Consider the following 72,089-nt stretch of genomic DNA (forward strand, 5'->3'; position numbering starts at 1 on the left):
TTGAGGTCGACAAGTTTATTTATCCAGTGGATTTCGTGGTCCTAGATACCCAACCTGTCCCTGACCCAGAGAACCAGATACCTGTGATTTTAGGTCGCCCATTTTTAGCTACGTCTAATGCGATCATTAACTGTCGAAATGGTGTGATGAGTTTATCTTTTGGTAATATGACTATGGAGATGAACATTTTTAATGTCAGTAAGCAACCTCATGAGCTAGATGACACATGTGTTGAGGAGGTGAACATGATAGAAGCCTTAGTTCAGGAGTCATTACCAAACATCTTGTCTGAAGACCCATTAGAAAGTTGTCTATCCCATTTTGGTTTAGATTTTGACGACGATAGCACTATTGAACAGGTGAATGCTCTATTAGATTCTACCCCTGTGTTAGACACTGATAGATGGAAAGCTAGGTTCGAACCGTTACCAGTTTCTGAGACTACCCTAATTCCTTCTTTAGAAGAGCCCCCAAAGTTGGACCTTAAACCACTACCCGATACTCTAAAGTATGTGTTTTTAGGCCCATCTGAGACTTTACCTGTGATTGTAGCTTCCAATTTGGATAGTGATCAGGAAAGTAGGCTAGTAAATGTACTTCAAGACAATAAGGAAGCTTTAGGGTGGACTATAGCAGACATTAAGGGTATAAGTCCTACTGTGTGTATGCATCAGATTCATTTAGAGGAAGACTCCAAACCTTCTAGGGAGATGCAACGTCGACTGAACCCTAACATGAAAGAGGTAGTTCGAAAAGAGGTGCTTAAGTTGTTAGATGCGGGTATTATTTACCCAATTTCAGACAGTAAGTGGGGCCCTGTTCAGGTTGTCCCCAAGAAATCAGGTATCACTGTAGTCCAGAATGATAATAATGAATTAATCCCAACCCGAGTGACCACGGGATGGCGTGTGTGTATTGACTATAGGAAATTGAACAAGGTCACAAGGAAGGATCACTTTCCCCTTCCTTTTATCGACCAAATGCTAGAGCGATTAGCTGGACATAGTCACTATTGCTTCTTAGATGGCTACTCCGGTTATAATCAGATCGTTATTGCCCCAGAAGACCAAGAGAAAACCACTTTTACCTGTCCCTTTGGTACCTTTGCGTATAGACGCATGCCTTTCGGGCTATGTAATGCCCCTGCAACTTTTCAGCGTTGTATGATGAGCATATTTTCTGATATGGTAGAACGGTTCTTAGAGGTCTTTATGGATGATTTTTCAGTGTTTGGTTCATCTTTCGATGAGTGCTTGCATCATTTGACATTAGTGTTGACTAGGTGTAAGGAAAAAAATTTAGTGCTTAATTGGGAAAAATGCCATTTCATGGTTAAATCAGGAATTGTATTAGGGCACATCGTCTCTTCAAAGGGTATAGAGGTAGACAAAGCCAAAGTTGACCTTATTAAGACTTTACAGGTCCCAAAAACCGTAAAAGATATTAGGTCATTCCTAGGGCATGCAGGTTTTTACCGTCGATTCATTAAGGATTTTAGCTTGATTTCTAGACCTCTTTGCAATTTGCTTGCAAAAGATGTTAAGTTTGTCTTTGATGATGCTTGTTTAGAGGCTTTTGAGAAGCTTAAAACTTTACTCACTACTGCCCCGATAGTCCAGGCACCTAACTGGAACCTACCCTTTGAGATTATGTGTGATTCTTCAGATTATGCTATAGGCGTCGTTTTAGGACAACGAGAAAACAAATTACTTCATGTGATTTATTATGCTAGCAAAACTCTGAATGATGCCCAAATGAACTACACAACTACCGAGAAGGAACTTTTAGCCATCGTGTTTGCCTTGGATAAGTTTAGGTCCTACCTATTAGGTTCTAAGATCATAATCTATACAGATCATGCTGCTTTGAAATACCTTTTATCTAAGAAGGATACCAAACCTAGATTGATTAGATGGATCCTATTGTTACAGGAATTTTCCCCAGACATTAGAGACAAAAAGGGTGCAGAAAATGTAGTAGCAGACCTTGTCTAGGCTAGTTGTTAGTTCCCCTAGTGATTCCCTTCCTATAAGGGATAGCTTTCCTGATGAACAATTGTTCTCTGTTTCCCAATCACCTTGGTATGCAAATATAGTGAATTATCTTGTTACTGGTCGAACCCCTCAACATTGGGGTAAGCAAGATCGTTCTAGGTTTTTAGCCGAGGTTAAGCATTTCTTTTGGGACGATCCTTATCTGTTTAAGTATTGTCCGGACCAGATTATTAGGATGTGTATCTGAGAGTGACCAGTCTAGTATTATCTCCTTTTGTCATGAACATGCATGTGGGGGTCATTTTAGTGCTAAGAAGACTGCTGCTAAGATTTTGCAGTGTGGATTTTACTGGCCTTCGTTGTTTAAAGATTCCCATAGTCATTGTGTTTCTTGTGAGCGTTGCCAGAAGTTAGGAACCATTTCCCGTAGAAATATGATGCCTTTGAACCCTATTTTAGTGATTGAGGTCTTTGATGTGTGGGGCATTGATTTTATGGGTCCATTTCCTATTTCGTTTGGTTATCTTTACATACTTGTCGCTGTAGACTATGTGTCTAAGTGGGTTGAGGCGGTTCCGTGTAAACGAATGACCACAGGGTCGTAGTCCAGTTTTTGAAAGAGAATATACTTACACATTTTGGTACGCCGCGAGCTATAATTAGTGATGGAGGTTCACACTTTTGTAATAGACCGTTTCTCTTTTAATGAAACAATACGGTATTACCCATAAAGTAGCAACCCCATATCACCCTCAGACTAGTGGTCAGGTAGAGGTTTCCAATAGGGAAATTAAACGTATTCTAGAGAAAACAGTTAATCCAAATAGGAAAGACTGGTCGTCGAGGCTTACTGATGCCTTATGGGCTTACCGTACTGCGTTTAAGACACCCATTGGAATGTCACCTTATCGTTTAGTGTTTGGCAAGGCATGTCACCTGCCTGTTGAGTTAGAGCATCGAGCCTATTGGGCTATTAAGAACTTAAACTTTTCACTTGACAAGGCAGGAGCTCAAAGAAAGCTCCAGCTCAATGAGTTGGACGAGATTCGTAGAGATGCATACGATAGTGCTAAGGAGTATAAGAACAAAATGAAACTTGTGCATGATAGGAATATTTTACGAAAGTCATTTTCTCCAGGTCAAAAAGTTCTTCTGTATGACACTCGTTTGCATCTATTCCCCGGGAAGTTGCGCTCTCGGTGGACCGGTCCTTTTGTGGTCCGTACTGTTTTTCCTCATGGCTGTTGAGATTGAGACACCAGATGGTAGTAGTTCTTCGAAGGTTAACGGTCAGCGATTGAAGCCCTTTTTAGAGCCTTTTCCTACAGGTGATGTTGAGGAGGTCCCTCTGGAGGACCCTGTTTACCTTGATTGACCATCGAGGCGATTTTGTATGTTGTATAATATTTTTGTAGGTTTTTGGTTACACTTCACCCAGGTACTATCTTTCCGACTTCTCTCTTTACTATTTCCTCATGTTACTTTATTTTTGGTACTGTTCTTTGATTAGAAACATTGAGGACAATGTTAGATTTAAGTTTGGGGGTGGGGTAGAACTTTTTGTTACCTTTTCGTTGCAATAAATAAACTCCAGAGCCTAGAAATTTATCCCTATTAAGGATGGCACTAACCAATCTAAGTGGATGGAAGCATTTTGGTTGTAGGAGTTGAGGAACCAATCTGACTAGATGGCAACATCTAAAGAGTCTATTCATAAAAGCACAGAGCTCAGGTGTTAGAAATAACATGATAGTTTCACCATATCTCGTTGAGTCCTTTTCACTTCTGTTTTTATTTTGTTTTGTTTTTAAACTATGTTTCTCTAAGTGATTAGGTGGGGCTCACGATTCAAGTTGTTACCAATGCTAGGGTGAATTAGAGTGATTGAGATAAAAAAAAAAAAAAAGACCAGACCATCAGACCAACTGGAATAAATTCAATAAAGTCGACCACTGGAACCCTTGTATATGCCAGTTGTGTTGACCTAGAGTTAGGATTATCAATCACTGGTTCCCTTGTATATGCCAGTGTGTTGATATTAGTCACTAGTATCTCAGTCCATTAGGATAGGTTCATTTTGGCGGAGGCCTTCAGACAGATATGAGAAACACCGTTCACCTAGTAAACATCAAAACCATCTATGTTTTTCTATATCCATCTTCTTGATCTATCCATGTGATTAGTTTTGACTCCGGATATTGATGTCCATAGTGCGACTATGAGTAGAGCTCTGTCACTTCATATGAATTTTAGTATGCTTGAGTGCAAACTCGTGTACAACAATTGGAATTTCGCATCAGGGTACTTCCTCCTGTAGTCAATAAGTATGCCAACCAAGGAGATTCTTTAGTGCCTTCCAAGGTTCTGTGTAGATAGCTAGGGTCTGGAGTATAAAGGTTTTGTGGGTATACCTCTGGTAAGCCCTCCGGAGACAACACTCCGCCACTAGGGACACCTAGGGGTTTAAAGGCTTATTGCATACGCTAAATGAAATCGACGATGCCTGCGACAGTGAGTTAGGATTTTATTTCTAATTTATTTTTGCTCGAGGACTAGCAAATAATAGGTTTGGGGGTATTTGATAGACACATTTTTGTATCCGATTTGTCTCGATTCTATATATTGTTAGGGCTCATTTTTGTACTTATTGTGGTGTTTTATTTATTTGTAGGTATTTTTGGCCAATAAACATTTTTGGAAAAAATTGGCTCGAAAAGTTGTCGGAAAGCACCCGGAGGACATTTGCTATTCGGACTCTCACTTTGGATAAGGGGTAACCTAATTACTAAGGGGCATCCCATTTCCAGACAGTTGCTAATCGCACCCCTACCCTGGATAAGGGTCAACCATCTTCAACATTTCAAAAACCAGGTTTTGGCGGGAAAATAGGTGCAGTGAAGAACAGTTTTGGCAATCGTGATTTGGAGGAGTTTAAGATCGATTATACCTCTGATTTTCATAGGATAGACTCCTTATGGGTCTAGGAATCTGATATGGGTGTTTAAATCGATTAGACTGGGCTCAATCGACGGATTTTTCTCACAACAGAAAATATGGAAAGTCACGTGTGTGACCTGTTTTAGGGAATTTTAGAGAGATTAAAGTGTTGTAAACCTTCCCAAAGATTTGTATCTATCTAAGGAAGAGTTTAGAATAAAAAGGAAAGCTCAGAAATGCGTAGAAATTCTAAAACAAGAAATTGCCGCAACTTGGCCGTTAAGAGAAGGAAAGAGATTTTGGAAGATTTGGGAGAGATTTAATCGGTATTTTTGATATAAATAGATGTTTTGGGTCATATAGAAGAGGTGTCGAGAGTTTGGGAACCTAAGGAGAGCCAAAGAAGAAGAAATCAGAGCTTTACCAAACTCTGTTTCTGCTGCTGCTGCTGTTGAAGAGGAAGAACACGAAGAACATTGACGCAGGGAAACAGTCGCAGAACAGTGTCGTTGTTTAACAACTGAAGAACATTAAGATGTGCAGGGCAGTCGTATTCTAGGGTCTTAAAATCAGCGACAAAGCAACAGTACTTACAACAGTTTTCTGTAACAGTTCCATTGTAACAGCTGTTTTGCAACACCAATACACTGTTGCAAACAGTCTGTGTTATTTCTTTTCACTCTTTTATTCATCTTTTGAGCAACAAACACATATTTTGAGATCGTGATTAATATGAGGAGCTAAACCCCATTGCTGAGGCGATAGAGGAAGCTATTTTTCCAACAAAAAGTGGTATATTCTATTTTACCTTTTTATTTGCAATAATTATATGATTATTTGCCTTGAACTATTATTGAATATGATTTTTATTTGAGTGATTGTGATCTATTTTGATGGAGTATGCTTAGTTTTAAGACTTTTGATGCTTCATACTTGGTATTTACAATTATTACTTTGGAAATCTACTCAGCTCGAAATATCAAATGTATATAATATGAAAGTATATATATATATGACTTTGTCTCAATAGGAGATAAAATAGAATAGACTTCTGAGTGATAGATAAGTTTTAGTATCCACACACCTTTTGTTGATGAAGTTCCTCCAAGCTCTCCTTAGTATATCTTCGTATTCAATCGATGAACGCCGTTGTTTGAGGGTGAAAACGGTTTCTGCTGATTTTGGTAATTTCGTGTCTGGGTGAGAAACGATTCTAAACCCTAAACAATGTACTGCACGGGAGTATATTAGATTCGAAAGATCAATATGTACAAATACGGCTTAAACAAAGAAATGGCCGTTCCATACTTGCTTCGGTCACAAAGTGAAGGAGGAGGGTTGGTCTTGGGGAGGGAAGCGAAGAGAGTGTTGAGACCAGAATAGTTGATTCTGGAAGAGTGGTTGTTTTACGACTTGTATCAGAAAGTGAAACGCTAGCGATGTGGAAAGATAACAGGTGATTTATGAATGTTGTATTCTCCTGACCAAAACTTGTTGTTTGGTGGAAACATGTGAGACCTATTTATACAAGTCGCAACAAAATGTACCCTGGCCTCGTAAGAAGTGGAAACGGTTGAGTAATGGAAGAGAATGGTAACGGGTAACGCCTGGAATTGATGTTTCCATAATGAAGGATACGTTTCAGCATTATTTCCTGTCATTACTAACCGCCTTACTCTTATGACACTTTCTTGTAACGGGAGTATTGCACGCCGCACGCTGTAAACCGTCAGACTATACCCTGATGAGCATCCCCCAGTTTGTGACATATCTTGATGTCTCGAGTGTTTTCGTGGAAAACGTGTAGCATGTTGCTATTGTTTTGGCAAGTTAAAATCGAGAGGCTCGCCGGTTCGGTGGCGACCTTTGACGCCCGAGATTTTGCATCTTGAGAGGAAGGGTAGTCATTGATTGTGGCTACCTTCCGTTGGTACCCAGTGTCGTGGCCACGGTGCTGGCATGGCTTGCGCATGCTCTTGGCATGGCCAATTAGGGTGCCGTGACCAAAGAGTTGGCAGCGTATCCAAAAGGTTGCCACAAGTCATGTGGTTTGGCGGCAATCTTGTACGGCTGAGATTTGTGTCTCAGGAAAAGGGGTAGTCGTTGATTGTTGCAACCCTCCGTTTGACATCCAGCGGCATGGAGCCATGGCTGGCATGACTCGTGCATGCTCTTGGCGCGACCAAATTAGGGTTTTGCGCAAACCGCGGAATTTTGGCATCGCGGCCAACAGGTTACCACAAATCGTTTGGTTTGGTGGCAAGCTTGTACGGCTGAGATTTGCATCTCAGAAGGAGGGGTAGTTGTTGATTTTTGCAACCCCCCGTTTGGCAGCCAGCGGCATGGAGTCATGTCCAGCATGGCTCGTGCATGCTCTTGGAGTGACCCAAATTAGGGTTTGGCACAAACCGCGGAGTTTTGGCATAGCATCCAAGAGGTTTCCATGCGTTTGGTGGCAAACTTGTACGGTTGAGATCTGCATCTCAGGAGGAGGGGCAGTCGTTGATTGTTGCAACCCTTCGTTTGGCAGCCAGCGGCATGGAGGCATGGCCGGCATGGCTTTGGCATGTTTTAGGCGCGACCAAATTAGGGTTTTGGCGTGGAATTTGGCATTGGTCCAGAAGTTTCCATGCGTTTGGTGGCGAACTTGTACGGCTGAGATTTGCATATCAGAAGGAAGAGTAGCCGTCGATTGTTGCAACCCTTCGTTTGGCATCCAGCGGCATGGAGGCATGCCCAGCATGGCTTTGGCATGTTTTAGGCGCGTCCAATTTAGGGTTTTGGCATAAACCGTGGAATTTGGAATTGGGCCAGAAGTTTCCATGCGTTTGGTGGCGAACTTGTACAACTAAGATTTGCATCTCATAGGGAAGGGTAGTCGTTGATTGTTGCAACCCTTCGTTTGGCAGCCAACGGCATGGAGGCATGGCCGGCATGGCTTTGACATGTTTTAGGCGTGGTAAAATTAGGATTTTTGCATAAACCGTGGAATTTGGCATTGGGCCATAAGTTTCCTTGCGTTTGGTGGCGAACTTGTACGGCTGAGATTTGCATCTCAGAAGGAAGGGTAGCCGTCGATTGTTGCAACCCTTCGTTTGGCAGCCAGCGACATGGAGGCATGGCCGGCATGGCTTTGGCATGGCGGTGTGACTGGCATGGTATGCCTTTGGCGCGGAGGTGTGGCTGCCATGGCTGGCATGGTATGCCTTTGGCGCGGAGATGTGGCTGGCATGGCTGGCATGCCGTTGGTACGGTGGTGCGGCTGGCATGGTATGCCTTTGGCGCGGAGATGTGGCTGGCATGGCTGGTATGCCGTTGGCACGGTGGTGCGGATGGCATGGTATGCCTTTGGCTTAGAGATGTGGCTGGCATGGATGGCCTGCCATTGGCACAGTGGTGTGTCTGGCATGGTATGCCTTTGGTGCGGAGATGTGGCTGGCATGGCTGGCATGCCGTTGGCACGGTGGTGCTGCTGGAATGTTATGCCTTTGGCGCGGAGATGTGGATGGCATGGCTGGCATGTCGTTGGCACGGTGGTGCGGCTGGCATGGTATGCCTTTGGCACGGAGATGTGGCTGGCATGGCTGGCATGCCGTTGGCACGATGGTGCGGCTGGCATGGTATGCCTTTGGCGCGGAAATGTGGTTGGCATGCCGTTGGCACGGTGGTGCGGCTGGCATGTTATGCCTTTGGCGCGGAGATGTGGCTGGCATGCCGTTGGCACGGTGGTGTGGCTGGCATAGTATGCCTTTGGCGCGGATATGTGGCTGGCATGTTTTTGGCACGGTGGTGCGGCTGGCATGGTATGCCTTTGGCGCGGAGATGATGCCAGTCAATACTGAAGGTTCTATCGTGGAACATAGCATGTATAAAATAAAGGTACCTTGGTAAATTTCACGTAGACATATTGAATGGCTCAATAAATGTTTTAGTGGAGCTATTGGTACTCCCGGATTCGTTTTCTTATAGGGTGACATCACGTTAGACTAAGGTTTTGCGATTTTAACCCTAAGCTAAAAACCACCATCAACAGCCGTGAAGTCTAAATATCAACTACATATTCTATCCTAATCCGAGACATAGATATAAGTAGACTAGAAATCAAGACTACAGTTTTGATCACCTAAACTTGACAAACAAGCTTGAGATAGCAACGCTTGTGAGTTCGACCAAGCAATGTTCTAACAAGAAGATTAAATCTCTCTAAATAAATTCCTGGTAGAACAAAACAAACCATAAAGGGGTAATATAATTGGATGGCAGGATTTAAATTTACCACGAAGACTGGGAGGATTAGGGTTTAAGAATCTAAAATATTTCCATGAAGCACTGTTGGAAAAGCTGGCATGGAAAATGCTTCATGAGAGAGATACTAAATGGGTTCAACTGCTACAAGCTAGATACTTCAAGCATGGTAATCCTTTATATAGTGAGATTAAACATAAAGGTGCATGGGTTTGGAATGGGATCCAAAGAGGTTTGTAATGGATTAACCGTTTTCATGTAGGAAGTTGGCAATGGTACTAAAATTAATATATGGCAGAGTAATTGGTTCAATGAAGGGTAGGTTCACAATTTCCATTTTCATATTTTTAATAATCAGCTTTCTTCTTAGCGGGTTTCTGAATTCATAGATCATGACAACATAACCTAGAAAACAGATAAGTTAAAACCGTTTATATTCTAATGAGAAGATTTCAAAGATACAGGATATTAGAATTTCTCAACAACCCACAAAAGATAAGCTCAGATTGTCTTTGACTAGGAATTGTTAGTTTACTATTAACTCAGTGTATCAATTTATTCTTCTACACAATTCCAAAAGAAGCACAACAGAGATGTGGCTTATGATATGGCATATCGATGTGTCGTTCAAGTGTTAATTGTTTATATGGAAGCTTACCAAGGATATTTTACCAATGACTGCTAGATTTCAAATAGGTGTAGGTCTGCACAATTCTAAGTGTATGATGTGTGATCAAAGTTCGGAAACTGCAGAACATTTGCTATTTCATTGCGCATTTGCTCAATTTATATGATCTGGGATTTGTACAACCATTCTTCAATAAGCACAGAAATTCAAGACAATACAAGATTGGATTATATCTTGGACAAATCCAAATAATTTGGTTTCTATTGCGATAAAGGATATGATCAACTTGGAAGTAATAGTAATGTGGTGTATATGGAAAAATATATATCTACAGATTTTTGAAGGGAAACATAAAGCTCCTATGGCGCTCACTCATCAGATATATAAGTTCTGTCATGATTATAAAATTAACATACTCTCCCATAATACACATAGAAATAGAAACTTACTCCTGCATATCATAACCATACATCTGTGCATCATTTAGCTACTCATTGTTGCACCACATGTTATTGGCATCCTCCTTCATTGAATTGGATAAAAATTAATGTTGATGCTTCTATAAAACCTGACTTTAACATTATTGGTGTTTCTTTTGTGGTTCACAATCATACAAGAGAGTTCATGGAAGCCATGACCTGATCTTTAAGAGCAAGAGATGTGGAACAAGCCGAGGCCCTATCTCTAGTTATAGCAGTTCAATGGGTTATGCAAAAGAAACTCAGTAAAGTAGTTCTGGAAGGTGACAATAAAACTTTAATGGAGGCCTTAAACAAGAGTCAACTGGATTCTGTTAGATGGGAGGATCACAATATTATGGTTAAATGTTTATGTTTAGTTAAAAATATGACTGAATTTGAAATAAGGTTTAGTCTACAGTATGTAATAGGGTAGTTGCTGCCGTAGCTAAGTTTGCTAGAATAAATCGATGTCAGCAGCAGTTTTCTGAACCTCCTAATACCTTTTCTGCTTTAGTTACTGATCAAGAAGAGGATTAGAATTCTCGTACTTAAGATTAAATAGTTTGTAAAATATGAGTTCTTAGTTTTCTTATTTTACTGATGTGCATTACGAGTTCTTAGTTTTGATGTCTTTGTTTGGTAATTAGTTGTAGATTCTTGTGCTCCTTGTTTTCTAAATGTCTGGAATTGTACTTAAAATGTTTTATAAATACTCCCTCCGTTACTTTTTAATAGGCCAGTTTCTATAAATAAATATTTCAAAAAAATAGGTCAGTTTCCTAATTGGGATAGTCAAATGTCATTTTAATTTTTTGGGACCACTTTTCTTTTAACTTCTTTTGATGACAAGTGTTATGTAGACCATTTCACTTATTTCTTTGGATGACAAGTGTCATGGGGACCATTTCACTTCACTTATTTTATTGACAACTGTCTAGAGGACCACTTTCAATAATTAGTTTTCTTAATTTCCTTAATTTTCTCAAAAAAAAAACTGACCTATTAAAAAATAACGGAGGGAGTAAAACTTTATGTTTTCTTCAAGAAAAAAAAAAGATTTCTACGGTCGTGGAAAAAGTCACCAAATCAGTGTGTTTTGGAACTAAATCTCATCCATTCGATGTCGCCCACAACTCTGTGATTCTAAGGCCGTGAGCTGATCCTTACCCGATAAATAGTGCATCAATTTTGCATCTCTGCTTGTGAAATGGTCATCACATGGGATGGGAATATTAGATTCCAAAGAAAAATAATGAACATAAAGCAAAGTGCAGTATGCATGTAATATCAATCATCTAAGATAAAAATAACTAGGCAGTAAACAAAATTAATCTTTTTTTTTTAGGCGGTCAAAGTGAAAAATTCATTGAAAAGAAAGGTCCTTGAGAGAGGTATCTCAACCCAATGAATATAAACGGGAATATAAAAGAAAAGGGCACTTCAACAAACCCAAAACAACAATAGAGTACAAGCTTACAAAGGCCGGAATAAAGAATCCCACAATGTAATCACCATACTTGCCGTTAGATGTAGCATCCTCGTGCTTGACTCGGCCCAAAAGAACGCTTGTAGTTTAACGTTTCTAACGAGACTTATCAAATTTTTCTTTTTATTTTGAAAGACTCTTGCATTTCGCTCTCATTTTCATTTTGGCATTAATCTAAAATTAATCTGAAGTTATTAAACTTGAAGATTCATCAGTATTGTACATTAATCTAACAGAAGAAAATCAACTCATTTTCATTTTGGCATTACAGTCAAAATCATCAATTTTGAAGTAAAAAAAAAAAGAGATTGTCAACTTGAGAGTTGAGCTGCTTAAAATTATTGCCTAGCTAAAGCATTAAACATCGTGACTATGTGTCACATGTAGCTGGTTTGGTTGGTAAAATATCACCTTAATTCAGCTCCTCCGGTTAAAATTAAACTTTTTTCGGATTCTTTTCTCAGTTTTATTATCATTATTTTAGTAGGAAAAGAATGTTCTTTAATTTCTACTTTAATCAAGTACACATGGCTTTTATGATTTGTTTATTTAAAGCATCTGTGTCTTTATTAAGCTAAATATTATTCCGACCACGTAAAAATGGACTAATAAGTTAGACCCACGAACTAACTTTCCATATAAAAATCCAAGTGCCTATCAAATTGGGATATATTTCTGACATTCCGCTCAGGCACGAAGAGTTGCAATAGATTAGAGTATTTGGACAGGCTTTGTGCAAGAAAGAGCATAAAATATGGAGTTGCACACTCACTCGCCATTAATCACTGGAAACCAGGAAAGCAAGAATCATCCACATTTATCTCTTAAGAGAGATACAAAAAAAAAAGTCTCACACTGAAATACCGTAGTTAAGTCACTGGGTGATGATATCAATGATCTGAGTTCGAGTTCATCAACACCAATTTTTTTATCAACCAAGAAAAGAAAAATTCACCCGTGAACAAACACCAGCAAATGAAATGTTAAGTTTATAATTTACATGTTGTAAAAATATCTTTCCGTTGGCAAGTATTTGGGCAACTGCCCCCACACCACAACCTTCACCTGGCTTTGTCCCCGATACGGTAACTCAAAAGATCCGACAAATCTCAGTTGTACAATCAGTTGAAGGATATACCCGTCAAGATAGTACCCAGGAGCGGTGGAAGAAAACATAATTCACAAAATCTTGAAACTGAAGTTCATTATCAGTATTATTAATTCATGGCCAGTAGTAGTGTGCATTTCTATACGTTACACAAACATAATTATGACTCTCATTAAAAGAAACATCCTTAAAACTCAAGTTTCTCTTTTTTGCTTTTTCATTATCAAAACACATAACGTCTAGAAACTCTTCTTACTTAAGTGGATCCACCATTGGCGCCATGGGTAAGGGCTTAAATGGGTTCCATAATCATCGCTTCATATATCCTTCTGTCTTGTTAAGTAATCCCTCCGTTTCTAATAAATAGGCAGGTTCCTTTTTTGGAAATGTCAAAAAAAATATGCTTGTTTTCGTATGTGGAAAGTCAAATGTTATGATTTTACTACTATACCCATTGAGGGATCACTTTTATCTCTCCATTTTCTCTCCTAACACAAAAGGGATCACTTCTCTCTCCTATTTCTTTGATAACAAATGAGTGGGGATCAAAGGATAAATTAGTAAAAAACATGAAAAAGTGGTTCCAATGATTAGGTTTCTTAATTTTTGTGAAAACCAAACAAGCCTATTTTTTAGAAACAGAGGGAATAATAAATTCGATCCCCCGAATTCGATAATCATAATTTAAATTAGACTGAAATTTTAAAAACAAAAATGCTTGATGAATCGTCTCAGCAAACGACACAAAAACAATCACTCGCATACACTTTTTTATTAAGTCCCATGACATTCAGGTTAAGACCAGCAATTCCTGAAAAAGGGTTCAATTTCCCCTACTTGGAGGTTAGTTTGTTCTTTTTCTTGTGTTTTGGGTTGTTTTTTTGGGCGATACACATGGGGTCATTTTTCTAAAAATGTAAATTTATCAGCTACATGTACAACGAAAAGTACTGATTCATGTGTATGTTGAAACCTAAACTTATTCTCACGTGATTCGGAACCTGCCTAGTTTGAGGCCTACGACTATAAGACAAAAAAAAAACTATATTGAAATAAAATCGATAACCCTTTATCCAATTATTTTACTTAATGGCTAATTAATTCCTGATTAATTAATATTTAATTCGGGTGATTAATAGTATTTAATCATGTTAACCTAGAAATCAACTAATCTTGATTCATCATCAAAACATGAAACATTTTTTTTGTTTTGTTTTGAAAAAATTGAATCCAAAATTGGTTTACAAGTGCATGAACGTAAACCGACTGTAAAACTTAAGAGTTTTTCTGTGATTTTTTTCGCTAAAATAGGTTTACATAAATGTCGGTGTAAACCGATTGTGAATCAGGGCATTTAATTTCTTCGACTGTTTTTTTCATGGCTTCTTCGTCCGATATCGGAATGACCTCATTCTTTTTGCGTTCAATTCGTAATTTCATGCTCTATAATATAAAGATAAAAATTTCAAGATTTGTGAAAAATATCAAACATGGTTAATGAATCGGTTGATGTGTGCATTAGCGTAAACCGACTCTGGTTGATGTTCATTACATCAACCCAGAATTGGTTTATGTAGGTGTACCAAATCTACTGATTCTAAGGAACATCAATAAAAATCGGTTTATGTTAATGCTTATATCAACCGGTTCTGGTTTGGTTTCAGAAAAAAATTAATGAGAAATTTCAGAGATTTATAATTAAATCCTTGATGAATCCCTCTTAAAAAGAACAGATTAAAGGGATTTAACTTAATCACTTGAATTTGTTTGTCGCCAAAATATTTTTCAAAAACCAAAACATGGAGAATTGACTTGTTGTTTGTGATTAGGTTTTAGTTTTTGATTTTGATGGATTGGGTTTTAGTTTCTTGATTGAAGATTGCTAATAGAAATGATTTAGGTTTTAGTATTTGTTTTAGATAGTTGGAATTATTAAGATTGTATAACGGAAATTTAGTATTTTAATTCACTTCAGACGCCCCTTATCCTTCTTTATTGGGTGGATGAAGAAATTCATAGGCCCCAGATTAATTAGGATTCCTAAATATATCATTATTCATTTTTACTAAGATTTAGAGCAAGCATTACGAGATAAAGAGTTTTAACATTATATCCTGTGCAAAACGGGTGAAAGACTATGTAAAGAAGTGAAGAACCCTATATTACAAAAAGACACAATATGTTGAGTTGGGCAGCAAACAAAGTGATTTTTTCTTTAAAATAACCAGAATGCTTTCACGACAGACGCCTGCCACCCGGGGCTTAAATTTATACCAAATCCTAAATGACAGATTACTTCTGGGAGTGAAACGGTTGTTCAGATGAACTGGGGAGCAACACCAAATTCACCTTGTTTTGGTAGACTCTTTCATTTTGAATGGCGACTTGCTTTTGCAGATCAAAGATTATCTCAAGTTCTTGTTAATCCTTTTTCTTTTTCATAAAAAAGAGGCAGAAGGTCTTAGATATTACATAGACAAGTGTCCTACCACAATGTTCATGTTTTATGGTAGAGACCAAGATACATTTTCATTGAAGAAATCAGAACTAAAGAAAATTATATTGGAGGATTTTCCCCAAGTTTTCTCCTTTCCCGTTTCCATATGTTTTAAATATTAAAAAGATTACAATAGGCGGTTGTATTGGCTATACGACTGGTCCATATTTGGACACTACATGGCACAATCTGAAAGGTGAAGAGGGGAATGGCTCTAGCATTGAGATTGGTAGCGAGATGGAGATGGGAATCATCAAAGATCTGGATTGATTGTCCCAGATTTAGCCCATGATAGTTTTCCCAATTTTAGCATTTTTCTAAGGCTTAGTCTTATGGTCTTCCAATCTAGTATCTAGAATGGTTCCAGAAATATACAGTATGATTACATTCAAAATTAGAAGTGGAAAGGGGATGAGATTTTGGTCGGATCGTTGGCTTAACGTGTGCTGTTTAAAAGATATCTTCCCGGTAATCTTCAAAGCTTGCACTCAGAAGAATGCTTCAATTGCTCAGATGATTAGCAATGGACAATGGCATGGGAATTTTAAGCATCAACCGAACGCCAATGAACAATTGGAGTGAGATTTGTTGCATAGAGATCTTGGTGTTGTTCCTATTTTCGTGGAAAGAGATGATGAGGTAGTTTTCAACCCTAGTTACAATAATAAGTTTTGTTACGATGCTCTTGCTGGACCTGTTTCGGACTGTCATTTTTCAAATTTTATATGGAAAAACTACATACCTTCGAAGGTAAGCTTTCTTCTTTGGGTTGTCTTCCATAATTCGCTGCCGACGAGAGCAATGCTTCGGCATCGAGGGGTTAACTTGGAAACACTGCTTGCCCTCTTTGCAATGAAGTTTTGGAAACGTCTGATCATTTATTGTTGCACTGCTCTTATACATTTCGACTGTGGGATTACTTTCTAAAGTCTATGCATATTCAATGGCCTTTGCCTGGCACTGTGCTGCACCTGTTTGAAGCTTGGGAAAACAATGTAATGAATGGAAAGTGTAAACACATTTAGAATCTGCTGCACTTTGCGGTTATTTGGAATGTATGGAAGGAACGGGATCATAGAGTATTTGGCGGAAGACCGAAGGATGTGGAAGAAGTAACTGTTCTTGTGAAACAAACCATGGTACTTTGGAGCTGTGATACGATTTTTTTTAAGTTTGTTGATAGCAGCCAGATAATCCATAACTGGGAAGTAGTCGTGCATAACTAAATCTTTGTTTACAGGGAAGTAGTCTTGTATATCTATTTCTCCTTTTCCGTGGTTTCAGTGGTTCCTTTGGCACTGCTGTGTACTTGGCTACTTTTTCTTCTTAATATAAAATTTCTCTTTTTGAAAAAATCTAGCATCTAGATGCGCTGAATGGAATAACGAAAAGTAGAATTAGGTCGCGATGATCGGAACATCGCATTCATCTCAGCCGTCAGATCAAAAAAATAAAATAATCTCGTTGAACCTTCCATGGAAAGTAGAATTTTGGTTGTATGTAACCATTCAGCGAAACTATCTTGCTATTAATTGACATTCGAGAGATATTTGAAAAGAGAAATGGTAACTAAGTTCCCTTGCTTTGGTTTAAGTTCTTGTTTTCCCGAATTCAATTACACACACTAACAAAAACAAAAAAAAAACATTAAACTAAAATTAGGGAACAAAACGAGTCAAAAAGTTGCAGAAAAAAATCAAAAAAATTATACTCCAAAAAAATGAAAAGAAAAGAAAAGAAAAACACTCTCAAGTACTACTCAATAAACTCTCACACTCTCTCCCACTGAACCAATAATCCCTCTCTTTTTCTCTTTTTTTCACAGATCCAGCTGTTTCTTCCTCTATTCTACTCTCCCCCTCCCTACCTATCTTTCTTTCTTTCTCTGTATTTGTGTCTTACTCTATTTTATACTTCACTCTTCTCCAACCTCTCAGAACAAAAAGTCCTTTTTTTCCTTTTTCTTTTTCACATAGTAGAGTGTGAAAGAGGGTTTATCTCCATTTCTGAAACTTAGATTCATCACTTATAAGGGTTTTACAACCACTAAACCTCTTCAAGTTCACATTTTTATGCTGTTTTTCATACTGGGGCAAGTTTATTTTCACAAAATGAGGTGTGTTTTTTAATGGGTTTTTGAATTTGTTTGTTTGGTTCAACAATGGAAGAAATACAGTCTCAATCGGATAATTATAGATCATCATCTTCATCAGCAAGTAGTCCAAATAACCATAATAACAGGTTAATACCAACAAATAACAATCTATTTTACTTGAGAAAATCTGGGTTATTGAGACAACCTATTTCATTTGAAGATTCACCAGAATGGGAAGATACTGAAATAGATGATATTGAAGGAGGATTAGGAGGTGGAAATGATTCTATTAATGTTGTTACTACTACTGCTTCTGTTTCACCTGCACTGTCTAAGCTGAATAGTGGCTCTTTACCTTCAGTATCAATACCAGAAACTTCTGTTGCTGTTAGAAAAATTGCAGGGGTTTCTGTTGTTTGGAAAGATTTGACTGTTACTATTAAGGGGAAGAGGAAGTATTCTGATAAAGTTGTTAAGAGTTCTAATGGGTATGCTTTACCTGGTACACTTACTGTTATTATGGGGCCTGCTAAATCTGGGAAATCAACATTGTTAAGAGCAATTGCAGGTTAGTAAGATGATTTTAGTGTTTTTAAAGTATGTGGGGTTTGTTTATGTTCATGGAATTTGTAATTTTAGCATTTTAATGTGTTTGTTTGTGATTGTTGTAGGGAGATTGGGTGATTCGGCTAGAATGTATGGCGAGGTGTTTGTGAATGGGGCGAAATCGAGCTTGCCGTATGGGTCCTATGTAAGTTCTTAGTTTCGTTGTAATGGCGATTATTGCTTTTAATTAATCAATGTTAGAACATGAAGACCTAAACCAGTACTACTGTGGGGTTTGGATAATTGTAATTTGGTGATTGTTACACTCTTTGAAGTGAAACCTATAGCTTTTTGGGTTGTCCGTATCTTGGAATATTAAGTGAAATGTATACTGGGGTCGTTGTAGATTGTTCAGGTGTCTTAGTTTTTCATTATTAGTATAATGTCCCGACAGGTGTCAAGAAATGAGTTCTCTGTTGATTTTGCAGGGGTATGTTGACAGGGAATCCACGCTAATTGGTTCCCTCACTGTACGGGAGATGTTATACTACTCGGCGCTTCTACAACTTCCTGGCTTCTTTTCTCAGAAGAAGAGCTTAGTGGAAGATGCTATCCATGCTATGTCGTTAGGTGATTATGCGGACAAACTGATTGGCGGGCATTGTTTTATGAAGGGTCTTCCAAGTGGTGAGAGGAGGCGTATCAGTATAGCCAGGGAACTTGTGATGAGGCCTCAAGTCTTATTTATAGATGAACCTCTTTATCATCTTGACAGGTATTTCAGACCTTCTTGCCCGCCCATGTTAAGTTTTGTTAAGATGAAAGTTATCAGCGAAAGGTTCAAATAATTTTTGATAGATGCAGAAATAGTCTTAACAACATAGGTTGCTTGGTTAGCATGCATTCACAGGATCTGTTAACATTTATATTTCTTGTATTCAGTGTATCTGCACTTCTCATGATGGTGACCTTAAAGAAACTTGCGAGCACTGGATGTACTATTATATTCACAATGTATCAGAGCAGTACAGAAGTATTTGGCCTCTTTGACCGTATTTGTTTGCTTTCCAACGGGAATACACTGTTTTTCGGAGAAACCTTGGCTTGCCTGCAGGTGGATATCTTAAAAATCTTACATGTATTATCTACTTTTGTAATATGCACAAGCATGCTGATATTTCAGAAATCAAGTGTCGTTACCTTCTCATCTAAAAAGAAAAAAAGTGCCATCTCCTAGTTCCCTTGAGCATCGGTATTGATTTTTCTTGTCTTCGGGAACTAACTTGGTGTTCTTTTCTTTCTGTATGATGCAGCACTTCTCTAATGCTGGATTTCCTTGCCCAATTATGCAAAGTCCATCTGATCACTTTCTGCGTGCAATTAATACGGACTTTGATCGAATCATTGCCATGTGTAAAAATTGGCAGGTAATTCTATTCGGATGCTGGGATTGCTGAGATATCATTATGTTGTATGAAGTGTAAAGCCAATCATGAACAATTGGTATCTCTTATTTCAGCTGTAGTCATTTACATTGTCATCTGGATATCTGATAACAATTTGTATATGTACAAATACCTGACAAAGATTAGAACAATTTTGACAGGATGACCAAGGTGATTTTTCATCAGTCAATATGGACACTGCTGTTGCAATACGTACCCTTGAAGCAACATATCGATCGAATGATGCTGCTGAAGTTGAGTCTATGATACAAAGACTCACTGACAAGGTGCAAAACTTACCAGTTACCTTCCAAATACTGCTAATTTGCTTTGTATAGTTAGCTTATCTTCTCTGTAGACACAAAATCGATCAATTGATTTATTACTATTTTCTGCCGTCCTTTTCAGACCACATGTATGTTTCCTAGAATCCTAGATTTCCTTTCGAATGTCTAAATGAATGATTTCTGGCTGATTACACATGGTCCATTAAGTGAGGCTGTGTTTCTGTTAAGTAAGTTAGGGCGTCTTGGTTGCTTCTGTGTGTTTGTTATATCTCTGGCCTTATGTCTGAGATTTTCTGATGTTTTATCTGCAATCAATGTCCACAGGAAGGCCCACTTCTGAAAAGCAGAGGCAAGGCGAGTGGTGCTACACGGACTGCAGTTTTGACATGGAGGTCATTATTAATTATGTCGAGGGAATGGAAATATTTCTGGCTCCGGCTTATTCTTTGCATGTTCTTTTCACTATGTGTTGGTACGATATTTGCCAATCTGGGGCATTCCTTGTCATCTGTTGTGGTGAGCGTCTTCCGTTGAGAGCTTGTATTACATTATGTTGGAAAAAAAAGCTGAAAAATCAGTTTGATGGATTTTTCCTTCCTCTTTAAACGTACTCGATTTGTATTTTGCAGGTGAGAGTTGCTGCGGTGTTTGTGTTTGTATCATTTACGTCACTGCTAAGTGTTGCCGGATTGCCTGCTATGATAAAAGAAATTAAGGTGATTAGATTCATCGTATTCCTCCTGAAGCGAACTTAAAAAAGCTTACAGTATTTGGTAACTTACAAATGTTGTACTCTATACATGGAAAATGAAATCGCGGTTAATAGTTGGTATGCATGTAACTGATTTCTGGTAATTTTAATGATCTCTTTTACTTCCTGTTGCACAGATATATATACATGAGCAATCTAATGAGCATTCAGGAACATTGGTTTTCCTGCTTGGGAACCTGTTTTCCAGCATCCCCTTCTTGTTCCTAATCTCGATCTCCTCTAGCCTCGTCTTCTATTTCCTTGTCGGTTTGCGGGATGAGTTCAGCTTGTTGATGTACTTTGTGTTGAATGTTTTCACGTGTCTCTTGGTGAACGAAGGACTCATGCTGGTTGTTGCAACTATTTGGCAAGATATATTCTGGAGCATTTTGACTGTGATCTCCGTACAGGTAACTGATGCTAGATATCAACTGTGTCACTTCTGAAACCTGAACTAGATATCAACCGTGTTCCGAGGTTGTTGATTTTATTCGTGCTTAACTGGCCGACTCAAAGATACATTTAAAGCTTTTTGGGCTTCTCTCTACACTCACTAGTAGAATTTATACACATTTGGCTAGAGTTTGAATTGCTTACTGCTTATGTTCGTTTGTGTTTCCAGGTATTAATGATGCTTGTTGCTGGCTACTTCAGAGTTCGGGAGACATTGCCTAGAGCTGTATGGACATACCCGATGTCCTATATTGCTTTCCACACTTATGCAGTCCAGGCAAGCTTCTCTCTCTCTCTGACACACACACACACCAATGACAAGTGTTTTCTCTGGTTTTTAGTTGGCGTATAATTGTATTTCAGGGTCTTCTGGAGAATGAATACGTTGGGATTTCATTTCCTCTGGGGCAAGTAAGGACCATTTCTGGGCTCCAAGCAATTCGCAGTGCGTATAACATCTCACCTGATGGTAATGCGAAGTGGGGAAATCTGCTGGTGTTATTTCTTATGGCGGTTGGTTATAGAGTCATCCTGTTCATTTTGCTATTATTTCGTGTGAGGAAGAACATCAGCATCTGTAGGTTATTTGGGTGTCAGAAGAACACAACAATCTGAATTGTAACCTCATGTTATTACATCTTAGATATGTGTAGATCTCTAGGCAAGAATTAATAAAATAAAAAGAGGTAATTTGCATTACTTCCCCTCGCAAGATTGCTAATTTGAGTTACCTCGCCTACAAAAATTATATTAGTAAAACCTCCTTTGGTAGCATATTCCGTTAAGATCCCGGTTAGGTGAGTCACCAGTTATGCACACCTGGGAAAAAAACGTGTCACATATCTTACTTAACATACCCTCCAATAACATAAATATATACTAATTGAAATCTGGATAGAGGAAACGGTGACGAACGAGGTGGATGATGGAAAAAACAGTGCCGAAAGTGGAGGTGGTGTTGGCGGTGGAGGTAGAGAAAATATGTGAATTGATGGCGGTCACAGTTGTGGAGCAGTAAGATTGGAAAAAAAAAATCAATTTGATTTCTTCATCTTCAATTCCAAATGCCCCACCTAAAGAAACTAGGGTTAGCAATTTTATTTTCCCAAATCACTGAATATTTCGAATTCAAGGGTTTGGTTTGCTCGAGACTCTGAGTTGAATTTAGGGGTTTGAGTTGAAAGCCAAGATGAGTGAGGTGGTATCATATCTATTGGGAAGTAAGGTAGGAGACTAGGAGAGATTTCATGAAATTCCTGATGGAATTGGTCTCGAATTCCATTATAATTAATTAGGTATTTATTTACGTTCTCTATCTAGATTTCAATTGTGACTGATTTCATGTATTTCAATCACCCATATGACACCAAATTAGGAAATTATGTTGATCGGAAAATTTCCTGTGCTCCGATTTATAATAGAAGCTGCTGTTAACATTTTTGAGAAAAATGTAGGTGGCCGTATGGACAGTAGCATTGCTGCCTGTGTTTGAATCAAGCAAACCCCCATTCAATGAAAAGCGAGGAAAGAGGATTATGGTGGTGGCCTAGACAGTAGTAATGTTTTCTATAGCATGTGTTTTAATTAATGGAGGTGGCGGTTCTTGACTTTGAAGATGATGCTTATAAAATTTTGGGTTAAGTAGCAAAATGCTCCAAAATGGACCCCAAGGTTGTGAAAATGCTCTGGATTTTACGGAAAAGATTAAAATGTCCCATTCCGGTAGTTTTGAGGCATTTTGATCGAAATTGGGCATCTTGACCGGTCAATGGAGTTTTGAAATTCTATTTTTATCCTTCTTAATCAAAACGTCCTAATCCGCCACTACCACCGCCACCACCAAACGAACAACCACCAACCACCATCGCTGCCACCACCACCACCACCACCATCCCCACCACCGCCACCACGGCCACCACCGCCTCCTCCACCACCACCACCGCAGCCGTCGTCGCCACCATCACCACCACCACCGCCACTATCACCATCGCTGCCACCACCACTACCACCGCCACTATCACCATCGTTGCCACTACCAATACCACCGCACCACCATCTGAATCCTGAACCCTGAACTCTGAATTTTAAACACGGAACCCTGAATTATGAACAATGTACCCTGAAGGGAAATTTCGACTACTTAATGCTCTCTAACGGAAAATCTAACAGAATGGGGCATTTTAATCTTTTCCCTAACGTCCGGGGCATTTTCACAACCTTGGGGTCCATTTTGGGACATTTTCCCACGTAACCCTAAAATTTTTTGTTTGAAAATGGTACTGATAGTTATTGTTATTGGGTAGTTAAACACCACATGTTTGGTTTTGTCCACGTGTTTATAACTGATGACTCAACTAACCAGGATTTAGACGAAATAGATGATGAAAGGAAGTTTTGCCAATTTAATCTTTGTAGGGGAGGTAACTCAAATTAACGATCTTGTCGGGGGAGGTAACGCAAATTACCCCAAATAAAAATATGTTTCTAATTTTCTTTATTCTTCACACCCTTGGATTCAGTTCAATCCTCTTACTCAGCCTATAAAATCCCGTCTCTGCGCTCTCAGGGAATGACATCCGACCTTCCATCTACATTGTTTCTGTTAGAGATATAAGTGTGTGAATAGTTTGTGTCAAGTCAACTGGTCAATATTGACTTGACTTGTATTATTACACCCAATATTTGTCTTTAAATAATTGTAATAGTACTTTCTTAGTTTGTACTGAAAACAGTTCTTTACAATAATATCAACTTCAGTGTTTCTCATGGTATCAGACGATCCTGAGAGTAAAAATTTCTTCTGTTACACAAATTTTCTCAACATCTTTTACAGCATTCAACGAATCATAAAACCCTTTTCCAAAAAATTTTGATTCAGATTAATTACAAAATTTTCAAGAACACTTCTTCCTACATAAAGATTTCATTCAAGATTTGCGTCTGGGGTTATTCTTCATCAGCTTTTCTTCAATCTAGTTAATGTCTGCAACAATTGTTTATAGAAGACGCAAAGATATGGCTTCTACTTCCGCTGCTATGATGGGTACTAGTTCTGATTTTACCTTTCCATTCTCAAACATTTCAAATTTTGTTTCTGCAAAATTAGGTTCCAACAATTTTTTGTTGTGGAAAGATCAAATGGAATCGATTCTTATATTTACTGATCTGTATGGGTATGTTACTGGTGATGTTATTGTACCGGTTAAGAATTTAGAAGTTAATGGAGTTTTGTCTATAAACCCTCAATGGGTTCTTTGGAGGAAGATTGATTGTTTTGTTACTAGCTGTTTAAAAGCTACTTTTACAGATTCTGTGTCTGGTGATGTTTTAGGATTATCTACTTCTCATGAAATTTGGCCATATCTTGAAATATCTTTTAGAAGTCAATTCTTAGCCAGAAAAAGTATGCTCAGGAATCAATTGCACAATGTTAAAAAGGGTAATCTTACAATTCTGGTTTATTTACAAAATATCAAAACCATTGTTGATTCTTTAGCTGCCATTGGAGAAAAGATGAGTGATTCAGATTTGGTTATATATGTGCTCAATGGCTTAGGCAGAGAATTTGATACTTTTGTAGTTGCAGCACAGAACAAGGAGACTCCTTTTACTTTTGCAGAGTTAAAACCAAGATTATTAACCCATGAGCAATGGCTTATTGAACAACAACAAGATTCCAGTACTACTTATGATACTCAACATGCTCTTTATGGAAAAAATGGAAATGGTGGCAATAACTTTTCTGGTAATGGTAGGAGAAAACCAAGAAATAAAAATGGTCCAAGCAATAGTAGAAATTTTAAGAGCAATACTGGTTTTAATTCAAGAAATAACAATAGTCAAAATACTGTGTCGCAAGGTGGTACATTTGGACAGGGAAATGGAAATGGAACTAGAAGAGATTTTTCTTCAGTAGAATGTCAAATTTGTAGAAAGAGAGGTCATTATGCTAGCAGATGTTATTTCAGATATCATCCTCCAACATTTACTAATTCTGCTAATGAAGCTCAGCAAATTTCTTCTCGACAAGCCTTTACAACTTTTACTGAAGATCATTCTGCACCTTATACTTCAACTGCTGCTCATTGGATTTGTGATTCTGGTGCTACTGCACATATGACTGGAGATGAGACTTTACTTCATAATTCTACATCTTACAAAGGCAAGGATCATGTGCAGGTTGGCAATGGTAAGTCTCTTACTATTACTTCAGTTGGTAATTCTCATGTTAATACTTCTTCGACCAGCTTTAACTTGAATAAGGTTTTATTGGTTCCTGCTATGAGACATAATTTGCTATCTTTTGCAAAATTTACCAAAGATAATTCTTGCTACTTCAAATTTTATCCATATGGTTATGAGATTAGAGATATATACTCTGATATTGTTCTTGCTCATGGAAAAGTAGTCAATAGTTTGTATCCTATTGCTCATTTTCCCAATGCTCATTTTTCATTATCAGCTACTTTGTCTGCTCCTTCCCATGTATGGCATGCTAGATTAGGTCATCCATCTAATCAAATTCTTCAAAAACTTCACTCTACTAAGCAGATTGTTTTGAATTCAACTTTACCTTCTGCTCTTTGTCATCCTTGTCAACTTGCCAAAAGTAAAAATCTTCTTTTTCAGTTATCTTCCTCTCATGAACAAAAACCTTTAGCTTTAATACATTGTGATGTTTGGGGGCCTACTGTACCATCTCTCAAAGGTTATAGATTTTATATTCTGTTTGTTGATGATTTTAGTAGATTTAATTGGATATATCCAATGGAATTAAAGTCTGATGCTGCTCAATGTTTTCAACATTTCAAAACTCATACAGAAAATCAGTTTTGTACTAAAATTTTAGCCTTTCAAGTTGATGGTGCAGCTGAACTTGTTAAAGGATCTTTCAAAGTTTTGTTACAATCCAGTGGTATCAAAATTAGAATATCTTGTCCTAGGACACCAGAAAAAAATGGTTTAGCTGAGCGTAAACATAGGCATATTACAGAAATGGGTAATACCCTCCTGTTTAATTCTCATTGTCCTAAAGAGTATTGGTATGATGATTTTCTTACTGCTTCTTATCTCATTAACAGAACTCCCACAAAGGTTTTGAATTTTAAGACTCCCTTTGAAGTGCTCTTTGGTGCTTCTCCAGATTTTGGTTTTCTTAAAACTTTTGGTACTATTTGTTATCCTAATCTTGCTCATTCAAGAGCAGATAAACTTTCTCCCAAGTCTGTAAAGTGCATTTTTATTGGTTACAACCCTCTTCATAAAGGCTATAACTGTTACAATCCAGTTACCAAAAGACTGTATGTTTCAAGACATGTCAATTTTTCAGAAACAAAATTTTATTTCCCTCCTACAACAGTTTCATGTTTTTCTCTTCCTTGTGATGCATCTATTTCTAATTCTTCAACTGACATTGTTCCTTCTAGTACAATGGTTACAAGGTCTCAGAAAGGTATTTTTAAACCAATTTTTTTTCCAGATCATATTTCTCATTACTCTGTTAAACATCCTCTTTCTTCAAAGTATACATCTTTATTGACTACTTTAACTGAGCCAAAAACTTTTAAAGAGGCAATGAAAAATCCAGATTGGCAGGTATCCATGAAGGATGAATACACTGCATTGATGGATAATGATACTTGGTCATATGTTGCTCCTGAACCTCACATGAACATATTAGGTTCTAAAAGGGTATACAGAGTAAAGAGGAAATCTGATGGGACTGTTGATAGACTAAAATCTAGACTGGTAGCTAAGGGATATGATCAGAAAGATAGTGTTGATTTTAATGTAATGGTGTAACAGGAAAGAACTACCTAAACTAGCCTGCAAGTGCACAGGGAAGTTGAAGCAAGAAAAAGTAAATAAGGGTTTGTCCACAGGGACTTGGAGGATTTTCTAAAGTTTTCTAAATTTCTAAGGTTATCTGAGTTCAAAGGAAGATACTAAGGCTTTTGATTCCACTACTTGACCCTAGGCTAAGGAAATTATGATGCAATGTATGTCTTGTTCTTTCCTGAAAGATTACAATGAGGATTCTACTAACTATCCTAGCCAAATTACCCCTAGCATAAGTTGTCTTTAATCAGCACAACTGATCACAGGCATTTAGCTTCTCTAGCTAGTTTGGCTTAAGGCAGTCTCTCTAGTGGATTGAATTCTTGGCCAAAGACCTAGCTCCACTCCTAGTATCAGCTGTCTTCTAACAGCACAGGTGATCACAAGCAGGTAGCTCAAATGACTAAGCATTCATCCTAAGGCAATTCAGCTCAATAAAAGAACATACAAGTACATTAACATTCCTAGCATATGATCAAGAGCTTCCTCTAAGCCCTAGCAAGTGAATTAGAACATGGACATGCTTGTAATCATGATCCTAACAGGTATAAACATGCTCCACATTACACAGCATACAATTCACATTCAATTTTTATGCATAAGAGAGATTCAACATGAATTGAAAACGAATTGCTAATAGTGCTCACTGGCTAGCCCAGAGATGCCCAATTTTACAACCCCTAACACCCTTTTATAGTTACAACAAAATAAATTCAAAATCCCCAAATCAGTAAAATTAGGGTTTCACCAAATACCCAATTCACTCACCTAACTCTCTGATTCCTTCTTCTATTTCGTCGGCCCATGCTTCCTCAACGTCTTCTGCTCCTTCCCATGCTTCAATTACAACTCTATTTCAACCTATTCTACCAATTTCACATCTAGGGTTCATGAGATTGGTGAGGCATGAAATTGGTGGAATAGAAGTCTATAGAGTTGGTGAAAGTGGTAGTGATGATGGGTTTTAGGGTTGTTGTGTTATGATGAAGGATGGTGGTGGTGGCAGAAGGAGCAGGTGGTGGCGATGATGGAGAAGGTGGTGACAGTGGAGTAGTGGTTCTGCAGAGGTGAGGTGGGGGAAGATGGGTTCGATGGGAAAGAAGGAAGGGTGCGTTTGGTTTGGTAGGGGAAGGTGTTAGGTGCTCGTGTGTTTGGCGAGTTTAGCAATTGTTGATGAACAGCGAGGATGCGACGTTGGATGCGAAGATGATGGATCGATCTAACGGCGAGACAGAAGGAAGCGAGGAGCGACCGTTGGATGCGGAAGTACAACGAAACTGACGGCTCAAGATGGAGTTAGGTGCTGTAGTGTTTGACAGGAGCTTCAGACTTTGATGTACTGGTGATGCTGCGACCATAGGATGCTGAGATGATCCAATCTGACGGCTAGAAAAGGAAACGGGTATGTATATAGGAAATGGATTTGGGTGAGGGTTTTGGGCCTTGGGTATGCCAAGCCCATATCTCCTTTAAGAACAATTCTTCCTCTTCAAGCCCACTTCTAGCCTTTTGGTCTTGTGCACAACATTCTTCGCGGCTTCCTTGCGTGATTCCTCCCGGCTTTTCACTACTTTTCTTCTCTTTTCCGCTCCGCAATTCATCTAACTTTATTTGTTACCTAAAAATGCAAAATTAATTAAGAAAAATATTTATTCTTGAAAACAATGAAAATACAGAATATGGGATAAAATGTAGAATTAACGCACAAAAGATGAGTTAAATGCCAAGAAAAATATATAGAAATATGCACTTTTTAGGACTCATCAAATACCCCCAAACCTGAATTTTACTTGTCCTCAAGTAAAACAAAACTAAGGAAATCCTACCTATACCACTGTCGCTGGTCTCTCGAATGCATTTAGCGTATGCACTAAGCCTTTTAAACCACTAAGTGTCCCTAGTGGACGAGTGAAGTCTCGTGAAGGTTTGCTTAGAACGTACCTACAAAGTTCTAGGTCAAAATATAAGCTCAGATTCCATCAAATGTGACATGTGCAAAACAGTTTAAGCTCACAGCAAAATGGAGATGTCAATCTAGCTATCAAAGGCACAATCCTAGCACTGATAAAAAAAAAGACATGTGATAAGAGTGTAAAGTGTATCTACACATGTGTAAAGAAAGATCTGAAGTTATGACTACTAATCACCAAGAGATAGTTTCTCAGGCTAAGAACCAAGGTCGAAATCTAGCTAGCTGTCCGGACTTTACGAGAATTGTGAATGAGTTGGAGGTATTTCACAATTACTCGCGTTGTACATCAATGGCATACACCCTCCTTGCTTATTACAATGAAACAACAAAATGACTCTTTACATGACTCTTATTTACATTGACTATTCTCTTTTTATTTTTGGAACAAGAGATGATGGAATTGATAAATACTTGATTTTTTGTATTTTTCTGATTTTTTTTTTTTTTTTACAGAGACACTTTTGATACATATACAAAAGGAAACAAAAATTACATGACACTTTGCAAGAGGTAGCCCTTTTTGATGCACCCAGTTAAATTCGATGGTTGTCTTTCTTAATGTAACCTCCACCTTCTATCCCAACCAACCAAAGAACAAGCTAGTCAAGTTTCGTTCAGTATTCTAAAGTGATTGGCAATCGTAACTTCCTATCCAACACCTTGAAGATCGAGGCCATACATGTATTGGTAGATCGTGCGCGTGCAAATTTCTTATCACTATGTGAATTGTGCTAGAATCAGGGTGCCTAAATATCTAGACTAAGACTCCTAATAATTACATATTTGCACAAGAGTCAACATTTCAAGGTAAATGAGCTCCATTTTTATGTTTTTATCATTTTTCTAATTTTTTTTTGGAATTTTTCAATTTTTTCAAAAAGATGGAGTTTTGTTTTTAATTATGGCATATTATCGTGGTATCTACTCTATACCCCCAAACCTAAACTAAACATTGTCCTCAATGTTTCAAAATATGGAAAGAATTATAAAACAATATATGAAGAGGAATATGCTGAGTAGAGTAAAAGGAGAGAGAATACCCGATTGTACGGCGAAAGCTCGATTAAAACTCCGTTATTCGAGGCAAAAATCCATCATATTAGGAGTCACAATGGATGAGCACAAAATATATACAAAAGGAAATTTAACTAACACATTATCTACAAGAAAATTTTGGTTTTTAATGAGATTGGACTTTTTGGGAAAAATTTGGTTTTGATGGGAAAACGAAAATTTTGGTTTTTAGGGAAAGATTTGGAAAACTTTTTGGTTATTTAGGGAAAGAGTGGACCAGTTTAGTCCACATAGACTGGGTCCTCCAGGTTGGTTGTTTCAATGTCGGGTGGGAATGGCTCAAGGAATGGCTTTAATCTCTGCCCGTTGACTTTGAAAACGTTCTTGTTGGAGACATCCTCCAGCTCTACAGCTCCATGAGGAAAAACTGTGCGTACTAGGTACGGACCCTTCCATCTGGAACGCAGTTTTCCTGGAAAAAGATGTAATCGGGAGTCATACAGCAAGACTTTCTGACCAGGAGTGAAGGATTTGCGTAGAATACGCTTGTCATGAAATATCTTCATCTTTTGCTTGTACAGCTTGGCACTGTCATAAGCCTCATTTCTCAGTTCTTCCAACTCGTTGAGTTGAAGTTTCCGTTGTGCACCGCCTTGTCGAGAGAAAAGTTAAGTTTCTTGATAGCCCAGTAAGCTCGATGTTCTAATTCCACAGGAAGATGACATGGCTTTCCATACACCAGACGATAAGGGGACATGCCAATTGGTGTCTTATAAGCTGTTCTATAGGCCCACAAAGCATCATTCAATCTCATGACCAATCTTTCCTTGACGGGTTGACCGTCTTCTCCAGAATGTGCTTTTTCTCTATTAGAAACTTCTACTTGTCCACTTGTCTGAGGGTGGTACGGAGTTGCAACCTTGTGGTTATGCCATACTTGCGTACTAAAGACTCAAAGTACTTGTTACGAAATGTGAACCACCGTCACTGATGATAGCTCTAGGGGTACCAAAACGTGAAAATATGTTTCCTTTAGAAATGAAAGTACCACCTTGTGGTCATTGTTCTGGTTGCTATGGCTTCTACCCACTTAGAAACGTAATCAACTGCGACTAGGATGTACAATTGTCAGAAATAGGGAATGGACCCATGAAGTCTCCCCCAAACATCAAAAATCTCCAAATCAAAATGGGGTTCAATGGCATCATGTTTCTCCTCGAAATGCTTCCTAGCTTTTGACAGCGTTCACAAGCAACACAATAATCATGGCAATCCTTGAACAATGATGGCCAATAGAATCCACACTGCAAGATCTTTGCAGCGGTTTTCTTGGCACTGAAATGGCCTCCACATGCTTGGTCATGACAGAAAGATATCACATCTTTCTGTTCATGGGGACACATCTCCTAATGATTTGGTCTCGGCAGTACTTAAACAAATATGGGTCGTCCCAAAGGAAATGTTTAACTTCAGCCAAGAACTTGGAGCGGTCTTGTCTCGACCAATGTGAGGGCATTCTACCTGTAGCAAGGTAGTTAACAATGTCGGCAAACCAAGGAAGGTTTGTCACAGACATCAATTGTTCATCAGGGAATGATTCTCTAATCAGCTCAGATTCATCAATAGACTCACTAGTTAATCGGGACAAGTGATCAGCAACCACATTCTCACAACCTTTCTTATCACGGATTTCGATGTCGAATTCCTGTAATAAGAGTATCCATCGAATAAGGCGAGCTTTAGCATCCTTCTTAGAAAGAAGATACTTCAAAGCCGCATGGTCAGTGTATATGATGATCTTAGATCCTATCAAATAAGATCTAAACTTGTCTAATGCAAATACCACGGCAAGTAACTCCTTCTCGGTAGTCGAATAGTTGAGTTGAGCATCATTAAGAGTTTTACTAGCATAGTATATCACATATGGTAGTCTATCAACACGCTGTCCTAAAACAGCGCCAACGGCGTAATCAGAGGCATCACACATGAGTTCGAACGGTAGTTCCCAGTCGGGTGGTTGGACAATAGGAGCTGAGGTGAGGAGAGTCTTGAGTTCTTCCCACGCCTTCACACACGCAGCATCAAAGTTAAAGACAACATCTTTGGCAAGTAGGTTACACAAAGGGCGAGAGATTTGGCTAAAGTTTTTGATGAATCTCCGGTAGAATCCGGCGTGACCTAAAAATGATCGAATCCCCTTCACAGAGTGGGGTTGGGGTAAATGTTGAATGAGGTCGACTTTAGCTTTATCTACTTCAATTCCTTTTTCCGATACGATGTGTCCTAGAACTATGCCGGATTTCACCATGAAGTGGCATTTTTCCCAGTTTAAAATCAGATTCTTTTGCTTACATCTTGATAGCACAAGGACTAGATGGTCCAAACATTCGTCAAAAGAAGACCAAACACAGAGAAATCATCCATAAAGATCTCGAGAAAACTATCTATCATGTCTGAAAAAATGCTCATCATGCAACGCTGGAAAGTAGCAGGTGCATTACACAGCCCGAAGGGCATACGTCTAAAAGCAAATGTCCCAAATGGACACGTGAATGTAGTTTTTTCCTGATCTTCCGGTGCAATGTGAATTTGGTTATAACCGGAAAAGCCATCTAGAAAACAGTAGTGACTGTGTCCAGACACACGTTCTAGCATTTGGTCTATGAAGGGAAGGGGGAAGTGATCTTTTCTTGTTACTGTGTTCAACTTCCTGTAGTCGATACATACTCGCCATCCTGTGGTTGTACGTGAAGGGACTAACTCATTCTTTTCGTTCCGAACTACAGTAATGCCTGACTTCTTAGGCACAACTTGAATGGGACTAACCCATTTACTATCTGAAATCGGATATATGATACCCGCATCAAGTAGCTTCAAGATCTCACTCTTAACAACGTCTCTCATGTTAGGATTAAGTCTCCTTTGCATTTCCCTAGATGGTTTGGCATCTCTTCAAGATTAATGTGATGCATGCAAAATGGTGGACTTATCCCTTTGAGATCTGAGATGGTCCATCCTAAGGCTTCTTTCTGCTCCTCAAGTACTCCTAAAAGCTTGTTTTCCTGTTCTATGTTTAATCGTGAAGAAATGATAACAGGTAAAGTATCAGAAGGACCTAGAAATGCATACTTCAAAGTATCAGGTAATGGTTTCAATTCCTGTTTGGCCTTAGGAGACTCATCCGAAGATATAACAGACTTCTCAGAAAGTGGGAGTTGTTCCACTGTAGTCTGCCATTTAGTGATGTCCATTTGAGGTACAGATTCGAGCAAAGATTGGACTTCACCAATGTATTCATCATCATACAACTCCAAGTTAACATCTTCCAAACATGCTTGCAAGGGATCTTTTGACATAATGCCAGTCAATGAATCTTGTATCAAACTCTCAATCATATTGACCTCATGTACATCCTCATCATCAAGATTCACATGCTGTTGACTAACATTAAACACATTCAGCTCGACAGTCATGTTCCCAAAAGACAGCTTCAACACTCCATTACGACAATTGATGATCGCATTAGACGTCGCCAAGAAAGGACGTCCTAAAATGACAGGAATGTGACTATCCGGGTTTTGTACAGGTTGAGTGTCTAAGACAATAAAGTCTACAGGAAAGTAGAACTTATCAACCTTAATTAAACATCCTCAATTACACCTCGAGGGACTTTGACGGATCGGTCCGCCAATTGGAGAGTTATGGGTGTTGGCTTCAATTCTCCAAGACCTAACTGCGCATAAACAGAATATGGCAGGAGGTTCACACTTGCACCTAGATCTAATAAAGCTTTACTGACCATGTGGTTTCCTATAGTGCAAGAAATTGTTGGACAACCTGGGTCCCTAAACTTAGGTGGAGTTTTGTTCAGAATGATGGAACTCACCTGTTCAGCTAAGAAAGCACGTTTGTGCACATTAATCTTGCGCTTTTGAGTGCACAAGTCTTTGAGGAATTTGGCATATGCAGGGATTTGCTTAATTGCCTCAAGAAAAGGAATGTTGATGTTGACTCTTTTGAACAGTTCTAACATCTCATTGTAGTGGGTGCTTATCTGTTGGCGAACTAACCTCTGAGGATATGGAGCAACATGAGCATTAGGAGTTAGGGGTATTCACAACAGTGGGATTGTCGGCTTCGCTAATGTGCTCAGGTTCCTTTTCTAAGTTGGAGGTGTTCTTTGGTGGTGTAGGCAATGATATGCTTGGCTCAGATTCATTTGATTGTGGTATGCCTACATTGTTCTCAACAATCTTACCACTTCGGAGAGTGGTGATGGAATGGGCTTGATCGGGTGAGGTTTCATTGCAAGATGATGTTCCTGCTTGAAATATCCTCTTTGGATTTTGTTGGGGCTGGCTAGGAAGTTTACCCTTTTCTCTTGTATTCAGTGCATCGCAAATTTGACCCATCTGTAGTTCTAGAGCGGAGACTCGTTGATCAGTTGCTTTCTCATTCTTCATCAGATGTTGGGTCAACTGATTGATACTCTCTTCAATGCTAGACAATTTCTTGTCAGCAGTGTATTGAGGGTACGACTGCTGTTGAGGATTTTTAGGGTATTGATAGCCTTGATTGTTTTGATAGCTTTGAGTGGGTTGAGATGGTCCTCCTTGAATGGGTCCTTTAGACCATGAAAAATTGGGGTGGTTCCTCCATCCTGGGTTGTAGGTCTGTGAATAAGGGTTATGCTCTTGTTTTTGAAACATAGCATGTGCCTGTTCTAGCCTAGATTCTTGGAATGCATGCATTTCCGGACAATCACTGACCTGATGGTCAGAACCGTTACATATATCACAGATAGCCATTTCGACATGTTCACAGAAAGCAGTGGTAGAAGGTTTTACGTTTTTCTGAAGTTCTAATGCTTCTATTCTTCTTGCTAGTGCTGCCATTTTTGCATTTCCTCAAAATTAGACTCAATTCTATGGACCTTATCTACAGGTGTAGTCTTTCTAGGTTCACGAATGGACTCCCATTGTTGAGTTTTTTCAGCAACTTCAATTAGGAAAGCCCAAGAGTCATCAGCACTTTTATCTGTGAAGAGTCCATTGCACATAGACTCTACAATTGTTCGGGTGGAGACATCTAAACCTTCATACAAAATTTGCACAAGTCTCCATTTCTCAAAACCATGATGGGGACACTTAAGCAACAATTCATTGAATCTCTCAAGATATCTAGCTAAGGTTTCACCTTCTAATTGTACAAAGCTGTTCAGATTTTGACGAATTGTCGCAGTCTTGTGATTAGGGAAGAACTTTTTGAAAAACTCTTTTGTGAGGTTGTCCCATGTCCTAATTGACTGTGGATGTAAGGCATACAGCCATGACTTGGCCTTTTCCTTCAAAGAAAGGGAATAGTCTCAATTTTAGGGTTTCGTCAGACATCTGAGTGAAACGTATAGTTCCACAAATCTCCTCGAATTCTCTCACGTGATGGTAAGGGTTTTCATTTTCAATTCCTCTAAACACGGGAAGCATTTGTATTGTGCTCGATTTTAGCTCATAATGACCAGTAGCTTCTGGTAAAACAATGCACGAGGGTTGGCTTGTCCTTGTGGGGTACATGTAATCCTTGAGGCTACGGGGTTCTTCCATTATCTCAGGTTGGTCCGGTGTGTTTTCCTCAGAAGATGTGGGTATGTCAATTGGGTCTATTGGATTGACTCTAATTAGTCGGTTTGATTGGTCTCTAAAGGTCACAACCATATCCTAATAAGATCATTGATCGATGAAATAACATCTAACAAGCCCACAGTCAATGAAAAACACGACCTAAATTTGGTTTTGTTGGGTTTTGGTTTCACAATGGGTTTAGAAAATTTTGGATTAATTGGGACAAAGCCCAACCAACTAAAAAGGCTTTTGGTTCTTGGGTTCTTTGGAGAATTTTGGTGAAAAAATCTTAACTCACGGCCCAACAGAATTTCTCTTTTTTTTTTTTGTAAGGTTAGGAGCCCAATGGTTGGGATATAAACCTATAGTCCAAAATAAAGTGCAAGCCCACAAAAGAAAAGAAAAATAACAAACAAATAATTCCAAGCCCATAAAAGAAAAAGAAAAAGAAAAAGAAAAATTATTACAAGCCCAAATAGAAAATAAAGAAAAAGAAAAATAAAAATTATTACAGGCCCAATTATAAATACTAAAATACAAGCCCAAATAAATTTAATGAGGCCCAGTTGGGTTAGCTCATGGGTTAGGCTTACTTGATTTTTGGAGGGAGCCCAAATTTGGGCTTTTTATCCCTTTTTGTTGCACTAGCCCAGTTGGGCTTGGATCTTCCTTAGCAACTTTAGCAGAACTGCTCCAACAGCAGCAAGCAGCAGCTCCACAGCAACAACAGCAGCAGCTCCACGGCAACAGCAACTGCAGCAGCAGCTTCACAGCAGCAACAGCAATAGCAACAGCAGCTGCGATGGCAGTCAGTGCAAGGTAGTGCAAGGCAATGCACTTAGTGAAGCAAGAACAAGATCAATGCAAGAGCAGGAGCAAACAGAAAACAGGAACAAGTTGCAGGTCAGGACAAGTAAGATTAACAAGAAAGAAAACAGAAAACAAGCAAACCGCTACCGAGTCCCCGGCAGCGGCGCCAAAAACTTGGTGTAACAGGAAAGAACTACCTAAACTAGCCTGCAAGTGCACAGGGAAGTTGAAGCAAGAAAAAGTAAATAAGGGTTTGTCCACAGGGACTTGGAGGATTTGCTAAAGTTTTCTAAATTTCTAAGGTTATCTGAGTTCAAAGGAAGATACTAAGGCTTTTGATTCCACTACTTGACCCTAGGCTAAGGAAATTATGATGCAATGTATGTCTTGTTCTTTCCTGAAAGATTACAATGAGGATTCTACTAACTATCCTAGCCAAATTACCCCTAGCATAAGTTGTCTTTAATCAGCACAACTGATCACAGGCATTTAGCTTCTCTAGCTAGTTTGGCTTAAGGCAGTCTCTCTAGTGGATTGAATTCTTGGCCAAAGACCTAGCTCCACTCCTAGTATCAGCTGTCTTCTAACAGCACAGGTGATCACAAGCAGGTAGCTCAAATGACTAAGCATTCATCCTAAGGCAATTCAGCTCAATAAAAGAACATACAAGTACATTAACATTCCTAGCATATGATCAAGAGCTTCCTCTAAGCCCTAGCAAGTGAATTAGAACATGGACATGCTTGTAATCATGATCCTAACAGGTATAAACATGCTCCACATTACACAACATACAATTCACATTCAATTTTTATGCATAAGAGAGATTCAACATGAATTGAAAACGAATTGCTAATAGTGCTCACTGGCTAGCCCAGAGATGCCCAATTTTACAACCCCTAACACCCTTTTATAGTTACAACAAAATAAATTCAAAATCCCCAAATCAGTAAAATTAGGGTTTCACCAAATACCCAATTCACTCACCTAACTCTCTGATTCCTTCTTCTATTTCGTCGGCCCATGCTTCCTCAACGTCTTCTGCTCCTTCCCATGCTTCAATTACAACTCTATTTCAACCTATTCTACCAATTTCACATCTAGGGTTCATGAGATTGGTGAGGCGTGAAATTGGTGGAATAGAAGTCTATAGAGTTGGTGAAAGTGGTAGTGATGATGGGTTTTAGGGTTGGTGTGTTATGATGAAGGATGGTGGTGGTGGCAGAAGGAGCAGGTGGTGGCGATGATGGAGAAGGTGGTGACAGTGGAGTAGTGGTTCTGCAGAGGTGAGGTGGGGGAAGATGGGTTCGATGGGAAAGAAGGAAGGGTGCGTTTGGTTTGGTAGGGGAAGGTGTTAGGTGCTCGTGTGTTTGGCGAGTTTAGCAATTGTTGATGAACAGCGAGGATGCGACGTTGGATGCGAAGATGATGGATCGATCTAACGGCGAGACAGAAGGAAGCGAGGAGCGACCGTTGGATGCGGAAGTACAACGAAACTGACGGCTCAAGATGGAGTTAGGTGCTGTAGTGTTTGACAGGAGCTTCAGACTTTGATGTACTAGTGATGCTGCGACCATAGGATGCTGAGATGATCCAATCTGACGGCTAGAAAAGGAAACGGGTATGGATATAGGAAATGGATTTGGGTGAGGGTTTTGGGCCTTGGGTATGCCAAGCCCATATCTCCTTTAAGAACAATTCTTCCTCTTCAAGCCCACTTCTAGCCTTTTGGTCTTGTGCACAACATTCTTCGCGGCTTCCTTGCGTGATTCCTCCCGGCTTTTCACTACTTTTCTGCTCTTTTCCGCTCCGCAATTCATCTAACTTTATTTGTTACCTAAAAATGCAAAATTAATTAAGAAAAATATTTATTCTTGAAAACAATGAAAATACAGAATATGGGATAAAATGTAGAATTAACGCACAAAAGATGAGTTAAATGCCAAGAAAAATATATAGAAATATGCACTTTTTAGGACTCATCATGTAACATTTAGCCCAATGGTTAAGTCACCAACAGTTAGAGTAGTTCTCTGTTTAGCAATTACTTATAATTGGCATGTGAAACAATTAGATGTTAGTAACGCTTTTTTACATGGATATTTAGATGAAGAGGTTTATATGTCACAGCCACAAGGTTTTCTTCATCCGAATTATTTTTTTCATTATGTATGTCGTCTCAAAAAGAGTTTGTATGGCCTTAAACAGGCACCAAGAGCATGGTTCTACAGATTTAGCTCATTTCTTCTTAAATGTGGTTTCAAGAAGTGTGTTTCAGATTCAATGTTTGTCAAGTCAACTGGTAGTGATATTCTTGTTCTCCTATTATATGTTGATGACATATTATTAACTGGTAGTTCTTCTGTGCTTATTTCTGAGATTATTACCTCATTGAAGAAAGAATTTGCAGTGAAAGAGTTAGGGGACTTAGCATATTTTCTTGGCATTGAAGATGTGAGACATAGTGATTCTATAGTGTTAACTCAAACGAAATACACTTTAGAACTTCTTGAGAAAGCAAATTTGTTGGATTGTAAATCTTGTGATACTCAAGTTGTTAAGGCTAGTAAACTTTCTATTCATGATGGAGTTAAATTGGACAATCCTTGTCATTACAGAACATTGGTAGGTGCTCTGCAGTATTTAACAGTCACTAGGCCAGATATATGCTTTGCAGTGAATTATGTTTCACAATTTATGCATTCTCCATCTGATTTACACTTGCAACTTGTTAAGAGAATCTTGAGATATTTGAAAGAGACTGTTGATCTGGGGATTAATTTGAATAAATGTGATGTAACTAGCTTGAAGGCATACACAAACTCTGACTGGGCAGGGTGTCTAGATACTAGAAGGTCCACTTCTGGCTTTGCTATTTTTCTGGGTTCAAATTTAGTGTCTTGGTCATCTAAAAAGAAACCTACAATCTCAAAATCCTCTGCAGAAGCTGAATATAAATGTCTTTCTGTTGCATCAGCTGAATTGCAGTGGTTTTCTTACTTATTGAATGATTTACATGTTGTTGTTTACTCTGTGTTGTTGTTATGTGATAACACAAGTGCTCTGGCTTTGGCAACTAATCCTGTTTTTCATGCCAGGACCAAGCACATAGAAATACAATATCACACTGTCAGGGAATTGGTTGAGGAAGGATTCTTAAAGTTGCAGCATATTTCTTCAGAAGATCAACTGGCAGATCTCTTTACTAAAGGCTTGTGTTTTCCAGCTTTTTCAAGGCTTTTATCTCAGTTGCTTGGGACTCCTTTATCTGCTTCAGTTGCTTCTTCTACTTCAGTTACTTCTTCTGCAGTTCAACTTACAGAGATTTCTTCTTAGTTTTATCTTGTATCAATCTGATACTGTGTTCTTAGTATCAGCTTGCAGGAGGAGTATTAAAGATATAAGTGTGTGAATAGTTTGTGTCAAGTCAACTGGTCAATATTGACTTGACTTGTATTATTACACCTAATATTTTTCTTTAAATACTTGTAATAGTACTTTCTTAGTTTGTACTGAAAACAATTCTTTACAATAATATCAACTTCAGTGTTTCTCAGTTTCCTCTTGGACACTGTAGTTATCCGACGACAACGTGACCTTCCACTGCTAATGAAAAATAAATTCAAAAAATCCAAAAATAATTTGTTATTAGCAAATAAAAAGTTATATTCATCACATTTCTGAATTTTCAAATCATGGTATTCACCATTCGTCTCAAATAATAGATAAAACTTATGAAGAGTAAGCACGTCACCATCCACGTCAGATTGCTAAATTTATTTACAATAACTCTTGATGGATGAGGAAAAAATCCGGCAATTTACACCGTCTCTTACAGTGGTAGGGCTCACTACTGCCCCATACTAATCCCGATGCAAACCACGCAGTGGCCGTTCGATTCCCTTTCGGGACAAAGCGAAGTGAGAATTCGCGGTTTGTTGCTGATTAATTTACGGCACAATATCATACTCCACAGTTAGCATCATTCTTCGTGGATTCTTATGTGCACCCTTTCTAACGTAATTTCTGATCAACTACCTGTCTGCTTTCGACAACAACTACAGTATTTCACATGTTCCTTACATCACACTTTTCAAAGCACATTCCTCTAGAACTACCACCGTTAAAGTACCTGTAAAAACAATCTGCACCGTTCGCCCATTTCTGTTGCTCTTTCTGAATCAGTGATGATGATTATTAGGTGACTAAACAAACCCGCGTTATTCAAAACAAAGACCCAACAAGTCTGGGCGCGCCTCTTGATTTCCAAGTCTGGGTCTGGCGCTCATCTGGATTCCTCATCTTCTTCTTCTCTCTAATGGCGCCTTTGAGTTCTGCTGTATCTCTCTTCAATGGAGAGAGAACAGTTGTTGTTCTATTCCTTACTCGTATTCTTTTCTGTATACCAAAATCTCTTTATTATGAAAGTTTAGGTCTATGTTTCTTAGCTTTTGCTGGTTTGTTTATTGAGATCTCCGCTGAAAATTCAACATCCTTGAATCAATTCAAACCGAGGTTTGTGTTTAATTATTCCCAATTTCTCAAACACCCTTCTCAAATTAAGTTGCATTTAATGATATGAGAATTTAGGGCTTTGCCTTAATTGGGTTTTTGTTGTTGTTGTTGTTTAGGCCAGGTGCTTCTTCTGGGATACTGCTGGGAGCAGTTACTTTACCTTCTGTTATGCTTTCTCGGTTGATACAGCTCTCGAGAGCCGTTGAATCGAAAGATATTGGACCTCAAGGTAGAATTCAAATCCTGATGTTGCTTTTTCAATTTGTTTGTTATTATGTCTGATGATATGGTTTTGTTTGGTGGACAGAGCTTGATTATTTGATTGTTCAATATTGGGCTGTATCTGCAACCTGTTTCGCGGTGCTTCTTTTCCTTTGTTGTGTAATTCGACATTCAAATGCAACAAGTTTTTTGAAATTTAGGAGATTTCATGACAAAGAGGTTAGCTTATTGTACACTGCTGTTTATGTGGCAGTTTGCTGTTTCTCTCTTGCACGGCAATCTGATTTTGGTAAGCTTCCGGTTGTTAACACTAACCAGCTTATTACACCGATGTCTTAATGTGTGAGATTTGATCGAGAAGAATGAAACTTGCTGTAGTTCTATGTCGAATGTCTAATTGTTCAATATCTTCAAATAGACAGTTCAGGCTAAGTGTTTGAAGTAAATTGCCTTTGATTTCTGAAATTCGGTAGATTGGATATGACTTAGCCAACACTATGTTCCTGTTTCTTTGCAGGTTCACATTTACCGATGAAATTATTTTGGGTGTTCTGTCATGGATTAGCAGCTGTGAGGTTAATTCAACATTTTCTTCACACTTTCCCATCATGCGCTTCCATAGGTATTTACTGGCTTTTGTCGGTTTGTTCAGTAGCCACATTGTTGTGAGGTTGCATATTAAAGGGGTACAGTGACTAGCTTCTAGTTTTTCAATTGAACACTCTTTTTAGTGGATCACTAGGTATCTCCCCGGCCTACGGCCGAGGCTCAACCTTGTTGTGGTTAACCGGGACTTAAAGTCCTGATGCAGTTAGGTTAAGATTATTGTTATTTAAAAAAACTTAATTTGTTCCATTTTCAAGGTAAGCCTAGGCCTATACCCCTACGTGGTTAGATTAATGTTAAATTTAGCCAGCCTATGATATAAACCGATTAAGGTTAAATTTAGTTACGCTGTGACATAAACTGATTCTTGATATGTAGAACTGTAGAGCATGGAATAAACTGGTTCTAGATATGTATAACTATAAGGAATGCATGCACTAACACCCTCATATCTTAAGATGAGGTGCTGAAAAATTGTCTATCTTTTACTTGAGATGGATGCTTGCGGCTTTCACGTTGCAAAAAATTTAGGACTCCGCATAGATGTTATGTAATCTCTCCTTGATGTTTTATTGGTCGTGAGTTGCGACACACATAAAGTATATAATAAATATCCGTAAGTAGCAGTAAATCAAATAAAGTTCCCATTGCCCTAACAATAACAAAGTAAAATGCTTCAAAAAAAAAAAAAAACAAAAAAAAAACATAGTAATATAACGTATACACGAAAAAGATGATCATGGCACTTATGTCTATCTAATGGGTCTGTTGTAGTTGCTTCACGCCGGTTCGGTTGGAATAGTTCAGTGTCCGGTTTGCGTTACTTACTGTAGGACTATGTGGCTTGATTTTCAACGCCACTTGAAGTTATTAGTCCAGGTAAACTTAAGATCCATCTTAAACTCAATGATTTCGATGAATAGGTTGCAACCTAGGCTAAGAAATCCCCATAAAATAAAAAGAGAGAAAATCAAATATAAGGGACTTGATTTTTTTCCATGAAGATGAAATCCAGGAATCGAAAAGAAAATGGACAGTGTTGTCCCGCGACAATGCATATGTAACGTTAATTAGTTAATAAGTTACTGAGTTTTGATCCATTAATTCATATGTTGGTGGTGATTTTGCTATTTGCTATTTCTGTACTTTACTTTTTCTTCAACTGTTCTATTTTCTTTCTGCAAGTTCAAGTGCTTGTTCTGAAAAATTTATAAACAATAATTAGATTCTCCTGTGGCATATATTCTTGAAAAAAAGTAATATTCTCGACATCTTTCTACTCTTTTCCAACTTACAAATCTCAACTTACGATACTGTATAAAGTTGGTGATGGGTATGGTAGTGCTGTTGGTGGTGGGCACGGAAGTGCGGTTGAAGGGAGAAGAGTCCCTAATTTCACCTATCTAACGCTAAATATGGTCGGGCCATGATAAAATATCAGCCGTCCAAAATTAACCAAATTCTGTTAGCCTGGACTTAGGAATCTGATTTTTTATTCGGAGTTCACAATTAGTTAGCCGTTAAGAATTTCTGGTTTTCTGTTAATAAAGCGTTTATGGTACTCATAATGGTATATGTACCATATCTGTTATGGGTGTGGGATTGGTGATTGTGAACCTGTATACACAGCTGAGTCAAACTTTAACTGCATAGTTTCCGTATGTTAGAAACAGACATATATACTTCTTTCAAATGCCAAAAAATCGGAGTAAATAATGAAAGTACGTCTACGACGACATAACAATCTATCACTGATGAAAGACCGTATGAAATTTTATCTTAGGAATCCTTAATCATTGCTGGTTCCATGCAGAGACATATTTAGAGGGCCGGGACATAATATCTGCCATCCTTAATTCCGGAAGATCTCCACCGCTCTTTGATCCACATACATACACAGTTACACACCACCTTTTCTTAGAACATTGATAGAATTTGTTTAGGTGATTGAAAAACATAGAATCGAGCAGGCATCTCATCCTTAAATGGAAAATGGGATTGGTTGGGTGACAAACAAGATGACCCATTTAGAAATATTGATACTAATATCTAATCATTTGAAGTCCTTCGCAATGACAGAATTAAGATGATCTACAAATAAAAAAAACAATTATAGTTGGAAAAAATACTGGTCACTATTTTTGAACCGAGATGGTTCTTGTTTCGTATACCTTAAGTTAACAATCTGTATGACTTCATAGGTGAAGCACTTCTGGTGACCTCCGGCCTTGTTCTCTATTTCGGTGACATGGCAGCTTACACTCTTGCCAAGGTTTGTAGTTTGTCAGTATATTTATTTTACTTATACTCACTTCTCTGTATAATTCATTCCTAATCGGAAGTTTCCTTATTTTCACAGCTCAACACATTTCTCATTTCGCCGGAGTTACTTTCTGAACAGTATGGTTTTAAAAGAAGTGAGATTATTACCATTATTCAGGTAAATTTCTATCGAAGAAATGGATTTGGATGAGTATAATTCCTGTAACTGTGGCATTAATTGTTCTTTCCTGCAGGGATTCCTGGTCAGCCTTCTCGTGTTACCTGTGTTATATGGTTTTCTTCTACGAGTTTATCACCAGCTATCAGGTTGGATTAGTCCTCAAACTCATGCAGCTGAAGAGACGGATTCCAAAGTGATTGAGAGTTCTCTTCTTTTTTATGCTTCTTTGATGGTGACGTTAGTTGTGATTGCCCCAGCATGGATGCAGTTTGTTCAGGGGTTTCACCATCATCCTTTATTATGGTAAAAAAGTCTTTTCAGTGTTTTTCATCAATTTGGTAATTTAGGAAATTAAGTTGGCTCAGTTTAAGCACTGAATGTTTAAATCAAACAGCTCTGCACTTGTGGGGGCAGACTAGGCTATTTGTCAATATGACTAATTTTGCAAGTACATGGTTTTTCGCAGGATATTGAATTTTGTGTTTGAAGAGCCACTGAAAAGGCTTGCACTATGTATATATTGGGTCACTGTGATATGTGCATCAGTTTTGCGCTTTTATAATATTTCAAAAAGTAGCAAAATTGAGAGGATTCTTCTTCGGAAATACTACCATCTTGTGGCTGTTCTTATGTTTTCACCAGCTCTTATATTCCAGGTGACTTAAGAAAAGATTGATGATTGTTTTGTAATTATTTATATATTGCTGTTGCATTAGTTCATAACTCCAAGGGTGTAGCAGTATTTCTCATTGGTTAGATTTGTTTGGATTTCCCAGTCCAGTTTCCTTGATCTAGCATTTGGTGCTGCTCTGGCTGTTTTCTTGATATTAGAAATTGTTCGAGTAAGTATTCTCAAGAGATTCAATGTTTGATAAGCTGCTTTTTCTATTTTACTGTTGCTTCACTTTTGTTGTATTTCATTGGTAATGGTAAACCCTTGCATAACCACAACTTGTGTGGCAGGTATGGAAAATATGGCCCTTGGGGAAACATATCAACCAGTTCATGAATGCGTTTACAGACCATCGCGACTCTGAGCTCCTTATTGTCAGGTATAACAGATTTGTCTTCTGATGGCGAGTGGTCTAATTCTGCATTAATTTTGTTTTCCAATCTTTTTGGGTCATGCTGATGTCAGTTCCTTAACGCAGCCATTTTTCACTCTTGCTGGGATGTGCACTTCCTAAATGGTTGTTGACTGATTTCAATGATCGCCCGCTTGCCCCTTTCGCTGGAATCTTGAGCTTAGGAATTGGAGATACAATGGTGAATCTTACTTTCGCTGTTACCGTTACTTTGCATTGAAATAGGACCGAGCTTGAGATACATGGGACATTTCCCCTTCCAAAAGAAAAAAAAAATTGTATCTATTTCCTATTGGATTTGCTTTTGTTTTGTCTTCAGGCATCAATGGTTGGGTACAAGTATGGGGTTCTCAGGTGGAGCAAAACAGGCAGTGAGTTAACTTTGTGGTTCTTTGAAGTTTAGTCATCAGTACCTATCAATGGATTAATAAGTATATTCTGTTCTTTTTCTTGTCAGAGAAAACCATAGAAGGTACTGCAGCTGGTATAACATCTGTTCTTGCAGCTTGCTCTGTTCTCCTTCCACTTCTAGCATCAACTGGTTTTATAATCTCTCAGGTAAGAAAACATTGAATTCAAATTTATTTCGGTGATATTATCAAACATGCATCTCCGTTATTCCAGCTACAGTCGTTTTGAGGAACGCATTATTTTGATGCTTCAGTAGACAAGTCTGTATCTCAAGACTTGGTTCAACTTTGAAAATAGAGACATGTTGATCATTATAAACAGTTAAACTAGTGCCTTGATCCTTAAAATCATGCATTTCTGTTAAAACTTCTGGCTGAAAATGATTAAAATACGCCGTACTGTGAACTTCGCTGTATCCAAGTTCTATCACTCTTTTGCCTTACTGGACCATTAGAAACACACGGATCCTTTTCCTCCTTTTTTTTTTTGTGTAGAATTTAGGACTTGGACCGAATCATTTGTTTTCCCTAATCGTTGTCGAATGTTCTAATAATGCAGCACTGGATCTCCCTCCTCATAGCTGTGACTGTGAGTGGGTTATTAGAGGCATACACTGCCCAGCTCGATAACGCGTTCATTCCACTGGTCTTCTACAGCCTTCTCTGTTTGTGAGTAGAGGACACTAGGAATTATTAGATGAGGAGCCTTCTTTGGTTGACATAATACTGTGCTTTCCTCGAGCACAATTTTTGTACATATTCTATACTGTCCCGCGGTAATATACTGTATGAGATAGCGCCTTGTATAATTGTACCTGAAATTGAATAATATTAAATGAGTTATGGGAAGGTTTTGTATTTCCTGCTGTCTGACCGTCTCCATCACCATTTTTTCAAAGATCTGATAGCCTTCAATTACTGTCTACCTTTTTTCTCTTTTTTTTTTTTTGTTAAAGATAAATTTAACTGCTTGTGCGGAGTTTTTAGCGATCCAAAACAAGAAACTGCTTGAACATTGTTTTGCTTATAAAAATAGAGATTACAGGTCAAAATGTAGTGTAGCTAATTTACATCAACTGAAGGAAGGTATCGTGTAGACGTAATGTTGGGAGAAATTTGAATTTTATTAAAAGGAAGATAATAATCTCCACCCGCTAGACTCGTTAAAATTGTCCTCCATCGGGGTGTGCTTCATCCTCTGGTACCACATATCGTCGTCCGAATCTTCTTGGACAATCCTGGAAAGTTGTTTTGGGTATTCTTGGCTTTTATTAAGAACAATTACTTATTTTTTAGCTAATTTCGTTAGGAAATCGGCAGCCATATTTACTTCTCTCATGAGGTACTTACAACCCCATTGCTGGAAATTCTCGAGGTAATATATCACATCAATTAAAGCCTTCATTAGAAAATCTGATGAGCTGCTGTCTAACTCTCCGGTCCATTTTGAATGGTTGATGATCACTAATCTCACATACTCCTCTAGCTTGTCGTCATATCTTGGGCTTTTACATCTGATGTTCTGCTTTTTTGAAGCTTCTAAGTAATTCCTTCCATCATCTCGACATGTACCTGTCAAATCTGAAAACGAAGCGGCAATCGTATTTATCATACTTATGGCTATAGTGGCATCTGCTTGTGCCACCACGAATTTGAGATTACCCACAGCGTGAAAAAAGGCATCTCGAATGGCCCACGCTTCTATCACGCAAATCGGCATCGTTTGACACGGAGCTGAACAAGCTGCGAAAGGACGGCCTTGTGCAGTTCGAAAAATCCATGAAATTACAGCTCGGTTTCCTTTTAGGGAACCATCTGTGTTGATTACATAAGTACGAGGATCCAGTGGCTTTGGCCACCTACATTCTCGAAAACCAGGTCTGGATTTGTCTTTGCGTACATCAATTCTCCCCACAACAATTTCGCTTAACAATCTGTCCAAATAGAGGCATGTAAGAAGAATGTTATAATTGTACTGCGGATAAAAAGCATATGAAAAATCAAAATTTACTAGAATAATTTATGAAGTGAAAACGAATTTAATTTACCTTATATGAAGAGATTGTCTGACTAGCCCAATCTGTAGATGCAGCTTTCTGACCATGAGTCTTTGCTTCTTGATTCACCAAGCACTCGACTTGAACGCTTTCACCGAGATAAATAACTTTTTGGCATATCTTCGGAAACTCTTCTGTTGTTAACCACTTGACATCTGATTTATTAACGTCAAAATTACTCCAAATCCATCTATAGACATCTGCTAGAAAAAGATTTTCTTTACTTGAACTGAAACCATCCGGGTGACGACAATGGACCCATGGTCCTGCTCCTAGAATCGAGCTACTGTTATACCCTTGTACTACTACTAACATCTTTCTTTTTTTATATTTTTGAAGGTATGCTAAGCGGCTACCTTTATTTATAGGCTAATAGCTTTCCTTTCTAAGTATTTCCAATTGGTGTTAGTATCTGAATTCTATACCAGTTAGTGTTGGAAGCTTCTAAATATTTCATTCCTTAATAATCTAGGATCTCACACCGTTGATTTTTTATCAATGGTAAAATCAACACGCAGCAAGATTACTAATAGGAGGCACATTCTACTTGGGGGTGTATCAAATTTTATGCATGCTTTACCTTTGGAATGGTACACCCCTAACAATTTTCTTACCCCCTATTAGCATCCAGGATGATCAAAATCTGATTCGTAACTCAGAAATTGCAAAAACGTGATCTGATTCCTATCTCAGAAATTATGATTGAGACACACAACGTGATAAAAGATTTTGCGGTGCAATCCAAAATCTCCCAGAGTATCCTTAAATTTTTTCACTATTACTCAAATTTGTAAACCAAAATCGGCTTTGCGACTTAAAACTTGCCGCTTGGGTCATTTCCCTTTGTTTACGAACAATATCAGATTGGAAGAACAATGGGAAAAGAATAAAAATAGAAAGATAAAAAAGAAAAGGAAATGGAATTAAAATCACTCTGAATTTACAAGAGGTACAAACAAAACAAGTTAAAACTAGTCATCTGTGTGCACTATATGTTTTTGTACAGTGAGAAGGTCAGGGTTTTCTTTTTCTTCATTCAGGGAAGCAACGCACTGCATTCACGATTTTTGTGATGCCATTGGCTTCTTAAACCTGAACAACCTGCCAGTCCCATCATTATCAGCTCATGACACTAGGTGAGAAAGCAATGCTTAATCTTCGCAAGCCGTTGAAACGAGAACAAACCAAAGCATGTCATTTGGAGGAGGGAGGGAAGTTTCCACCAGACTTACAGATACAAATTCTCAAACCTCGCCACCAATTTTACAGTCCAGAAATGGGGCTGCAGTCCCTCGAGCTTCAGTTGTCGATGATGGTTGATCTTTATTGTCTAAACCGAAAAAGGAGCAATTCTGAAATGCATCGAGACTTCTAGATATCAAACGGTTCAAACCAGTGAGACTAACACTATCCCCAAGAATCAAATCTTGGTCCTGGTATCTTGATGAAGGTATATCCAAATCTAATGGTCACAGAGAGTCTGGATGCACAAGTAAATCAAAAGGCAACAGAAAATTAGATCAAACATATACCGGATAAGAGGTCAAAATACTGGTAGAAGAAAAGGCTCATACTTGCCCAATATAAATCTGTAAGTCCACCAAGATACTTGGGGTAATCATCTACTTTGTGTGCATCACAAGGGTTGTTATTTGTCACGTCTACTTCGCATAGAGGGTTATCTCCTGTCTGGTGAACTTCAGGAAATTCCTATATAAAATTTAAAAAATATTCACTTTGTGAACTATGCTTTCCTCCGTAGGGATTGAAAGATACTTATAGCATTGTGGAAAACGAAATAAAACCTCAACTGTGCTTCTATTGACCAATGTACTTGTATCTGTGGTCTGTCTGGAAGTCCCAAAAGAAGCTGGGATGAGTGTTCTCGGAATCTTTTGGAATGAGAAAGCATCACATGTTTCTTCAGCATCCCAGATGGATGAAGCATGGGGCACTTGAGTAGAGAGAGGATCTTGCTTGTCCCGATTACGATAGATATGAGCAGCAATTGCAGCATCAAAAGAATCGCAGCTGAAGGGAATCTGATGAAGAAATGCAGAGCTGTCCATTGCAGCTGAATGGAAATCATTGGTTTCCATTGCTTGAGATTGGTCAACTAGTAGTTCTACAATGCTTATATTTGTTAGGCTATCTGCCCAGTCCCCGGCCAATATTTGTTATTGCTTCTTCTAGGATTGTCCTAAATACACAGTTCAAAAGAATGAGAAAAATGCATCTGAAGAATTCTGATTCACTTAAAGGTTAGTAGATGTGGCTTAGAATTTTTAACCTAGCCCAAGCGAAGGATTCAAGCTCCATATGTTAAATGCAATGGTAAGAGGAGAAGTGTATACCCCATCGTTGCATGGTGATAGACACATTTATGTGTCTATTTTGATCTCAATTGTATATATCGTTAGTGCTCGATTCTGTACTTATTTGATTATTTTATGTCTTTGTAGGTGTTTTTGGAAAAATAAGCTTTTGCGGGAAAATTGGCTCGAGAAGTGGTATTTGCGCTCGTGGGAGAAAATTACTATACGGACCCCCATTTTGGATAAGGGGTACTCAATTACTAAGGGGCATCCAATTGATAAGGGCTATCCTCTTTACAACTCACCACCATTTGCTATTCGCACCCAACAATGGATTAGGGGGACACCCTTCTTCTTCACGGTTTCAAATCCTCAAAATTGGCGGGAAATGTGAGCAGCGAAGGTTAAGAATTAGGGTTGGATTTTTAAACAAAATTAAAGAAGATTCAATCGCTGATTTTTATCAGGATGGACTGGATTGGGCCAAACAATGTTGGTATAGGTGATCAAATGGACCGAACTGGGCTAGATATTGATTTGAAGCAAAACAGGGATGAGGATATTTACCCATCCCTTGGATTGAATTTTGGAAGTTGTTATCGGATTTCGTCGTGGATTCTGTTATGTTGGGCATGTTTAGATCATATAGATACTATAATAGGTTTTATTTCGAAGAAAAAAGACTGGTTTAATCGGTTCACTATGAAACATGTTACGTGAAACATGGAAATAAGAAAGTTTATCGAGATAGTTTGGTTGGAAATTACGTGCAAGTTTGGAGAGGATATTTTGTTTGGATTCTTCCAGGGTTAATTACCGGATTTAGAAGAGTTTTGACAAAATCAAAACATGCGTGAAGGAAGAGATAAAAAAGGAAATTTCAGTGACTTTCGAGCGAAGAAAAAGGATTTAATCGAGTTATGATCGGCCTGTCGTATATATAAAAGGTGGAGAGAGATTCCATAGGGGGTATCGGTAGTTTGGGGACCGAGAAGAGAGATTTACAGCACCACAGAGGCTCGAAAATTATCCAGGGAAGCTGCAGGCAAGACTGCGGGAGAAGAAGAAGAACACGAAGAATAGATCACATCTTATAAAACACAGTCATCTTTTCTTTGTAACAGACACCAAATTGTAACAGTGACGTCTGTAATAGTAATATAACGTTACGAATTTCAGTCTATTAAATTTTCTTTAATAAAACACCTATTGAGCCATGGATTATTATTTTGAGCGAATGTTTGACAACATGAGCTAAACCCCAACGTTGGGACGATGGAGGAAACCCTATTTCACAATCGTTTGGTAACTATAATTGATTCTTTATGACTTTTGCACCTGTTTTAATTGATTTATGATTTTTCTTGATTAGTTGTGATTTTGTTTGATGATGTATGCTGGGTCTAAGTATTTTTGATGCGTCATGCTTGTGATTTACATCTAACGCTTTATAAAATCTACTTTTGGAAAAAAAAGAGTCAACAAAAGAGCTAGAATTGTTATGAATCATTATATGAACCAATTGAATGTGATTAGCGGTGAAATCCGGAGTCTCAGTAACCTCTCGATATTGTGACTATTTTTGTGTACACATTTATCTATTTTTAAGTCTTAAACCAAATCTCTACAAGTCTGAGAAACGAACTTTTACTTATCACTTGAAAAACCCATCCATTTTTGGCGCCGCCGACGCGGACTTGTATTTAGATTTGTTTTAGGTTTCTTTTTTCTTTTTATTATTTTTGTTCTTTTTTACGCGTTTTGGTATTTTTCGATTCTTTTCAGATTTGGAGCGAAGCTACAAGGAAAGAAAAAGTGCTATAAAAGGAAAGCATCTCAAGAGAAGGAAAGAAAAGAGGAACCTAAAAGGAGTGAAGAAGAAGATTTTGTATATAGTTATTTTGTTTTATTTTTAGAAACTGTAAATAGGGTTTTATTTTTGTAATTTTTCTTTTCCTTTTTGGACATTTTTATTTTTAAACCCTAAGGAAGGGTTAAAATTAAATATAAACTGTTTGCAGGAAAGGACGACAGTTACGATACTGTCTCGTCCCCCCGGGTTCGTACACTGACATTGAAGTCGGTGGCCTGAGTCGACTTCAACGGTTCATCGCCCGTCTGGTACGGGAGGTAAGACTCTATCCACCCACGAATCCCCTGTCAGTGGGTTTTATTTTGTGTGACAACTCACACCCCTGCAATAGAATGCCGAACTGGTATTACAATAGCCAATACAACGAATATCCGACTAAGTTTCAAAATGGACGTTACTACTTTGACCATAGTGTGAATAGTGTTTGGGAACATCAGCCTTTTGAAGGTTATGGTCCATACCATGGTGAGCCCAATTACTATCCATACGCCCACCGGTTGTACGATTCTTCTCTACTAGAGTCCGCATGTAAGTTAGCTGAGTCGACATAAAAGTTACTTGAGTCGACACATAGTTCAGATGAGATGAATAACTTAGTTATGAATAAAAGCAATGCAACGTGTGAACCTTCTTTCCTAGATAAAATCAGGAAGTCATGTGAGTCGACTCAGAAAATGTTGTTAGAGGCCCAAGAAAGAACTGCTCAAGATAGTCTTAATTTCCAATATAGTGTTTCCAATAGTACCCTTGAAAATGAGGATAGTTATTTGCATAATCAAGATGACGAGGATATAATTGGTAACACTACTTTTTGTTTAGATGAGGTTCAACCATTTTCATGTTATTATAATGATTATGATGAGGATAGTGTTGATGAAGAATTTGAAATAAATAGGCACAGTGATCAGAATTTGCTACTCCAACTGAGCTTAATAATAATATTATTTCTAGTTCAAATCCAAATAATTTTAATAATTATTCACCTATTCAAAAGGACGAGGATTTGACTAGAGATACCCCCGTTTTAGACGATGTAGTATTTCCTTTTGATTACGAAGCTAATAATGGTGTAGAGGAACGAGTATATTTTGAGTCTAGCGATTTAGAAACAATAGACTTAGAAAAATAAAATGAACTCGTCGAGATGATTGAGGATGTACCTGACTTAGAAGAATCAATTGACCATTTTCATGAATTAGATGACCTTGAAATTAGGGAAGTTGTGACTAGTCTTTCTAGAGACACTGAAAACTCTAAGTTTAGGGGTGATTATCATTCTCCATGTGATTTAACTCTTAGAAAGGTCCCTCACTTGGGACTTGACATATGTGCCTCAACCATTTTATAAGATTATCTTCATACACGTTTTCCTGAACCTAGTGATATCCACAAGAAATTTCAGTTATTAGAAACCCATCCTCTGGTTGATGTGGTTTACCCATGCTATGATACCCAGATTGACTTTGTTTTCCCACCAAATATTTTTCTTCCATATGTGAGAATGTATGATTTTCAAATGTGTCGAATATTAAGTTTTGAGACTAAACCTAATTACTTTAGGAGATTAGGGTCGACATACTTGTTTAAAGAAGATCACCACTCTCATTGTGGTCAGCTGTGTAAGTCAAATCTGATTGAATTAGAGGATCCTCAATTATTCAGGTTATTCTTATGTGCTTCTAAGTTTTTATTTGAGTTTTTCCAAACTCTAGAACCTGAACATTTGGATCTAACCTATGAGGAAATGCAACCCATGAAAATATTTTATTTGGACCCAGTTATAGATCCTGAACCTGAACCACAACTAGATGTAGTTGTCTTAAACAGGAAACTAGACAAGGGTGTGCTTTATTTGTTCATTTTTTTGTCATGTTGCAGATTCCTTTTACTTGTGATAGCTCTATTTGGTTTTGATGACCCACAAATATTTCGGCTATTACTTTATGATTTTATAAGGTGACTAATCCTTTCTTAGTCTGGCTGAAGACATTAAACTTAGCACTTCTTGGGAGGTAGCCCAATATTCATGCGACACGGTAATATCTTTCCTTATCTCTTTTGCTTCAAATGGTAACAGTTTCTCCTTGTTCATTATTTTAATTTCATCTTTGGAACATTGAGGACAATGTTAGATTTAAGTTTGGGGGTATGGGAGAAACTTTTTAGTTTCATAATTAAACTCCAGAGCCTAGAAATTTATGCTTATTAAGGATGGCACTAACCAGTCTAAGTGGATGGAAGCATCTTGGTTGTAGGAGTTGAGGAACCAATCTGATTAGATGGAAACATCTAAAGAGTCTATTCATAAAAGCACAGAGCTCAGGTGTTAGAAATAACATGGTAGTTTCGCCATATCTAATTGAGTCCTTTTCACTTCTATTTTTTTCTTCTTTCTTTCTTTTTAAAATATGTTTCTCTAAGTGATTAGGTGGGGCTCACGATTCAAGTTGTTACCATTGCTAGGGTGAAATAGAGTGATTGAGATAACCAATTAAAGAAAAGAAAAAGAAAAAAAGAAATTGAGACCAGACCATCAGACCAACTGGAATAAATTCAATAAAGTCGACCACTGGAACCCTTGTATATGCCAGTTCTGTTGACCTAAAGTTAGGATTATAGACCACTGGTATCCTTGTATATGCCAGTGTGTTGATCTTAATCAGACCGGTATCTCCGTCCATTAGGATAGGTTCATTATGGCAGTGGCCTTCAGACAGTTATGAGAAACACCGTTCACCTTAGTCAACATCAAAACCATCTATGTTTTTCTATATCCATCTTCTTAATTTATCCATGTGATTTGTTTGATTCTGAGTTTGGATGCGACTATCTGAGTAGATCTCTGTCACTTTACATGAATTTTAGTATGCTTGAGTGCGAACTCGTGTACAGCAATTGGAATTTCGCATCAGGGTACTTCCTCCTGTAGTCAATAAGTATGCCAACCAAGGAGATTCTTTAGTGCCTTCCAAGGTTCTTTGTAGATAGATAGAGTCTAGAGTGTAAAGGTTTTGTGGGTCTATCTCTGGTAAGCCCTCCGGAGACAACACTCCGCCACTAGAGCCACCTAGGGGTTTAAAGGCTTGTTGCATACGCTAAATGAAACCGACGATGCCTGCGACAATGAGTTAGGATTTTATTTTATAGATTTGATTTGCTCGAGGAATAGTAAATAATAAGTTTGGGGGTATTTGATAGACGCATTTATGTGTCTATTTTGATCTCAATTGTATATATTGTTAGTGCTCGATTCTGTACTTATTTGGTTATTTTATGTCTTTGTAGGTGTTTTTGGAGAAATAAGCTTTTGCGGGAAAATTGGCTCGAAAAGTGGTATTTGCGCTCGTGGGAGAAAATTACTATACGGACCCCCATTTTGGATAAAGGGTACTCAATAACTAAGGGGCATCCAATTGATAAGGGCTATCCTCTTTACTACTCACCACCATTTGCTATTCTCACCCGACAATGGATTAGGGGGACACCCTTCTTCTTCATGGTTTCAAATCCTCAAAATTGGCGGGAAATGTTAGCAGCGAAGGTTAAGAATTAGGGTTAGATTTTTAAACACAATTAAAGAAGATTCAATCGTTAATTTTTATCAGGATGGACTGGATTGGTACAAACAATGTTGGTATAGGTGATCAAATGGACCGAACTGGGCTAGATATTGATATGAAGCAAAACAGGGGTGAGGATATTTACTCATCCCTTGGATCGAATTTGGGAAGTTGTTATCGGATTTCGTCATGGATTCTGTTATGTTTGGGCATGTTTAGATCATATAGGTACTATAATAGGTTTGGTTTCGAAGAAAAAAGATTGGTTTAATCGGTTCACGATGAAACAGGTTACGTGAAACATGGAAATAAGAAAGTTTATCGAGATAGTTTGGTTGGAAATTACGTGCAAGTTTGGAGAGGATATTTTGTTTGGATTCTTCCAGGGTTAATTACCGGATTTAGAAGAGTTTTGACAAAATCAAAACACGCGTGAAGGAAGAGATAAAAAAGGAAATTTCCGTGACTTTCGAGTGAAGAAAAAAGATTTAATCGAGTTATGATCGGCCTGTAGTATATATAAAAGGTGAAGAGGAATTCCATGGGGGTATCGGTAGTTTGGGGACCGAGAAAAGAGATTTAGAGCACCACAGAGGCTCGGAAAAATATCCAGGGAAGCTGCAGGCAAGACTGTCGGAGAAGAAGAAGAACACGAAGAATAGATCACATCTTATAAAACATCAGTCATCTTTTCTTTGTAACATATACCAAATTGTAACAGTGACGTCTGTAACAGTAATACAACGTTACAAATTTCAGTCTATTATATTTTCTTTAATAAAACACATATTGAGCCATGGATTATTATTTTGAGCGAATGTTTGACAACATGAGCTAAACCCCAACGCTGGGACGATGGAGGAAACTCTATTTCACAATCGTTTGGTAACTATAATTGATTCTTTATGACTTTTGCACCTGTTTTAATTGATTTATGATTTTTCTTGATTAGTTATGATTTTGTTTGATGATGTATGCTGGGTCTAAGTATTTTTGATGCGTCATGCTTGTGATTTACATCTAACGCTTTATAAAATCTACTTTTGGAAAAGAAAAGAGTCAACAAAAGAGATAGAATTGTTATGAATCATTATATGAACCAATTGAATGTGATTAGAGGTGAAATCCGGAGTCTCAGTAACCTCTCGATATTGTGACTATTTTTGTGTACACATTTCTCTATTTTTATTCTTTTCTATTATTAAGTCTTAAACCAAATCTCTACAAGTCTGAGAAACGAACTTTTACTTATCACTTGACACGGACCTCGAATAATCTCTCTGCCACTTTCTTTTCCAGGCCATGATTTTAAATGCACTGTATCTTCAATAACTTTCTCGCGATCCATGCTGTTGTACCTAACTATATAATCCGTCAAATCAACATAAGACTGTACAACGTCGTTCTTCTCCATAATTAGAGTTTGTTGGCCCTCCAAGGGTTTCATAAGTTGAATACATGTATAGCAATCATGTTGAGGAGGCATAGTAGTTGAGCTTATGGTCTGCTCCTTCATACCAGATGTTACTAAAGTAAGGTCTGCTGGGGAGAACCATCCATACCTTGAAAAAGATACCACCAAATAGTGACGTCAAACTTAGTTGTCTAGACACAAAAACAAGTACTTCATATACACCCACTGCACTTGCACCTACAACATTTTCTCAGCTAATTACTCATCACCTCCATATCCTGTAATACCAAACTGCTAACTTCATAACATAGCATCACCTCCAACACTCTATTTCAGCCGAGTCTCTTTAGTTCAACAAATACTGCAACAACAACACTAGATGTATCACCACCTTCTTCAGTTTACAATCTCAGCCTAAAGCCAATTCATTCTTCACATCTCTGTACTAGTCCCGAGAGCTCAATGTAAACACCCTTAAATTATCTTAGGGTAATGTGGAGACTAATCCCAATATACAATACAATTATCTCGAGAACTCTACTCTTTTTGGGAGAATTCCTTGCTTTTATAGGAAAATCCCTACATGTGGATACCGTACACGTGTACCTTAATACCTTTTCTAGTAAGTCTTCTATTTGGGTGCCCATCGGTTATTTTCAGGTCAGCCTACCTTTGGGGCAACCCGCCAGCGCACATAGCGAACCCGGTTTTGGAAATGGTGGCTTTGGATTATACCCAAATCCCCATTATCTTCCCCGGATCTTAGTCAAATTCCCATGTTTACATTAGTCCGATGACTATATTGTCGAGGCTTGTAGACTCGGCGGTCAGTCATTAACTCATGCTCAGAAAAATGTCTCCTTATGATTCCTCTCTTCGTGAAGCCCCAGTTAATTGCAACTCCAGGCCTGAGGCTCTCTACTTTTCCTGAAGCCCCTGTCAGTCATGATCCTTGTTTCTCTCAGAATTCCTTGTCCCAATGTTTCCTTCCGTCTTCCACGCGTCTTTCTTTCTTTGGTGTTGATCCTCTTTATTACTCGTTTCAAGCGCTCTCCTCTGTTAGTATAAGTACATGTCTTGACAATTGTCTTGCTATTTTTCCTTCTCCCCAACTCTTCTTTCTTTTTCTTTCTGGGATTTTCCGTGGTCGTGATGGCGCATCATCGGGAAGGTCATTCAGTATTCCTTGGGTCGACACCTGGTTTGGTAATTAGAGGAGACTCTACCAAGGAGGATCGTCGTTTATCATTAGTTCGAGGAGAAGTAGATTGCTTAGTGACCCATCGTCGGGCAGTGCATGCTCGTTTTTGGGCCGAGTGGGTGGAACAATCGAAAACGCATGAAATGGCTGTTCAGGCAAAGGTTTCCCCGGAAGCGCTAGGGCGTACTTATCAATTGTTAGTGGATATGGATGTTGAGTGTGTAAGGGCACATCGTTCCTTGGATGAGGCTCGCTCTTTCTTGGCAGAGGTTGATCAAGCTATCGCCCATCATCGTGCAGTTTATCCGTGGGCGTCTCACACGTGTTTTCCCTTTGTTTTTTTCTCTTTTCCATTTTTTCTTGTCTTGAGTTTCAGATGAGCGGCAGTTGAATTCATTAATGACTGTAATTAATTACCCTTTTATAAAAGGGAGTTTAGTTATCTTTCTTTTCTTTCTAAGTCTTAATCAATTTTTCTTTTGCAATGTCTCGTGTCCGCATGGTCTTGGAAATAGTTCGTCTTGAACACCTTTTCCGGGTTCTTCCCATTGTTTTTAACCATCTCACCACTTGCCATGCTCATTGGGATACTCTCATAGAAAACTCGGAGCGTCTGATGGATGAAGCTCGGGATGAATGTCTCCTGCTGCCTCATCTATTTTTCGTGTACTACCTCTATTATCAGAGGCAGCGTTTGATAAGATTCTTTCGTATACCTTCGGCGCTTCGTGGTAAGGACACAATCGCTATTTCTCTGGCGCGGGCACGGGAGGAGCTCCGCCGGCTTCCTTGATAGTTTGGTTTAGAATTTCATTTTCTTGTTTCGGATGTACAACTTCCTTGATTAGTTTAGTTTTAATTTTCTTGCTTCTGATGTAAGACTATAATTTGTTTCTTTATTTTTTTATGTGTTGCTCTGTTTATCAATGTCATGGACGTAACCATTTGGTTTTCATGTTTCTTTCCATGTTTTATGAGTTCCTTCCTCCCCCCCCCCCCCCCCCCTTTTTCTTTTTGGTTTGGAGGGGTGAGCTCGCTATGTAACGACGGGGATTTCCGGGGTAGGGTCGAGTTTGTTCATGTTCAAGCAATGGTGTGTGAATGAATCTAGTAATGGTGTATCAGGCGGGGTTCCTCCCTCCCCCCCCTTTTTGTTGGGAAGTTTCTGAGGTAAGGTCTCTTCCCATTCCGGATAAATTTTGGAGGGCCGTGTATTGCCCGTGATTACTCTGTATAGATACGTGGTTAAGTATAAAATATGAAGGAAATAAATTCCTTGTTAGAAGTTTAGATTATGCGGGGAAAGCTCGTGTTTCGAATGTCTGGGGTTCACTCCCCAGTGCCCTTTTTTTGTAGTGTTTTGTGCCGAGTATGTGGTTGCGTCAATCTAAATTGACGAGTCAGGATATGCTGAAGTAGAGAAAGATGTAGAGTAGTAGGAATTCATTGTTTCATTCAAAATAAAGGGTAGTAGTGGGCATTTCCCTTGAGTTAAGACACTTGGACTATAGTTTATTTATGCATAGAACTTTTTTAACCAGGTCCCATTGATTTTGGAGTTGCGTTTTCCTTTAATCTTGGTGCCATCGGCATGTTCGAGTTTGTAGTATCCAGATCCCTGACTTTGCGTATGCGGAATGGTCCTTCCCAGTTTGGGGAAAATTTGTCGGCGCTGCTTTCTCTTTGGAAATGTGGGGCTACGGAAAGTACAAGTTCCCCCTTTTCGAAGTATCTTTCTTTGACATGTTGGTTGTAGAATCTTTATTTTCTCTCACGATATTGCTTGTTCTTGTGTTCGGCAATATCCCGCCGTTCGTTAATTATGTCAAGGGAACAAAAACGCTGACTGTCGAGGTCGACCCTACTTGCTGATAGGATTCGTGCTGAGGCTATAATTACCTCAGCAAGTATGATAGCATATTCCCCGTATACCAAGCTGTATGGTGAAGACCTTGTGGATGTTCGCTTGGAAATTCGGTATGCCATTAGGGAAAGTGGTAGTTCTTCATGCCATGCTCTTTTGTTGTCGTAGAGGCTTCTGTTTAAGATTCTGAGCAAGGATTTATTAGTAGATTCCGCTTGCCCATTCCCTTGTGGGTAATAGGGGGTTGATACCTTTTGCTTAATTCGGAAGGCTCCTAGGAGCTTTGTTACATCGCTATTGACAAAGGGTGTACCATTGTCGGAAATGATATACATAGGAATTCCGAAACGGCATATTATGTTTTATTTGATGAAAGCCGAGATCACTTCTCCGGTAGTTCCCTTTAGCGGTATAGCCTCAACCAATTTTGTGAAACATTCCGTGGCAGTGATGATGTATTCGTGTTGTTTAGATGATTTAGGGTTGATTGGTTCGATGATGTCTAGACCCCAACTATGAAAGGGCCATGGAGTACAAGTGTCCTGGAGCATGGTATGTGGTGCATGGATTAAATTCCCATGGATTTGGCATTGCTCACACTTTTGCACATATTCAGTGATACCCTGCATCGTGGATTTGAGTGCAAAGTCTTACCTTTCCTTGGTATTCCCCATCATGACTTACTTCCATGATGCGAGTGCCATTTGCTTGATCCACACATTTTAGCGTTTTTTGATTAAAGCATCGGCGGAAGAGTTCCCCATCTATGACGAAAATTTTTCGGGATCTCTTTTCCAGCTTCTTGGCTGTTTTTTTTATCATCTGTAAGAGTCCCTTCAGTCAGATACTCGATGTGTAGGGTCCGCCAGTCTTCCCCGTCAATAATGAAGGCTTCCCCGTGTACCGGGGATCCTTGACAAGCTTCACAATTGTCTTGCAAGGTTTGAGATTGTTGTACCATATCTGGCCAATGAAAACCAGCCCGTTGGATCCTTCTCTGTAGGGTTATTTCGAGTCCAAGACCGCAGGTACATTCATGAATTTGGTGTAATAATGTTTTTGCTTCCATGCTACCTACGCACCTGCATAGGATCCCCCCGGTGGTAATAAAGTATAAGCTCCCATCAATTATTTTGTATTTGCTCAAAGTCTTCCACGGAAATTGCCGATCCTCAGGTTGCTGCTTAAGGTCCTTTAGAATTGGACGTCTCCAGTCGTCCCCGTCCTCGAAAATGACGTCCTCAAACCAAGTTGATGGGATTATGTTTTTTTTACCACCGTGATGGTTTCTTCACTCACATTTATCATATGCAGACTAGATGCTAAAGTGGACAAGGCATCAGCATGTTTATTAGTTGTTCTGCCCGTGTGGGCAAGTGACACACTCTCGAATTCCCCGATTAATCTCTGGGCTTTGTCTCTGTATGCATCCAATGTCGTCTCTTTGACGCTAAATTCTCCTAACATTTGTTGTATTAGAAGATGAGAATCTCCTTTAACTTCAATGTCTTGAGCTCCAAGGTCCCTGGCGATCTTCATCCCTAAAAGGAAAGCTTCATACTCTGCGGCGTTATTTGTGCATCGGAAGTCGAGTTTGAATGCTTTGTATATTAATTCGTCATCCGGGGTGATCTGAACAACCCGGGCACCCCCTTTGTCACCGTGTGACGAACCATCGAAGTAAAGTAACCACGGGTTGGATTCTTATGCCACGACTATTTCTCCGGGATGTCTTTGTGGAGAGGAGTTGTTGCATACCCTAGGAAGGCTGCCAATAAGTCTGTGATGGCTTGACCTCGGATCCCCTTGGGTTTTGCTGGTTGGAGGGAGAACTCAAAGAGTTGTACTGACCAGCGATCCATTCGCCCGGACGGGATAATGGTTGCGGAAAAGTAAGCTATCAGGTTTCCCGAGGCCACTACATATGTTTGATGTGCTAGTAGGTAGTGTCTCAATTTTTGTGCTTCTAAGACTAGGGGGAGGCAAGCCTTTTCCGCTGGTGAGTAACGTAACTCCGTATCCTTTAGTTCTTTGCTTATGTAATATATCGGGGTCAAGTTATCATTCCCCATATCTTGGACGAGGACAACACCGATTGATTTATCTGTATTGTCACATAGAGGTATAAAGGTTCCCCGGAATTGGTGGGCGCATTAGACACATTTTGATTTTGTCAAGTGCCATATGTTGTTCTTCTCCCCATTCCCAATTGGACCCTTTTATGAGTAGTGGAAGAAGGCTTGCCATGCTAGTGCCTAGGATTGGTATGTGGTGTGCCAATGGAAAACACACAGAAACTTGCAAGTATACAAGGCCAAGTTTATAGAATAGAAGGAAAGCAGGGGAAAGTCCACAGGGAGTGGGAGCACTATAAGAGAAACCTAAGCTAACAATGGAGACAGTGAGTAAGACAAAGTAATATGGCATACAAAGTGGCAGAAGTAAAGAACCAAAGCAGCAAGGTAAAGCAAAGCAGCAAAGAAAACAGCTAAGAACCAAGGCTTGGAAGCCAAGGGCAGAGGTGAGTTTGTGCACTGACTTCAGTGCACAATAGGCTTCAAAATGCAAGAACTAAGCAAAACAGTAAAGGAATGTAACTAAGCAGTGAATAAAAGCAGAGCAGGAATTGTAAATGACTGAAGAAAGGAATTGTGGCTAAGCTAAGGCTTAGATTCCACCTTGTGTCCTAATCAAATAGCATATTCCTAGGTTGAGTTGAGTCCTATGCATACAATAGAAAGGAAAGAAAAACAGCTTGCTAACAGAAATACCCCTAGTATTGACTGTCTTTTGACAGCACAATCAATCACAAGCAATCATAGCACTGCTTTCTTCCCAATGCACAAGAAAAACAAGCATATGGCATCCTATCCTAGCAATTTACCATTTGACAGTGCACCAAGGCTTCATCAAAGCCTTAGCTTGTTGCTAATTAGCTCATACTACACATGATAATAACAATAACATTCATAATATATGATAAATTAAACACAATAATCAACATTCAAGATAAAAATCAAAACATCATATAACATTCACTATCAACTGTCATGAGATGAACTGAAATTTTAATTGTGACATAAAACAGAACAAAATGTTTTTCTGGCTAGTCCAGAGATCATCCCCTCCCTTCTCTCACACAAAACATTACAAATATATACTCCCCTATCAGAATTAGGGTTCCAACCCCTTTTCCCCAAAAAACAGAAAATTAGGTAAAATTGATTTACCTAATGTGTTGAGATACTCACTCCATCTCGTCGACCCACTCTCCAATTACTCTTCTCGTTCATCTCATGCTCCAATTGTTGCTTTAACATCACTTATATCCCCAATTTCTCACCTAGGGTTTCAGTGAGAAGAGAGATGAGAAATTGGAGAAATTAGTGGTTGATAAAGAGATAGCACGTGATGGTGATGATGGGCTTAGGTTTAGGGTTGGTTTGGTGGCGTAGATGGTGGAGTGATTTGGGGAGAAGATGTGTGGTGATGGAGACGGACATGGTGGTGGTAGGGTTCTGAAGGAAGAAGAGATGGAGAAGAAAGAAGAAAGGTGCGTTTGGCTGGGTATAGGGTGTTCGATACTTGGGTGTTAGGCGGGTTCAGCGAGGTTTGATGATCTGCGACAAGGCGCGATGGATGGGAAGATGGTAGGTGGATCCAACGGCGATACGGAGGTAAGCGTGTAGCGACCGTCGGATGAAGGGATGTAGCAAAACGGACGACCCAAGATGGAGATGGGCGTTGTGATGTAAAGCGGGGGCTTCGGAGTTTGATGTACGATGATGGAGCGACCGTAGGATGCTGAAATGCTTCGATCTGACGGCTGAAATCCGAGACGGGCTTGGATATAGAAAATGGGTTTGGGTAAGGGTTTTGGGCCTTGGGTATGCCAAGCCCATATCTTCTTTAAGAACAATTCTTCCTCTTCAAGCCCACTTCTAGCCTTTTGGTCTTTGCACGACATTCTTCGCGGCTTCCTTGCGTAATTCTCCCGTCTTTTCACTACTTTTTCTCTTTTCGCTCCGCAATTCATCCAAACTTTATTTATTACCTAAAAATGCAAAATTAAGTAAGAAAAATATTTATTCTTGAAAACAATGAAAATACAGAATATGGGATAAAATGTAGAATTAATGCACAAAAGATGAGTTAAATGCCAACAAAAAGGGATAAATATACAATATTTGGCACTCATCAAATACCCCCAAACCTGAATTTTACTTGTCCTCAAGTAAAACAAAACTAAGGAAATCCTACCTATACCACTGTCGCTGGTCTCTCGAATGCATTTAGCGTATGCACTAAGCCTTTTAAACCACTAAGTGTCCCTAGTGGACGAGTTGAAGTCTCGTGAAGGTTTGCTTAGAACGTACCTACAAAGTTCTAGGTCAAAATATAAGCTCAGATTCCATCAAATGTGACATGTGCAACAGTTTAAGCTCACAGCAAAATGGAGATGTCAATCTAGCTATCAAAGGCACAATCCTAGCACTGATAACAAAAAAAGACATGTGATAAGAGTGTAAAGTGTATCTACACATGTGTAAAGAAAGATCTGAAGTTATGACTACTAATCACCAAGAGATAGTTTCTCAGGCTAAGAACCAAGGTCGAAATCTAGCTAGCTGTCCGGACTTTACGAGAATTGTGAATGAGTTGGAGGTATTTCACAATTACTCGCGTTGTACATCAATGGCATACACCCTCCTTGCTTATTACAATGAAACAACAAAATGACTCTTTACATGACTCTTATTTACATTGACTACTCTCTTTTATTTTTGGAACAAGAGAATGGAATTGATAAATACTTGATTTTTTGTATTTTTTCTGATATTTTTTTTTTTCTGAATATACATCGTTTTTTTTTTTTTTTTTTTTTTTTTTTTTTTTTTTTTTTTTTTGATTTTTACACGGTACTCTTTTGATACATAACAAAAAAAAACAAAAATTACATGACACTTTGCAAGAGGTAGCCCTTTTTGATGCACCCAGTTAAATTCGATGGTTGTCTTTCTTAATGTAACCTCCACCTTCTATCCCAACCAACCAAAGAACAAGCTAGTCAAGTTTCGTTCAGTATTCTAAAGTGATTGGCAATCGTAACTTCCTATCAAACACCTTGAAGATCGAGGCCATACATGTATTGGTAGATCGTGCGCGTGCAAATTTCTTATCACTATGTGAATTGTGCTAGAATCAGGGTGCCTAAATATCTAGACTAAGACTCCTAATAATTACATATTTGCACAAGAGTCAACATTTCAAGGTAAATGAGCTCCATTTTTATGATTTTTATTTTTTTAATTTTTTTTTTTGAATTTTTTCAATTTTTTCAAAAAGAAGGAGTTCGTTTTCAATTAGCATATTATCATGGTATCTACTCTATACCCCCAAACCTAAACTAAACATTGTCCTCAATGTTTCAAAATATGGAAAGAATTATAAAACAATATATGAAGAGGAACATGCTGAGTAGAGTAAAAGGAGAGAGAATACCCGATTGTACGGCGAAGCTCGATTAAAACTCCGTTATTCAAGGCAAAATCCATCATATTAGGAGTCACAATGGATGAGCACAAAATATATACAAAAGGAAATTTAACTAACACATTATCTACAAGAAAATTTGGTTTTTAATGGGATTGGACTTTTTGGGAAAAATTTGGTTTTGTTGGGAAACATTTGGTTTTGGGAAAAAGAAAAATTTTTGTTTTTAGGGTTTGGAAAACTTTTTGGTTATTTAGGGAAAGAGTGGACCAGTTTAGTCCACATAGACTGGGTCCTCCAGGTTGGTTGTTTCAATGTCGGGTGGAAATGGCTCAAGGAATGGCTTTAATCTCTGCCCGTTGACTTTGAAAACGTTCTTGTTGGAACATCCTCCAGCTCTACAGCTCCATGAGGAAAAACTGTGCGTACTAGGTACGGACCCTTCCATCTGGAACGCAGTTTTCCTGGAAAAAGATGTAATCGGGAGTCATACAGCAAGACTTTCTGACCAGGAGTGAAGGATTTGCGTAGAATACGCTTGTCATGAAACATCTTCATCTTCTGCTTATATAACTTGGCACTGTCATAAGCCTCATTTCTCAATTCTTCCAACTCGTTGAGTTGAAGTTTCCTTTGAATTCCAGCTTCGTCCAGAGAAAGTTCAGCTCTTTGATTGCCCAGTAGGCACGATGTTCTAATTCCACAGGTAGATGGCACGGCTTTCCATACACTAGACGATAGGGGGACATGCCAATTGGTGTCTTATAAGCTGTTCTATAGGCCCACAAAGCATCATTCAATCTAATGACCAATCTTTCCTGGACGGGTTGACCGTCTTTCCAGAATGTGCTTAATTTCCCTATTAGAACTTCCACTTGTCCACTCGTCTGAGGGTGGTACGGAGTAGCAACCTTGTGAGTTATGCCATACTTGCGTACTAAAGACTCAAAGTACTTGTTACGAAAATGTGAACCGCCGTCACTGATGATAGCTCTAGGGGTACCAAAACGTGCAAATATGTTTTCCTTTAGAAATGAAAGTACCACCTTGTGGTCATTTGTTCTGGTTGCTATGGCTTCTACCCACTTAGAAACGTAATCAACTGCGACTAGGATGTACAACTTGCTGTCAGACATGGGAAATGGACCCATGAAGTCTATCCCCCAAACATCAAAAATCTCCACAATCAAAATGGGGTTCAATGGCATCATGTTTCTCCTCGAAATGCTTCCTAGCTTTTGACAGCGTTCACAAGCAACACAATAATCATGGCAATCCTTGAACAATGATGGCCAATAGAATCCACACTGCAAGATCTTTGCAGCGGTTTTCTTGGCACTGAAATGGCCTCCACATGCTTGGTCATGACAGAAAGATATCACATCTTTCTGTTCAGTGTTGGGGACACATCTCCTAATGATTTGGTCTGGGCAGTACTTAAACAAATATGGGTCATCCCAAAGGAAATGTTTAACTTCAGCCAGGAATTTAGAGCGGTCTTGTCTCGACCAACGTGAGGGCATCCTACCTGTAGCGAGGTAGTTAACAATATCAGCAAACCAAGGGGAAGTGAGATAGACATCAGCTGTTCATCTGGGAATGATTCTCTAATCAGCTCAATTCATCAATAGACTCTAAAGTTAATCTAGACAAATGATCAGCAACCACATTCTCACAACCTTTCTTATCACGGATTTCGAGATCGAATTCCTGTAATAAGAGTATCCATCGAATAAGGCGAGCTTTAGCATCCTTCTTGGAAAGAAGATACTTCAAAGCCGCATGGTCTGTGTATATGATGATCTTAGACCCTATCAGATAAGATCTAAACTTGTCTAATGCGAAAACGACGGCAAGCAATTCCTTCTCGGTAGTTGAATAATTGAGTTGGGCATCATTAAGGGTTTTGCTAGCATAGTATATCACATATGGTAGTCTATCAACTCGCTGTCCTAAAACAGCACCAACAGCATAATCAGAGGCATCACACATAAGTTCGAACGGAAGCTTCCAATCGGGTGGTCGGACTATAGCGGGTGGTGAGAAGGGTTTTTAATTCCTCCCATGCCTTCACACAAGCAGCATCGAAATTGAAGGCAACATCTTTGGAGAGAAGACTGCACAGAGGTCTGGAGATTTTGCTGAAATCTTTGATGAATCGCCGGTAAAAACCAGCATGACCTAGAAATGATCTGATCTCCTTCACAGAGAGGTTGTGGTAGATGTTGAATGAGGTCAACTTTAGCTTTATCCACTTCAATTCCTTTTTCTGAGATGATGTGTCCTAGAACTATTCCTGAATTCACCATAAAATGGCATTTTTCCCAATTTAGAACAAGGTTCTTTTCTTTACATCTGGATATCACGAGGGCAAGATGCTTCAAACATTCGTCAAACGAGGAACCAAAAACAGAGAAATCATCCATAAAGATCTCGAGAAAACTATCTATCATGTCAGAAAAAATGCTCATCATGCAACGCTGAAAAGTAGCAGGTGCATTACACAACCCGAAGGGCATACGTCTATAAGCAAACGTCCCAAATGGACACGTGAATGTAGTTTTTTCCTGATCTTCTGGAGCAATGTGAATTTGGTTATAACCGGAAAAGCCATCTAGAAAACAGTAGTGACTGTGTCCAGACACACGTTCTAGCATTTGGTCAATGAAAGGGAGCGGGAAGTGATCCTTCCTTGTTACTGTGTTCAACTTCCTGTAGTCGATGCATACTCGCCATCCTGTGGTTGTACGAGTAGGGACTAATTCATTCTTGTCGTTCTGAACTACAGTAATGCCTGACTTCTTAGGCACAACTTGAATGGGACTAACCCATTTGCTATCGGGAATTGGGTATATGATACCCGCATCAAGTAGTTTCAGGATCTCTCCTTTGACTACATCTCTCATGTTAGGATTAAGTCTCCTTTGCATTTCCCTAGATGGTTTGGCATTCTCTTCAAGGTTAATGTGGTGCATGCAAATGGTGGGACTAATTCCTTTGAGATCTGAGATGGTCCATCCTAAGGCCTCTTTGTGTTCCTTAAGTACTTCTAAAAGCTTACTTTCCTGTTCCGTGTCTAAACATGATGAAATAATGACGGGTAAAGTATCAGAAGAACCTAGGAATGCGTACTTCAACGTACTAGGCAATGTTTTCAATTCAAGCTTGGGTGGCTCAACAATGGATGGAATAAGCTTGGAATCAGAGAGTAAGGGTGGTTCCACTTCATATTTCCTTTCAGTGACGTCCATTTGAGGTACAGATTCGAGCAGAGATAGGACGTCACTACAGTATGCATCATCATAGGAATCTGGGTTAAAGTTCTCCATACATGCTTGAAAGGGGTCGACGGATAGAATGTTAGTCAACGAATCTTGCATTAATCCTTCAATCATATTAACTTCATGCACATCATCATCATCAAGATTCACAGGTTGTTGACTAATATCGAACACATTCAATTCTACCGTCATGTTAAAAAGACAGTTTCAACACTCCATTACGACAATTAATGATCGCGTTGGACGTAGCCAAGAAAGGACGTCCTAAGATGACAGGAATGTGACAGTCTGGGTTTTGTACAGGTTGAGTGTCTAAGACAATGAAGTCTACGGGAAAATAGAATTTGTCAACCTTGATCAAAACGTCTTCGACCACTCCACGAGGAATCTTGACAGATCGGTCTGCCAGTTGTAGAGTGATAGATGTTGGTTTCAACTCCCCAAGACCTAACTGCTCATAAACAGAATATGGCAGTAGGTTAACACTTGCACCTAGGTCTAATAACGCTTTATTGACCGTGTGTTCTCCTATAGTGCAAGAAATTGTTGGACATCCTGGATCCCTAAACTTGGGTGGAGTTTTGTTCAGAATGATGGAACTCACCTGCTCAGCTAAGAAAGCACGTTTTTGCACATTGAGCTTGCGCTTTTGAGTACACAAGTCTTTGAGGAATTTGGCATAAGCAGGGATTTGCTTGATTGCTTCAAGAAAAGGAATGTTGATGTTGACTCTCTTGAACAGATCTAACATCTCATTAATGGGTACTTTTCTGTTGATAGATCAATCTTTGAGGAAATGGGGCAACAGGAGAATGAGTTGGCAAAGGGACATTCACAGCAGTAGAATTGTCAGATTTTCCAACTTGCTCAGTTCTTTGGTTTTCTGGGGTTGTGGAGACAGCGTGGAATTTGTATCAGATTCATTAGGTTCGCCCACGTTGTTCTCGATGACTTTACCACTTCGGAGGGTGGTAATGGCATGGACTTGATCGGGTGAGGTTTCAGTGCAGGATGTTGTGCCTGTTTGAAATATCCTCTTTGGATTTTGTTGGGGTTGGCTCGGAAGTTTACCCTTTTCTCTCTCACACATTTGATCCATCTTTTGATCTAGATTTTTCTGACTTTGCATCAAACTCTGGAACATTTCCTCTAGGGTGGATAATCTCTTGTCGGTATTGTGTTGAGGATATGATTGTTGTTGAGAGTTTGATTGTTGTTGAGGGTTTCTCGGGTGTTGATAACCTTGATTGTTCTGATATCCCTGATTGTTTTGATAGCTCTGATTGGGTTGAGATGGTCCTCCCTGAGTGGGTCCTTTTGACCATGAAAAGTTAGGGTGGTTTCTCCATCCTGGATTGTAGGTCTGTGAATAAGGGTTATGCTCTGGTTTTTGAAACATGGCATGTGCCTGTTCAAGCCTAGATTCCTGGACTGCAAGCAAATCGGGACAATTTTGGAATTGATGGTTGGGATCGTTACAAGCGGCACAACAGACGAAGCGACATGTTCTCGGAGAGTAGTGGTGGAAGGTTTTGAATTTTTATGTAGTTCTAACTCTTCTAATCTCCTAACTATTGATGCCATGTTTGCTCTTCCCTCGAAATCCGCTTCAATCCTAAAAGCCTTTGCTTCGGATGTAGTCTTTCTGGTTTCACGGATGGATTCCCACTGTTGCGTCTTTTCAGCTACTTCAATCAAGAAGTCCCAAGACGCATCAGCAGTTTTGTCTACGAATAGACCATTACACATCGACTCAACCGTTGTTCGGGTGGACACATCTAGACCTTCATACAAAATTTGCACAAGTCTCCATTTTTCAAAACCATGATGGGGACATTGGAGCAATAATTCATTGAATCTCTCCAGTATCTAGCTAAGGTCTCACCTCTAATTGCACAAAGCTATTCAGACTTTGACGAATTGTCGCAGTCTTGTGGTTCGGGAAAAACTTTTTGAAAAACTCCTTTATGAGGTCATCCCATGTCATGATGGATTGAGGCTGTAAAGCATAAGCCAGGCCTTTGCCTTATCTTTCAGGGAGAAAGGAAAAAGCCTTAACTTTAGGGTTTCGTCGGACATTTGAGTGAAACGCAGAGTTCCACAAATTTCCTCGAATTCTCTCACGTGGTGGTACGGGTTTTCATTCTCAACACCTCTAAAAATAGGAAGCATCTGTATTGTGCTTGATTTCAGCTCATAATGGCCATTAGCCTCGGGTAGCACAATACAAGAAGGTTGACTGGCTCTAGTTGGGTACATATAATCCTTGAGGGTACGGGGTTCTCCCATTGTTTCTGGTTGATCTGGACTGTCTCCCTCAGAACTTAGAATTTCGATAGGTTCGTCTGGGTTAATTCTAACAAGTCTGTTTGTTTGGTCTCTGTAGGTCACAATCATGTCCTAGTAGGTACCTTAACTAACATGTTGGTCAGAGCAATCGGAAACAATTTGGCCCACAAGGGTTATGAAGATTTGGTTTTGAATGGGTGTTGGACTAACAAGGGATTTTGGTTTTTGGTTTAAAATTGGGCTTTGGAAAATTTTTGAACTAAACCTAGCATAAATTAGCACACACTCATAAAAGAAAATAAAAACAATAATAATAATTAAGACAAGCCCATAAAAGAAAAAGAAAAATAAAAGAAAAATAAAAAAAAAAAAAAACAAAAAAAAATAATTACAGTCCCAAATATAAAAAAAAAATAAAATAAAATAAATAAAAATTATTACAATCCCAAATAAATAATTAAATTAATTATTACAAGCCCGAATTTGAATTTAAATGAGGCCCAAGTGGGTTAACTCATGGGTTAGGCTTACTTGGTTTTTGGAGGGAAGCCCAAAAATAGGCTTTTAGTCCCCTTTTAGTTGCACAGCCCAGTTGGGCTTTAGGATCGTCCTAAGCAGCTCACGATCAAGCCCAGCAACAACAGGTGGAACAGAGCCCAGCAGAATCTGCAGCGAAGCCCAGCAGAAAAGGCAAGCCCAGGAGCAGAAGTTGCAAGCCCAGCGAAATTGAGGTTACTAAGCCCAGCTCAGTTGGTTCAAGCCCAGCACCAGCACCTTTGGCAGGAGCAGCAACACAGCACAGCTTGACAGAGAAGGCACCAGCAGCAGCACATCCAAGGTGGTACCTGCAATGATCACAGAGTGCAAAGATAGTCAGGCCAACCCTGCAATGATCACAGTGCAATCATTGCAGTGCAATGATTGCAGGCAAGTATGCAATGATCTGCTGCAATGATTGCAAGCAGAGGGTTGCAATGATAGTGAAGCAGGCCTGCAATGATTGCAAGGCAGAGATGCTAATGGAACTCAGCAGTGGCAACACCACTCCCCGGCAGCGGCTCCAAAAACTTGGTGTGCCAATGGAAAACACACAGAAACTTGCAAGTATACAAGGCCAAGTTTATAGAATAGAAGGAAAGCAGGGGAAAGTCCACAGGGAGTGGGAGCACTATAAGAGAAACCTAAGCTAACAATGGAGACAGTGAGCAAGACAAAGTAATATGGCATACAAAGTGACAGAAGTAAAGAACCAAAGCAGCAAGGTAAAGCAAAGCAG

General features: G+C 38.9%; 3 protein-coding genes across 3 annotated transcripts; all 3 read left to right on the plus strand.

The window, feature by feature from the left end:
* The first annotated feature begins 17,068 nt into the window (after nt 1-17,068).
* LOC113338804 (ABC transporter G family member 3-like) lies at nt 17,069-21,642 on the plus strand. The gene is made up of 11 exons (XM_026584188.1): nt 17,069-18,019; nt 18,123-18,202; nt 18,486-18,772; nt 18,940-19,111; nt 19,311-19,424; nt 19,604-19,729; nt 20,054-20,245; nt 20,359-20,445; nt 20,618-20,890; nt 21,103-21,210; nt 21,297-21,642. The coding sequence occupies exons 1-11, from the start codon at nt 17,518-17,520 to the stop codon at nt 21,546-21,548; spliced, it is 2,193 nt and encodes a 730-aa protein (XP_026439973.1). The 5' UTR covers nt 17,069-17,517; the 3' UTR covers nt 21,549-21,642.
* A 16,544-nt stretch (nt 21,643-38,186) lies between these two features.
* Nucleotides 38,187-39,521, plus strand: LOC113338626 (uncharacterized mitochondrial protein AtMg00810-like). Its single transcript, XM_026584004.1, has one exon. The coding sequence runs from the start codon at nt 38,187-38,189 to the stop codon at nt 39,519-39,521; it is 1,335 nt and encodes a 444-aa protein (XP_026439789.1).
* Nucleotides 39,522-40,291: 770 nt separating this feature from the next.
* LOC113338896 (dolichol kinase EVAN-like) lies at nt 40,292-46,336 on the plus strand. The gene is made up of 14 exons (XM_026584292.1): nt 40,292-40,700; nt 40,817-40,929; nt 41,008-41,211; nt 41,440-41,544; nt 43,730-43,800; nt 43,888-43,968; nt 44,045-44,274; nt 44,438-44,627; nt 44,748-44,813; nt 44,935-45,023; nt 45,123-45,237; nt 45,376-45,427; nt 45,514-45,614; nt 46,026-46,336. The coding sequence occupies exons 1-14, from the start codon at nt 40,504-40,506 to the stop codon at nt 46,137-46,139; spliced, it is 1,728 nt and encodes a 575-aa protein (XP_026440077.1). The 5' UTR covers nt 40,292-40,503; the 3' UTR covers nt 46,140-46,336.
* The last annotated feature ends 25,753 nt before the right edge of the window (nt 46,337-72,089 follow it).

This window comes from Papaver somniferum, unplaced genomic scaffold (genome assembly GCF_003573695.1).
Source record: "Papaver somniferum cultivar HN1 unplaced genomic scaffold, ASM357369v1 unplaced-scaffold_19, whole genome shotgun sequence".
Lineage (NCBI taxonomy): Eukaryota > Viridiplantae > Streptophyta > Magnoliopsida > Ranunculales > Papaveraceae > Papaver > Papaver somniferum.

Excerpts from the sequence above, each read along its gene's own strand:
- LOC113338626 (XM_026584004.1), top strand. The coding sequence starts at position 38,187 with ATGGTTAAGTCACCAACAGTTAGAGTAGTTCTCTGTTTAGCAATTACT.
- LOC113338896 (XM_026584292.1), top strand. The coding sequence starts at position 40,504 with ATGGCGCCTTTGAGTTCTGCTGTATCTCTCTTCAATGGAGAGAGAACA. Across the intron at positions 41,212-41,439 it reads TGCACGGCAATCTGATTTTG|GTTCACATTTACCGATGAAA; the intron begins GTAAGCTTCCGG and ends GTTTCTTTGCAG. Across the intron at positions 44,628-44,747 it reads CACCAGCTCTTATATTCCAG|TCCAGTTTCCTTGATCTAGC; the intron begins GTGACTTAAGAA and ends TGGATTTCCCAG.
- LOC113338804 (XM_026584188.1), top strand. The coding sequence starts at position 17,518 with ATGGAAGAAATACAGTCTCAATCGGATAATTATAGATCATCATCTTCA. Across the intron at positions 18,203-18,485 it reads GCTTGCCGTATGGGTCCTAT|GGGTATGTTGACAGGGAATC; the intron begins GTAAGTTCTTAG and ends TTGATTTTGCAG. Across the intron at positions 19,112-19,310 it reads AAACCTTGGCTTGCCTGCAG|CACTTCTCTAATGCTGGATT; the intron begins GTGGATATCTTA and ends TGTATGATGCAG.